Source organism: Mustela erminea, chromosome 12 (assembly GCF_009829155.1).
Source record: "Mustela erminea isolate mMusErm1 chromosome 12, mMusErm1.Pri, whole genome shotgun sequence".
Classification (NCBI taxonomy): domain Eukaryota; kingdom Metazoa; phylum Chordata; class Mammalia; order Carnivora; family Mustelidae; genus Mustela; species Mustela erminea.
In genome coordinates this window covers 40,545,289-40,617,377 of record NC_045625.1, presented here as the reverse complement: position 1 = coordinate 40,617,377, position 72,089 = coordinate 40,545,289, and positions in this window count along the sequence as shown.

The following is a 72,089-nucleotide window of genomic DNA, read 5'->3' as shown; positions in this document are numbered from 1 at the left end:
TATTGAACTCTTGTAGAAACAAAAATTTAGTTCCCTTATTTTGATTGAGAATCTAGAGCTGTTCATGCTTTAATGGTTCAGAGAAATAAGGACAAATGCACAACATGGACACAGGAGGCAGCTCCTGTTCAATCTCTGGAATGTATGGTAACAGGAGATCTTCCATTATTCTAAAAGGACAATAGCTAGGGTAGAGTGACAAAAGGGATACTTTCCTTGACTCATTTTTAAGACTCCTGGTCAACTGTAACTGCCACCATTGCAATCCATCATGTCACTTAAAGGAGACTCCATAACAACTATACCCTAATTTGTACAAAAGTATAAGCACTCTGGACCCTGTAGTAGAATGCACCTGTCTGCTCTTACCATACATTGATCTTAGACACAGTCTATTTATAGGAAACGTTGAAATATATGGTTCATCCATTTTGGATTAGCTACTCATGTGAGCTATACTTTTTCTAGTCTCTAGAATAACATTTACTTGGTCTGTTGAAAGGCCGTTTTTCCTAAATTGCAGTTTAATATTTAAAATGTGGTCTTAATCCAAGTGCACTTTAAGGTGCCTCCACACAAAACTCATTAGTGTATTAGTTGTAACTATTGGAAGCTATTGGTGATATTCCTTAGTTTCATCTTTATGAGGTTCCACAGAAGAAAATTATTTTGGAGACTAATATCACAATTATATTGGTTTTTCACTTAGAGTCATGAATTACATTCTTTTGAATGTAATTCTTGATGTAATTCTTGAATTACATCCTTGAGTTTGTTGTTAAAAAGAAGTTAAGCACAAAATTTGAAACCTTAATCAGTAAGCCTGCTACTTCAAATGTTCTCTAAAATGGAATATGGCAAAAAGATGAGGAAAGATAAAAAGAAGGGGGGAAAGAAGAAAGAAAAGAAAGAGTATCTATTTGGCTTTACCTTTTGACTACTAATACTCACTTCTGACGTTAATTCCTCACAATCAATTCAGGAAATACTTCTAGTACAGTGTCTTGTTCTTCTGCATGGAAGTTATTAATTTGCCTTCTTGTACTTAATTTATACATAAAATAATTATAAATGCCCACTAGAAATAAGCGTTCAAAATCCAGAGCCATTTGTACATTAAAATTTGTGAATAATGATTGGATTTGAAAAATACAAGAGTCACCAATTAGATTTCTTTCTTTCACAGCAACTTCAAAGTGATTTATGTAGCATTTCCATTTACTAGCAATGGATTATTTGATAAAGAAATAAAACAATCCCAGGCACCTGGGTGGCTCAGTCCATTAAGTATCTGCATTTAGCTCAGGTCACGATCCCAGGACCTAGGGATGGAGTCCTGCATTAGGCTCTCCAGCTTCTCCCTTTCCCCCTCCCCCCAACTAGTGCTCTCTCCCTCTCTCTCTCAAGTAAATAAATAGTTATCTTTTTAAAAAAGAAATAAAACACCCCCATTTATAACATCAAAAATAAAACACTTAGCTAAGTATAACCCATGAGTTTAACATTTTAAATAAATTTAATCTTTATGATGAAAACAAGATACTGATGAAAGAAACTGAAGAACAAATAAATGCAAAAATACCGCGTGTCCATTGATCAGAAAAATTAGTATTAAAATATCCATTAAATACCAAAACAGTTATAGATTTAGTGCAATCTCTATTGAGATTCCAATGGCACTTTTTTTTTAAATTCAGTGGCATTTTTTAAAAGAAATAGAAAAAAAAAATTTTTAAATGTGTCTGAAGCCATGAAGGACCTGAAATAGTGAACACAGTCCTGAGAAAGAACAAAACTGGTGGCATTGCACGTCCTGATATTTTACTATATTGTAGAGCTAGATTCAAAACAGGATGGTACTGGCATGAAAACAGACACATAGACCAAAGAAAGAAAATTGAAAGCCCATAAATAAACTCATGTATGTGCACCAACTAGTATTTGACAAGGCATCCTTGAATACTCAACAGGAAAGGACAGTCTCTTCAATAAACGATGCTAAGAAAATTAGGTATTCATATGCAAAAGAATGAAACTAGACCCCTGTCTCAAATCATTCATAAAAATTATCTCCAAATGGATTAAAAATTTAAATGTGAAACCTGAAATCATGAAACTCCTATAAGCAAACACAAGGAAAAAGCTGTTATCCAGCTTTACTGAGATATAATTGATAAATAAAATTGTGTAAGTTTAAGGTATACATCATGTTGAGTTCATACATTTATAAATTGCAAAATGACTACCACAGTTGTATTAGCCACCACCTGCATCCTGACAGATAGGTATCATTTCTTTGTTGTGTTGCGAATATTTAAAATCTAACCCTTCAGCAAATTTTAAGAATATGAAGCAGTATTATTAGCTATAATCACTATGTTCTACATCAGATCCTTATTCTTAAACCTTAAAATTCGTTCACTTTGACCAACGTTTACCTATTTCCCATACTAATCAACTCCTGGTAACCACCACTTAACTCTCTTAGCCCTGAGTTTGTTTTTAGATTCCACATGTGAGTGTTAATATACAGTCCTGGTATTCCTCTTTCTGCCTTATTTCACTTAGCATAATGCCCTCAAGGTACATCCAAGTTATTACAGATAAACAGATTTCTTTTTTTATAATAGATATATAATAATCCATTGTGTGTACGTGTGTATTTCACATAGTCTCTATTTGTTTATGGACACTTCTGTTATTTTTGTATCTCAGGGTTTGTAAGGCAGTGAACATATAAGAGCAGTTACCTCTGTGAGATCTTGATTTTAATTTATTTAGATATAGAACCCAGAAATGGGGTTGCGTAATTTCCTGAAGAACCATGATACTGTTTTCCATAATGGCATTTGGACTTGAAATTTCCATCCCCATCACAAGTGCACTTCCTTACCACCCTTTGCTACCACTTGCCTTTTTGATGATAGCCATTCTAACAGGCCTGAGGGGATAGCTCAAGGTGACTTTGATTTGCATTTTTCTTTTTCTTTCTTTTTTTTTTTTTTTTTTAGATTTTATTTGTTTATTTGACAGACAGAGATTACAAGTAGACAGAGAGGCAGGCAGAGAGAGAGAGAGAGGGAAGCAGGCTCCCCGCTGAGCAGAGAGCCTGACGCGGGACTCGATCCCAGGACCCTGGGATCATGACCTGAGCCGAAGGCAGCGGCTTAACCCACTGAGCCACCCAGGCGCCCGATTTGCATTTTTCTAATGATTTGTGTTGTTGAGCACCTTTTCACATACCTGTTGGCCATTCCTATGTCTTTTTTGAAAAAACGTCTGTTCAGCCTTTAGGTCCGCTTTTTAAATTGAGTTGTTCTTTTGCTATTGTGTTGTGTGTGTTCCTGATAGATTTTGGAATTAACTCCTTATCACATATATAAATTGCAATTATTTTCTCCCACTCTGTATTTTCACTTTCATGGGTATTTTTGTGTGTGTGGACCCAATCTATTTGATTTAATCCCACTATTAGATTGTTGATTTTGTCATTTGTGTTTTGCTGTTATGTCAAGGAAATCACTGCTGACACCAAGGTCAAGGAGTTTTTCCGATATATTATAACTGGAATTTTACAATTACAGGTCTTAAATATAACTCTTTAATCCCATTTGAAGTTGATTTTCTTGGTTAGTGTAAGATAGGGGTCTAGTTTAATATTTTTGCATGCGGTTATCCAGTTTTCCCAACCCCATTATTGAATAGATGATTCTTTACCCACTGAGTATTCTTAGATAATATTAGTTGACAATATATGCATGAGTTTATTTCTGAGCTCTTCACTCTGTTGTATTGATACATATACCTGATTTTATGTCAATATCATACTGTTTTGATTATTATAGCTTTGCACTCTATTTTGAAATTAGGAACTATAATGTCTCCTGCTTCGTTGCTGTTCTTTTTTTTTTTTTTTTTTTTCCATGATAACTTCAACTTTTCAGGGTCATATTGCCTTGTTGAATTTTAGGATTATTTTTTCTATTTTTGTAAAAGAAATGCCACTGAAATTTTGATAGGGTTTTCCCTGAGTCTGTAGATGTTTTTAGGTAGTATGGACATTTTAAAAAATACCGTTTTGATTCAAGAACATGGGATACCTTTCTATTTATTTTTGTCTTGAATTTCTTTTATTAGTGTCTTAGAGTTTTTAGTGTAGAGGTCTTTTTCCTCCTTGGTTAGATTTTTTTGTAAGCATTTTATTGTTTAAATGCTGTTGTGAATGGGATAATTTTCTGAATTTCTTTGTTAGGTATTTTTTTATTACATAGAAGCACAACTGTTTTCTGTTACTGATTTTATATCCTGTAACTTCATTGGATTTGTTATTCCAAGCATTTTTTTGTAGTCTTTAGAATTTTTATATATAAGATCATATCATATGCAAACATTTTACATTTTTTTTCCTGCTGATTGCTCTGACCAGGATATTCAGTACAATGTTGAATCAGAGTAGAGTGAGTGGGCACTTTGTCTTGTTCTGATTGTTCAATTTTTCACCATTGTGTATGTGAATATGGGTTTGTCACATATGGCCTTGATGTTGTTGAAATACATTCCTTTTATACCCAATGTGTTGAACGTTTTTAACATGAAATGTATTTTGTCACATGCTTTTTTGTATCTGAGATACTTTTTATATTTCATTAATGTGTATCACATTTATTTGCAGTTTTTTAACCAACCTTGCATCCCAGTGGTAAACCCCACTTGATTCTGATGAATGATTCTTCTAACTTGCTGTTGAAATCAGTTTGCTATTTTGTTGAGAATGTTTACATCCATATTCATGAGGGCTATTGGTCTGTAATTTTCTTTTTTTATAGCATCCTTAACCATCGTTGCTATCAAGATAATGCCAGCTTTGTAAAGGGAGTCTGGGAGTGTTCCCTCCTTCCATTTTTTGGATAAGTTTGAGAACAACTGGCATTAATTAATTTTAGCGATTGTTAATTTTGGCAGAATTTAGTGGTGAAACCATCTGGTCCTGCCTTTTCTGTTTTGGGAGGTTTTTTGATTACTAATTCAGTATCATTACTTAATATTGTTCTTTTCAAGTTCTTCCTTTTTCAGTCTTAGTAGGTTTTATGTTTCTAGGAGTTTACCCATTTTTCTTAAGCATCTAGTTAGTATATAATTGTTCACAGCATTCTCATGATTCTTTGTTTTTCTGTGGTATCAATTACAATGTCTCCTCTTAGTTCTTAGTCTACTTAAATGACTATTTTATCTTGCCAGAAAAAAAAAAAAACCCAAAACAAATAGCTCTTAAATTCATTAATCTTTATTATTCTTTCTGGTCTCCATTGCTGCTCTAATCTTTCTTACTACCTTTCTTCTGCTAACTTTTGGCTTATTTTTTTCTTCTGAGTTCCTTAAACTATAGGGTTAGATTTTTAAGAAATTTCTTATTTTTTTCATGTAGGCATTTATCACGTAAAGTTCTCTCTTAGAATGGCTTTTTCAGCATCCCATAGGTTTTGATATATTGTGCTGCTTCCTTAATTTGTTTCAAAATGCTTGATTTCCCTTTTGATTTCTTCTTTGACCCACTGGTTATTCAGTGGTGTTGTGTATTTGTGAATATTCCCACTTTCCTTCTGTTACTCTTTTCTAGGTTTTCTAGGTTTATACTGTTATCATTGGAAAAGATGTTTGGTATGATTCCAGTCTTCTTAAATTAGTGAAGACTTGTTTTGTGACCTGTCAGCGACTGATCCTGGAGAGTATTTCATGAGCATTTGAGAAGAATGTGTATTCTGTGGCTGTTGAGTGGAATGTCTAAATATGTTTGTTAAGTCCATCTAGTCTAATGCATAGTATAAGTCCAATATTTACTTATTGATTTCATTTGGATGATCTATCCATTTTTGAAAGTATGCTCTTAAAGTTTCCTACTATTATTGTGCTGTAACCTATTTCTCCCCTCTGATTTGTTAATATTGGTTTAATACATTTAGGGGCTCTCATCATGAGTGTGTGTGTGTGTGTGTATATATATATGTATATATACGTGTATATATATATATATATGTATATGTGTATATATATATACATATATATGTATATATGTATATATATGAGTGTGTGTGTATATATATATGTATATATACGTATATATATGTATATATACGTATATATACATATATATGTATATATACGTATATATACATATATATATTTATGACTGTGAAAGCTCCCTGAATAATTGAAATTTTTATCATATAATGACTATTTTTGCCTTTTGTTACCATTTCTGACTTAAAGTCCATTTCCTTTGATACGAATACAGTTACCTCTGCTCGTGTTGGTTTCCACTTGGATGAAACATCTTTTGCCATTCCTAAACTTTGAATTATGTGTGTCCTTAAAGCCAAGATGAGTCCTGTTTTATCCATTCAGTCAGTCTTTGCTTTTTGATTGGGATATTCAATCCATTAATGTTGAGAGTAATTATTGATAGGTGTGACAATTCATTCTCTCTATATTTTATAGAACAACTTAATCTAAGGACGGGATTATTAGACCCTACAATCCATAGCCAGTGAGTCAGAAGCACGAATGATAACCTGGGCAGCGTCTCTGGGTAGGTAGTGTCAGAATTGAGTTAAATTGTAGGATACCCAGCTGATGTGTGAGAAACCCTCACACCCACATCAGAGTTGGGTTCAAAACCTTATTTAATAGGTAACGATTTACTAATTCCAACTTGCTGTTTTCTGGTTGGTCATTCCTTTTTAAAATTCCATTCCTGGACCTTTTTTATGTAAATAAGTGATTTTTCTTAGTGGTATGCGTTGTTGGCATTGCTTTAGCTTTTGTGTATCTACTAGAGATATTTGCCTTGTGGTTCCCATGAGGTTTACATAAAACATCTCATCAGGATAAGATCTTATTTAAAAAAATTTAACTTAGATTGCACTCAAAATTCTTTCCTTTTACTACTGCCTTTTATTTTCTTGTCATTAGTATTTTAATTGCATATCTATTATCTAACACTGAATCTGTAGCTATTTTTAATACCTTTGTCCTGCAACCTTTACTCTAGTTACCACATTAACATATTAACAGTATGAGTGTATTCTGAATCTGGCAATTTGCTTGCCAATACCATGGTGTTGTATATTTTCAGGTTTACTCATTGTTAATCAGTGTCCTTTTTCAGTATGAGGAATTTTAAACATTTCTTGTAATCCAGGTTTAGTGGTGAGGTACAACTTTGCTAAGTAAAGTTGTACCTATAAATTGGTTGTACATATAAGTTGGTTGCTACTTTCTTTCTCTTATCAGTTTTTTTTTTAATATTTTTTTATTTGACAGAGAGAAATCACAACTAGGCAGAGAGGCAGGCAGAGAGAGAAGGAAGCAGGCTCCCCGCCAAGCGGAGAGCCCGATGTGGGGCTCAATCCCAGGACCCTGGGATCATGACCCGAGCTGAAGGCAGAGGCTTTAACCCACTGAGCCACCCAGGCGCCCCTCTCTTATCAGTTTTAATGTATCCTCCGTTCTCTCCTGGCCTAAAAGAGGTCTGCTGAAAAATTTGTTGATAGTCTGGTAGGAAAACCTATGTTTTCCTTGCTGTTTTTAAAATTCAATTCAGTTTTGGCCTTAGATAATTTTATTGTTACATGTCTTGGGGAAGAACTTTGGAATGAAATTCTGAGCTGACTCATGTGGATCATGAACTTGTATAACCAAATTTCTCTCTCTAGGAAGTTCTAAGCCATTATTTCTTTACATAAGGTTTCTACTCATTTCTTCCTCTGAGACTACCAAATACATACATTATTTCTTTTAATGGTCTCTCATAACCCCTGTAGGATTTCTTCATTCTTTTTCATTCCATTGTATTATTTCAGTTGACCTATTTTCTAGATCATGGATTCTTCTTTTTGCTTGTTCAAGTCTGTTACTTAAGATTGCTCTTAAATTCTTCAGTCATTGTATTCTTAAGCTCCAAAATTTCTGTCCGTTCTTTTAAATTATGTCTCTTTATTGAGCTTTTCCTTTTGTTCTTATATTATTTATCTCTATTCTCTTGTAGCTCTCTAAGCATTGTTATAGAATAAGTATTTTCAATTCTTTATTAGGCAATTCTGGATCTCCATTTCTTTGGGACCAGTTACCAGAGATCTACTTTATTCTTCTGGTGGAGCTGCTTTTCTGGCTCTTCATGATCCCTGTATCCTATATGTGCATTTGAAGAAGCAGTCACCTCTTCCAGCTTTTATGGATGAGTTTTGGTAAGGGAAGGCTTTTACTGGTAGAAGCTAGCACAATTGACTTATGCTAGGACTCCAGGTTTAGCAGTGGGACCAGGTCTGAGGTAGGGGTGATGATTTTTTCATCCATGGCACTGTGGACCAGAGCATCACCAACTGTGTGCTTTTTGGCAAGCATTACTGGGGGATGACAGTTCTTGCAAAGACTGCTGATTGTACTAAGCAGCACCTTCTGGACCTGTAGATAGGGATCAGGCCAGGCTGTGCTGATACCCAGAGCTAGTGGTACACACACACAGCTGCGGATGAATGTCTAGTGGCAGACACATCTGGCAGTGCAGTCATATGGGCACAAGTGGCAGGATCATCTATGGTTCCCTTGCATCAGTGAAGGACCTGGGTATCATTGTGCTCACCTATGGCTTTGTACTACACCAAAGGTCCATGCAAGTCTTCAGCTAGAATGACTAGCTGCTAGTGGACACAGTGGTTCTTGCTAGTTACAGACAGAAGGGTCTATTCCACACCTCCAAGCAGCTATGGGGGACCTGGATAGTGATGTGCTATTCTTTGGCCACACTCTCTTCTCCTGGGCATGCTGTAGGGAGAACCAGTAATGGGTATTGGGCTGGCTATATGCCTGAACCAAGCCAGACTGGGGGGCTATCAGTTATTAGCCTGGAACTATACATTCCCTTCTGTGCATAACTCCAGTATGTTGCTCTTCCAGAGGACTTTTAATTCATGCATAACTATCTAATCATTGATTTTTGTGAGGGGATAAGAAAAGTGGGATCTCCTATATGACAGTTGTTTTTTTTCCTCCAAAATCTGGGAAAAAGCCTCTTGACATGAATCTTGGCAATGGTTTTTCGATAGAACATTTAAAGTAGAAATAACAAGATTAAAAATAAAGAAATAGGACATCAAAGAAACAAAATGAAAACAAAACCTATAGAATGAGAGAAAATATTTAAGGAACTCCTCTAACTCAATAGTATAAACAAATAATCCAATTTAGAAATGCACACAGGACCTGAATAGCCACTTTCCGAAGAACATATTCAAATGGCTAACAGGTACAGTGGTAAACATCACTAATTATTAGGGCAAGGAAAACAAAAACCACAATGAGATATAAAATCATGACTGTTAGAAGGGCTATCATCCAAAAGTCAATAGATAACAGTATTGATGAGGACATGAAGAAAAGAGAACCTTTGAGCACTGTTAGTGGGAATGAAGAAGTGTAGTGCTTGCTCAAAAAAATAAAACTACCATTTGATCTGGCAATCCCACTTCTGGGTATGTATACAAATATATTGTAATATACATACCAATATACATACCCACTGTATGCATATACTTATTCAAATGTGTGTGTATATGTATGTATATATAGATACACACATAAAAATACTGTTTAGCTATAAAAAAAAAAAGGAAATTCCTGCCATTTATGATAACATGGATGGACTTTTGGGACATTAGACTAAGTGAATGACATAGGTCAGGGAAAGCCAAATCCTGTCTTATAAATCAAACTCATTGAAATAGAGATCAGGTTTTGGTTGCTGGAGGCAAGAGGTGGAAATGAGAAATAAGTTCTAGAGATGTAAAATATAGCACAATGACTATAGTTAACAATACTGTATTGTGAATATGAAAATGCTAAGAGAAAATCTTAAAAGCTCATTACATGGAAGGAAAAATTGGCATGTGAAATGAATTTTAACTGTCTTTTAAACATTTTGCAGAATATACATGTATCAAATCATTATGCTGTATACCTTAAACCTTGTACAATATGTCTATTACATCTCACTAAAATTGGGGAAAAATATAAAAAAATGAACACTTAAACATGATTCTAAGATATTTCATTATCATATTCTTAAAGGAACAAATCCCTATATAATACCTAACAGTAGTTACATCCTGTGAACAAACATTTTTGGTTACTATTTAGCAAGGTAGATAAATTAAGATGATATCAAGGTCACACAATAAATAAATAATTAAGTGATTCAAACACAAGTTTATCTGATTAAAAATTTATACACTTTTAGGCCTTAAGTCTGCCTCTCTTCTATTGAACATTTTTATGATGCTCTACCTCTTAGTGAAAATACCTAAATGTATCTTTTGTCATTGACCCACTATTTGAAAAAAAAAAACACCTTTAAATCATCGATTCATTCATTCTTTCAAGAAAGAATTTTTGGGTGTCTCTTATGTTTTACACACTTTGCTTCTTATAACTAGTTGCTTGGAATACAAAATGAACAAGCTTGTTTCATCATGGAGATATTAGTCACAGCAGTTGGCCTAATTCTGACTTGAGTGATTCCATTTTCACATGCTTAAATCTTTCTTCTCAGGAAGATAAGTGATTAAACATGACAATTTCATTTTCACTTTTTGTAGCTAAGCTGCTGTTGTGCACCCTCTTAGAAATAGATCTACTTCAGAGAAGATGAACTGATATGAGCACTTTGTAGATGTTCAAATATTAAACAGTAATTCATAAGCTACTTTAGGATTTAATATGGGTACTTGGAGCCCCCTTTGGTTCTCAGGAATTGGTTGGTTAGAAGAAGAAGAAAAAAAAAACTTCCATAAGCTGTTGTAGTTATTCAGGGAAGTTTACCATCTTGTTATAGGTAACATGTAGCTCATTAAATGATGTAATAAGAATAGTATTATCAAAATATGTAGAATAAGCCCCAGCATCAGTCATCTAATGAATTCCTGGGTTATCCTCTGTTCTTCTGCAGAAAGGAAATTAGACCTCTAGATGCATATGCATAAAGCATTGGATTTGGAGAGCCCCAGCCCTAGTAAATGGATACCATGGAGCAGCGTTATTGAATTGAGCTGGAAAAGCCACATCCCTACAAAATCTCAAAACTGACTCACAATGATGTGTTTCCAGAGAAGGGCTCCATACTGAGGAGAAACTTCTGGAAATGTAATTAAGAGTAGGACAGAGACCAAAAAAAAACGGTAAATTCTAGATAAAAATGTAGAGAAACATAAGAAATCTCAGAAAGCTAACTGCCACATTATAAAACAAAGCATAAAAACTACACTAAAGGGAAATCTGTAACGTTATAAAAGCTACCTTACAACATATACCTTCTTGTGAAAGTTCAGAAAGTTCAATGCATATAAAATGAGCAACACAAAGGTATTGAGGCCTTTATTAGTACCAAATAAATATGTAAAATACCGGAAAATGCCTAAAACTAGGTAATTTTTCTCCTTTAAAAAAAAGACATTTGAAACCCTTTTAAATTTCAAGAGTTTTTTGAAGTATAGTTTTAATATATCTTCTGTGTAGTCTGCTTTCTTGGTGAGATAGTTTCCAGGTATTATTCACACACTGGAATTTATTTACATGCTTTCAAAAACTGCTAATTGGGGCACCTGGGTGGCTCAGTGGGTTAAAGCCTCTGGCTTCGGCTCAGGTCATGATCCCAGGATCCTGGGATCGAGCCCCACATCAGGCTCTTTGCTCAGCAGGAAACCTGCTTCCTCCTCTCTCTCTCTGCATACCTCTCTGCCTACTTGTGATCTGTCAAATAAATAAATAAAATATTTTTTTAAAAACCTGCTAATTGCCTTCAAATTCATTTAACTTTTTAAGACATAAAATTTCCTCACTGTTTGTGGTCAGTTGCTATTAAGGTATTATGTTGCTCCTAGGATCCTTAGGATTGTTTTTATTTCCAATTTTTCAGTTTTATGGGCTCACTTCTGAATTTTTATTTATGGTATGTCATGCCTTGAATAAATTTAACATTTAGGTTAGACATTAAATTCTTTTTGTTTTCTGGGCATGATTTCCTGGCTTGCACACTTATTTTTTTTAAGATTTTATTTATTTATCTGACAGAGATCACAAGTAGATGGAGAGGCAGGCAGAGAGAGAGAGAGAGGGAAGCAGGCTCCCTGCCGAGCAGAGAGCCCGATGCGGGACTTGATCCCAGGACCCTGAGATCTTGACCTGAGCCGATGGCAGCGGCTTAACCCACTGAGCCACCCAGGCGCCCCTTAGTCTATTTTTCATTTCCTTATATTAGTAAGCTATCTGGCCTTAATATTCCTAAGGGAAAGAAGTGAGATAGATAATATTGTAGGAACTGGTAATAATTATACACTTACTTAATTGTAGAACTAGGAAGAAGTCTTGAAGAATGTGTAGTATGTAATGGCTGTATGAGCTGCTAGTCTGGACACAGAGTAAATTCTGTGGAAAAATTTTGCTAAAATTATAAACTATTTTCAGTAATGCTAGTGGTATTGATAGTCCACCACCTATAAAAGATACATATATTTTCTGATATTATAGATACACATATAATCTAAATATATATATGTGTATTATTCTTCAACTTACCTCTAACTTAGTAGCAGTGAATATCCATTTTCTTTTCCCTTTACAAGAATCCAAGGCTAATACAGAATTAGCTGATTCCATATGTAGGATGAGCTCTGAAGAACCTGTCATAACAGATTGCAAGGTAGCTATTAGTGATAATTAAAACCAGCTCTGAAAGGAACTAGAGAAAAGGGAAACAGTGAAATAAAGACCTGGATCTTTGATAAAAGTTCAGCCAGACTCATCACAAAAAACAAAACAAAACAAAAAAAACAAAAAAATAAATAAATAAAATCAGAAATGAAGTAAGTAATAAGAGACACCACAGAAATGCAAAAGAATATAACAAACTACTATAAAAAATGATATGCCTATAAATGGAACACCCTAGATAAATGAATAAATTCCTAGAAACATACAATTATCCCAAACTGAATCAGGAAGAAAGGTTCTGAACTGACCAGATACTAGTAATGAAATGGAATTGGTAATCAAAAGACCCCCAATAAAGAAATGTCCAAAAGCAGGTGCAGTGACAGATGACTTCTTTTTTTCTTATTGAAATTTAATTTCCTGCTGGATAAATGTTTATTGTAAACATTTTTTTTTTCAGTGTAACAGTATTCATTGTTTTTGCACCACACCTAGTGCTCCATGAAATACGTGCCCTCCTTAATACCCACCATCTGGCTCCCCCAACCTCCCACCCCCACCCTTGCCCCTTCAAAACCCTCAGGTTGTTTTTCCGAGGCCATAGTCTCTCATGGTTCACCTCCTTTTCCAATTTCCCTCAACTCCCTTCTCCTCTCCTTCTAACTATCAGTTAGAGTTTATGCTTATTCTACTCAAATTCTTCCAAAAAAGAGAAAAGCATGAAAATACATTTATTATGCTAGCATGAACCTTATAGCAAAACCAGACAAAGTGATTCTAAATAAAAAATAGGACAGATGAATATCCCTGATGAACATAAATGCCAAGTATCCTTCACAAAATATTAGCAGACCACATGCAATAATCCATAAAATGGATTATTCACAACCAGTAAGTAGGATTTATTTCAGGTAAGCAAAGATGGTTTAATATTCACAGATCAATCAACATAACACCACATTAATAAAATGAAGAACAAAAACCATATCATCACCTCAGCAGATTCAGAAAAAGCATATAGTGAAATTCAAAATCCACTCATGATAAAAACTCTCAACAGAATGGGTTAGTGGGAACATACCCCTCAATACAATAAACACCATATATGACAAACTACAGGTAACATCATACTTGGTGAAAAGTGGATAGTTTTTTCCTCTAAGATCAGGAACCAGACAAGGATGTCAACTCCACCCCTTTTATTCAACATAGTACGAGAAGTCCTACCACAACAATCAGCCAACAAAAAGAAATAAATGGCATCCAGATTGGTAAGGAAAAGGCAAAACTGTCACTATTTGGAGATGGCATGTTACTATACATAGAAAACCTTAAAAAACGCTGGCCAAAAAAATATTAGAACTAAGTGAATTCAGTGAAAATGCAGGATACAAAAAAATATAAATAAGTTGCATTTCTATACAGTAATAACAAGAAAATAATCCTATTTACAATTGCATCAAAAATAATAAAATACCTATGAATAACCTTAACCAAGGAGGAGAAAGATCTATACTCTGAAAACTATCAAGCACTGATGAAAGAAACTGAAGACAACACAAGTAGTAAATATAGCGTGCTCATGGATTGGAATAATTGATAGGGTTAAAATGTCTGTATTACTCAAAAAAAAAAAATCCACAGATTCAGTGTAATCCTTATCAAAATACCAATAGTATTTTTCACAGAACAAGAACAAATGATACTGAAATGTATATGAACACACAAAATGCCAGATTTCCAACCCAGTCTTAAGAACAATTCCAGATTTCAAGCTATACTACAAAGATATAATAATCAAAACTCTATGGTATTAGCACAAAACACGAATTAAGGAAACAGAACCCAAGACACAGGGTCACTGAATCCATGACAAAGGAGACAAAAATATATAATAAGTAAAAGACAATCTCTTCAATAGTTGGCATGGGGAAAATTAGCTACATGTAAAAGAATGAAACTGGACCACTTCCTTGCACCAAACACAAAAATAAAATGGATAAAGGCCTAAATGTGGGACATGAAACCATAAGAAATCTCTTTGACACTGGCTTTAGCAACATATTTGTGGATATATCTCCTCAGGCAAAGGAAACAAAAGGAAAAATAAGCTATTGGGATTATACCAAAATAAAAACTCTTGCACAGCAAAGAGTTGCGCCCCGCCCCCCCGCCCTCGCGCTGCCTCTGTTCCCCGAGCGCGGCCACCCAGTGTTGCACAAACCCGCGCGCCCCGGCAGCCCCTTTGTACACACCACCGCAGAAGGGGGCTCCGAGGGAGCGCAGCCTCAAACCCTGCCTTTCCTTTTACTTTTTTTTTTTTTTTTTTTTTTTGCCTTTGGAAGAGAGAAGAACAGAGTGTTCGATTCTGCCCTATTTATGTTTCTACTTGGGAACAAACGTTGGTTGTGTGTGTGTGTGTTTTCTTGTGTTGGTTTTTTAAAGAAATGGGAAGAAGAAAAAAAAAAAAAACAACCTCCCTTCCCTTTCCTCGCTCTTGCTCACCCCCCCTTCCGTCCTTCCGACATCCCTCCTCCCGCCCTTTTTGTTCTGTTGTTTTGTTTTGCTACGAGTCCACATTCCTGTTTGTAATCCTTGGTTCGCCCGGTTTTCTGTTTTCAGTAAAGTCTCGTTACGCCAAAAAAAAAAAAAAAAAAAAAAAAAAAAATGATTAATATCTAGAATATATAACAAACTCATACAACTTAACACAAGAAAACTCAATTTTTCAAAAGGCAGAGGATCTGAATAGACATTTTTACAAAGAAGGCATACAAATGGCCAAAGACACATGGAAAAATGCTCAATATCACTAATAATCAGGGAAATGCAAACCAAAACCCCAGTGAGATATCACTTTACACCTTCCAAAATAGCTAGAATCAAAAAGACCAGAAATAATTACATTGTTAAGGATGTGGGAAAAAGGAACCATTATGTGCTGTTGAAGGTAAGATGTAGCCCCTGTAGAAAATAGTATGGAGGTTCCTCAGAAAATTAAAAATAGAAATACCATAGTGCCAACTAATCAGAGTGGCCAATTTATAACCATGCCCAAAGTTAAACACAGCCTCCAGCTGGTGTTCCCAGAGAACCTAACTGGATATCACAGGAATCTACATACTCGGGCTATAGTAGCACTTAGCAGGAGCCTGGTGAGTGACCCTACCCATTGGAGAGCTAGGACAGTAGCCCATCAATTCAAGGAACTTAGTGCATAGCTCTCTGCCTAATCTGATCCACAAATAAGAGCCTTTCCAGCCATGGGACTTGTATGGTGACCCTATCTGTGAAACTAATGCATAGATCTACTCACTGCTGAATGCAGCATTCAGCATCCTTGACTGAGAACCTAATTAGGGCACACAAGCAGCTGTTCAGCTCATCTTATAGTGCCTTTTACAGTGACACTTGAGTAGAGAGCACAGAAAAACCAGTTGCCTCTTCAGGCCAGGGAATTTAGCACACAATCCTGCTTGATTTAGGTCCCCAAACAATGAACTATCCTGGCTACATGACCCATTCTGCTGTCCTGCCAATGCCAATGGAAGTTAATTCATAGCCTCACTACTCTTAATAGGAAAAGTGAAAAAAGTAATCAAGAAACCACATAACCCATCATAGCCTTGCTTTAGCAACAAAACAGGCCAGAATATAGTGTGATGATATATTCAAAATACTGAAAGAAAAAAATGTCAGCCAAGAATACTACACCCAGAAATGCTGTCCTTCAGAAATGAAGAAGAGATAAGACTTTATCTGACAAAAAGTAAGAAAGCTCATTACCACTAGATCTCTACAAGAAGTGCTAAAGAAGTTCTTCAAGCAGAAATAAAAAGACAATAATTAATGGTAAACAAATAAGTCAGAGAGAAATATCATATGAATTCCTTGTATGTGGAATTTAAGGAACAAAACCAATGAACATAGAGGGAGGAAAGAGAGGCAAACCAAGGAACAGACTCTTATCTCTAGAAAGTAAACTGATGGTTACTGGAATAACTGATGTTTACTGTATGGTGCTGGGGGAATAGGGTAAATAGGTGATGGGTATTAAGGAAAGGACTTGTGATGAGCACTAGATTTTGTATATGTCACGAATCACTAAATTCTACCAGAAACCAACATTATACCACATGTTAACTGGAATGTACATAAAAATTTGGAGGAAGAAGAACACTAATTAACATCATAAAACTTGAAGGTAGAGTAAAATTCACAATGGTAAATATATAGCCTAAATCAAATTCTCTAATATGACAATATTGGTGATTATTTCATTTATAACTGTAACAATAATATAAAATAGAAGGAAGGGGGCAACAAACTAGGGGTTGGAGAAGGGAAAGGGTGAGGGGATGGAGTAACTCTGTGATGGGCATCAAGGAGGGAAAATGTGATGAGCACTAGGTGTTATACACAACTAATGAATCATTGAACACTACATCAAAAACCAATATGTTGGCTAACTGAACATAATAAAGGATAATATTAATAATATTTGACATAATATTTGACATACAAAAAAGTGTAAAGCTTAGGAATGCTGTCAAAGTTATTAGTTGAACATGATAAAGAAGCCAAACCATACTGATACCAGTAATCCCCATTACAAAAGAAGACAGGATGAGAAGGCACAATGGATTTACAAAACAGAAAAACAGTAAAATGTCAATAGTACATTCTTTGTTATCAACAATTTAAAAGTTAATGGATTAAATTTTCCAATCAAAAGTCGTTAAGTGGCTGATTGGATTAAAAACATTCTACCTATACAAAACTCACCTCAGCTTTAGAGGCACAAACTGAAGGTGAAGGGATGGGGAGAGCTATTTCAAGCAAATGAGAACCATAAAGAGTAGGGGTAGCTGTACTTGTATCAAACAAAAGATATTTGAAACTAAAAATAAGAGAGAGAGAATGTCACTCTATAATGATAAAAGGTTCAACCCATAACCAAGAAATAGGAGTTGCAAATATCTATGCACTCAACATTGGAGCAACTAAATATATAAAGCAACAGGAAGCAACAAGTAGCAATACGCTAACAGTTGGGGAATTTAATACTCCACTCTCAACAATGGACACACCATTCAGAGAATGAATAAAAAGCAATAGATTTAAACCACACTATGAATCTAATGGACCTAGCAAATATATACAGAACACTCTATCCAAAAATAGCAGAATACATATTCTTTAAGCACACACAGAACACTTTCTGGATAGATCATAGGTTAAGCTACAAAACAGGTCTTCACAAATGCATAAAGGTTAAAATCCCAAATGCCATCTCTGACCACAATGGCTTGAAACTGGAAATCAGTAACAGGAGGAAGACTAGGAAACAACATTCTCCTGACCATTCTCCTGGATCACAGAAGAGATTAAATTGAATTAGCAAAGTATGTTGGCACAAATGAACATGAAAACACAACACACCAAAATGTATGGGATGCAGCGAATGCAGTTATAAGAAAGATGTTTATAGCTATAAATGACTACCTCAAGATAATAGATCTTAAACAAACCCAAATTTCTGCCTCATAGAAGTAGAGAAGAACTAATTAAGGAAATGGAAGGAAATAATAAAGGTCAGAGTAGAAAAAGAGGTAAGAGAGAACACAAAACAGTAGCAAATATTACCAAAACTAAGAGTTGGTCTTGCCCAAATGGACAAACTTTCAGCTCTTCTAACCAAGAAGATAAAGGAGGCAAGTCAAGAAAATCATAGGTGAAAATGACACTGATGCCACAGAAAATATGAATGCTCACAGGAGGCTACTATGAAAACTATCTGGTAACTAACTAAGCAACCTGAACAAAATGAATAAATTCTCAGAAACATACAACCTAATACTGAATCAGGAAGAAAATGAAAATCTGAATAGGAGAATTACCAATAAGATTGAGTCCATTATCATAAACCTCCCAACACAGGAAAGCCCAGGAACAGATAGTTTTACTGGTTAACTCTATGAAAAATTTTAAAAAGTGTTAGTGCCAATCTTTCTCAAACTTTCAGAAAATTCAAGAAAAAGTAATATTCTTAAACTCCTTTTACATGACCATCATTATCCTGAGAGCAAAGGTAGATAAGGACACTACCAAAAAAAAAAAAAAAAAAAAAAAAAGAGGGAATAGGAAAAGAAAACCTCCTGAATATAGTTGCGAAAATTCTCCATAAAACACTAGCAGCACCTTAGAGGGACCATATACCATGTTCAAGTGGAATACATCCTCGGGTGCAAGGATTGTAAAATCTGTATGGAACCAGAAAAGACACAAAGGAGTCTTACCAGTCTCTTACCAGGAGAATGTTGAAAATGAAAATCAAAGCAAGGGTCATCACAATGACTGACTTCAAGCTCTAATACAAAGCTGTGATCATCAAGATAGCATGGTATTGACACATAAACAGACACATAGATCAATGAAACAGAATAGAGAACCCAGACATAGACTCTGAGCTCTATGGTCAACTAATCTTTGTCAAATCAGGAAAGAGTATCCATTGGAAAAAAGTCTCTTCAATAAATAGTGCTGGGAAAATTGGACAGCCACATCCAGAAGAATGAAACTGGATGATTCTCTTATACCATACACAAAGATAAAAGACCTCAATTTGAGACAGGAATCCATCAGAATCCTAGAGGAGAATATAGGCAGTAAACTCTTTGACATCAGCCATAGAGCATTTTTTCAAGACATGTCTTCAAAGGCAAGGGCAACCAAAGCAAAAATGAACTACTGGGACCTCATCAAGGTAAAAAGCTTCTGCATAACAAAGGAAATAGTCAACAAAACTAAGAGACAACCCACCCAATAGGAGAATATTTGCAAATGACTTTACAGATAAAAGGCTGGTATCCAAAATCTGTAAAGAACTTCTCAAACTCAAAAACAAATAATTTGGTCAAGAAATGGGCAGAAGACATTGAACAGACACTTCTCCAAAGACATACAAATGGCTAACAAACACATGAAAAAATGTTCAACGTCACTAACCATCAGGGAAATATAAATCAAACCAAAATGAGCTACCACCTTAGAGCAGTTAGGATGGCAAAAATTAACAAGTCAGGAAACAAGTGTTGGCGAGGATGTGGAGAAAAGGGGAACCCTCTTACACTGTTGGTAGGAATTCAAGTTGGTATAGCCATTCTGGAAAACAATATGGAGATCCCTCACGATATTAAAAATAGAGCTACCCTATGACCTGGCAATTGCACTACTAGGTATTTACCCCAAATACACAGATGTAATGAAAAGAAGGGGCACCTATACCCCAATGTTCATAGCAGCAATGTCCATAACAGCCAAATTGTGGAAGGAGCTGAGATGTCCTTCAACAGATGAATGGATAAAGATGTGGTTCATATATGGATTATTATTCAGCTATCAGAAAGGATGAATACTCCCCATTTGCACTGACATGGATGGAACTGGAGGGAATTATGCTAAGTGAAATAAGTCAACCAGAGAAAGACAATCATCTTGTGGTTTCACTCATATGTGGAATATAGGGAATAGCATGGAGGACCACAGGGGAAGGGAGGGAAACTGGGAAGAAATCAGAGAGGGAGACAAACCATGAGAGACTCTGGACTCCCAAGAACTAAACTGAGGGCTACAGAAGGCAGAGGGTGTGGAGGGATGGGGTAACGGCTATGGGTATTAAGGAGAGCATGTGTTGTGAAGACCACTGGGTCCTATATTGCAACTAATGAATCTTTGAACACTCCATCAAAAACAAATAATGTATTACATGTTGGCTACCTGAACACAATTTAAAAAATGATACTGTATTACATATCTAAAAGTTGCTAAGAGAATAAATTTTAAATCCTCATCACAAGAAAAAAGGTTAATTAGTCTTACTGTGATAATTTTCAATACATCCAAATATCAAGCCATGTACACCTGAAACTAATGTCAATTTTACCTCCATAAAAGAACATAAATGACACAAATGAAGATGTAAATAAAATACTTATTTGCTAACACTGAAATGTTCATAATATCTAAACATTAGCATTAATTTATCATGAATATTTGATAAACAGTAAGCATTAAACTTAAGCCCATATCACAATCCATAGAGTATTTATACAAGAACTAGAGAAAACAATGGAGCTACATCCTCTCTAACTATACTATGATATTTCCCAATGGAAAATGACTTACATTCTGCAGAAAATAACCATCCCTCAATTCTATAACTCTCTGAAAGTTTGATAAGATACTCCTATTGTGTGTCTGAAATGTTTTATGTACATATGGATTGATAGACCTTCAGTTAACTGTGGGGAAATTAATAGTTTATAAAGATTCCTCTCTCTCTGAAAAAAAGGATATAAGTGAGAAATTTGCAGCAGGATGTAGATATACAATAAACCACTGATATCTAGATTAGAAGATGATCTTTCTCCCACTTCTCCAGTGTCGTCACTGTAGGAAAACAGTGACATGCCACAGATACTTAAATGTTTCTAAATAGGTGTTTTCCTTAAGATCTGAGCAATTGCTTGCTTGAATAATTTCATTGTATACACATTGTACTGAGAATTTACATTCTGTGCAGTGTTCTCAAGCATTCTAAGGGGTTCTATTACATCACTTGTAGGCTGTTAAATTACAATGTATGACTTTGAAACAAAAAGACATTTTCTTCTTCAGGTGCACACATACACAGCACAATTAGATCCAGTAAAACAGTTCTGAAGACATTGCACATATTGTTTGCATTTTCATACGAAAAATCACTTTTTTCTTTGTTCTTAGAGCTGCTTTCTAAACAAAGATGTGGAATTGATATTACACTTCAATACAATTAATCTTTCATACCCTTACATTAAGCTTTTGAAAACTTATTGGAATTTAAAATCAATTGGAAGAAACCTAGCAAAGTACCCTGTAACCCAAAGTAACTCATCCAGTTCTTCCCTCTGTTGCCATGACACGGTGTACCAATACATCTGATAAATCCTTATGATTATCATCTGTCCATCCAAAACATTAAAACCCACTGATATATAATTAGAGTGAAGAAGGGTGGTGTTTAGTGAAAACCAATTAGAAAGAGATATTTTGAAATGGCTATTTGTCTCCATTAATTGTTAACTATTCCATTCATTTTGTTGTTATATTTAAACAACAGAAAAAGAGCCAAGAAAAAGGCAAAAATTCACCTTCAAACACTGAGAAAAAATTATTCCTAAAATAATGGTTTCTACCCTATGGGGAAATAGAATTCTCAAGATTTATGTATACATGTTATTTACCTACAGTTATTTATTCAGGGATGTCTTCCACATTAATAAGATCTTTGCCCCTAGCATCATTGCTGGTTACTATCTCCCTGTTTGATCTTGAGAATTTGTACAAGAAATAAGTAAAGACTAAGGCAGAGTTATAAGTTGCCTCACTATACATTGAAAGTGTGCCCAGCTACACACAGAGGACCATAATTAACAGACTGGGTCATATTTTGTTCCTCCCAAATTGTCTGTTACCCAAATTACCAGAGTTTCAATATTAATATATTCAAATAATCCAGTTTTCACCATCACTGAAATGTTCAAAGAAGGCATGCTCTATACACAGGAAATAAAGCAATCAATTGAAACCATCCCTTATGAAGCAGAAATATTGGGATTAATAGAAAACACTTTCAACACCTGTTGTAAATATCTAATGAAAAGAACTAATGGAAAGTGTGTAACTAAAACCAAGAGAATGGTGTCTCATCAAAAAGATATATATCAATTACAGAGTTGAGAACATCAACAATTGAAATGGAAAATTCACTAGAGGACTTCAACAGTAGATAGGACCAGGCAGAAGGAGATTAAGTATTTCAAAATGAATTAGTTCAGATGATCTGATTTGAGAAACAAACAAACAAACAAAAAAAATCAAGACAAATGAACACATTCAAAGAGACCTGTTGGGCACTACTTTGTACATCAACACTATTATAATGAAAGTCCCACCATGAGAGTGAGGAAAAAAAAAAAGCAGACAAAAACTATTAAAAGAAATAAGGCTAACAAATCTCCAAACTTGATGGAAAACAATCTACACATTTAAGAAGTTCAGTGACCTTCAAGTAAAGATATCCTTAGAGATCCACGCTAAAACACATAATCAAACTGTCAAAAGCCAAAGTCAAAAAGACTGTCATAAAAGCTGCAAGAGAGAAGCAACTCATCAAATACAAAGATCCTCAGATATATTAACAGCTTACTTTCAAAGCTGTAGAGGAAGATGGTGTCAATTTAAAAAAAAAAAAAAAGTTCTATCATCCTATAATTCTATATCTTGTTTTTTAAAAGATTTTATTTATTTGACAGTAAGACAGTGAAAGAGGGAATACAAGCAGAGGGGAGTGGGAGAGGAAGAAGCAGGCTCCCCACTGAGCAGGGAGACTGATGCAGGACTCAACCCCAGGACGCTGGAATCATGATCTGAGCCAAAGGCAGATGCTTAACGACTGCGCCACCCAGGTGCCCCTAATTCTGTATCTTATTAAATTATCCTTCAAAATGGAGAAATTAAGACATATCAAATAAACAACTGAGACAGTTGTTTACTAACAAACCTGCTCTAGAGGAAATGCTTAAAGTAGTCCTTCAGGCTGAAATAAAGATACTACATCCAACCTGAAGAAGGAAGGAACAACAGTACATAGATAAATATGAAATACATTCACTGTAATTTTGTTTGTAACTATACTTTTTTTTCCTTATTTAAAGGAAAACTGCATCAATTGGTAATAGTAATTCTGTGTTATTGGGCAAACAATGCACAAAGACATAGTTTTACTAGTGATATCATAAGGGGAGAATGAAAATATATAGACACAAATGTTTGCATATTAACTGAAATTAAGTTGGTAATAATCTGATCTGTAAAAATATTAATTCTAATTTTCAGAGTAACCACTAAGAAAATACCAGAAAATATATAAGTAATGATAAGGGAATTAAAATGGTGCAATGTAAAATATATATTTATATTATAAAATATAAATATATATTATAAATAAAATATAAAATATTTTATCTTTAATATAAAAAGATAAAAACAAATTTTAAAAATCAGATTGCTATGAGTAAGTCCTTCTTACAAATGATTACATTAGATGTAAAGGGGCCAACATTTTACATTTAAAAGGAAGAAATTGACAGTATGGATTTAAAAAAAATATATATCCTGACACTTTACTGAATCCCTGTACAAGTTCTAGCAGTTTTGGAGTGGAGTCTTTTGGGTTTTCCACATATAGTATCATATCATTTGCGAAGAGTGATAGTTTAAACCACTCTGGAAAACAGCATGGAGGTTCCTCAAAATGTTGAAAATAGAACTGCCCTATGACCCAGCAATTGCACTACTGGAAATTTACCCTAAAGATACAAACGTAGTGATCCGAAGGCGCATGTGCACCTGAATTTTTATAGGAACAGTGTCTACAATAGCCAAACTATCGAAAGAACCTAGATGTCCATCAACAGATGAATGGGTAAAGAAGATGTGGTATATATATACACAATGGAATACTATGCAGCCATCAAAAGAAATGAAATCTTGCCATTTGCGACGATGTGGAGGGAACCAGAGGGTATCACGCTTAGTGAAATAAGTCAATCAGAGAAAGACAACTATCATATGATCCCCCTGATACGAGGAAGTGGGGATGCAACATGGGGGGTTAAGGAGGTAGGAGAAGAATAAATGAAATAAGATGGGATTGGGAGGGAGACAAACCATAAGTGACTCTTAATCTCACAAAACAAACTGAGGGTTGCAGGGGGAAGGGGAGTTTGGGGGGAGGGGGGTAGGGTTATGGACATTGGGGAGGGTATGTGCTATGGTGAGTGCTGTGAAGTGTGTAAACCTGGCGATTCACAACCTGTACCCCTGGGGATAAAATATATTATATGTTTATAAAAAATGAAAAAAATATCCAACTATGGGCTAGTTACAAGAGACTTGAAATCCAAAGATACAAATAGGTTCAATGTAGAAGGATAGTTAAATATTTTCCAGACAAACAGTAACCACAAGAGAGAGTAACTATACAAATGCCAGGCACACTAAACATTAATTAAGAACATTCATTACTAGAGAGAAAGACAGACTTAAGAAAATATAACATTTATGAACATATAGGCAGTTAAAAAACAACATTTCAAAACATATGAAGCTAAAGCTGACATAATTTAAGGTATAAATAGTTCAACATGAATGGATAGAACTTTCAATACCCCACTTTAAATAATGAATACAGCAAGTAGAGAAAGGATCAGCAAGAAAATAATTTGACAACATTACAATTGAGAGAGAATTTAGAGAGATATACAGAAACCTCCACCTATCAATGTTAGAATACACATTCTTCTCAACTGTACATGGAACATTCTATAAGACAAACCTTATGTTGGTCCATAAAACAAGAATCAATGTCTTTTGTAACAGTGAACTAATGCAAAGTATGCTCTCTGACTACAATGGAATGAAGTTGGAATCATATACAGAAAGAAATTTAGAAGTTAACATGTGGAAATTAAACAACATACTCCTAAATAACTAATGGATTAAATAATTAAAGTATATAATAGTTTGAAGTTAAAAATCAGCATATAAAAATTGTAGTATGCACAGAAAATAGTGCTCAAAGGGAAATTTATAACTCTAAATCCCTACATCAAGAATGATAGAAAAGATCAAACTTATAAACTAACTTTCTATTTTAAGAAACTAGGGAAAGAAAATTAAACACAAGAAAAAGAAATATGAATGACCTAAAACAGCAAAAACAATGAAGAAAAATAATTAAAATCAATTTTTTAAAAGATCAAGAACATGGACAAACTAAAGAAGAGAAGTTAAAAGAAAAAAGAATCAAATTACCACATTTAGGAATAGACGTGTGGACATTAGCACTGATCTTGCAAAAATGGATAAGAGAATACTATGAAGACTTCTAAACTGCACATTACTAGACCAGCCAGATGGAACAGATGCATAGGGAAAGGTATAGGGAAGGTCACAGAGATTCCATGTCCCCTCTGAGCATGCTACTCTTCCCAAATCTGTGTGCTCACCAATCTGGAAACCCTTTTAACTCTATCCTTTCTGGTTTTAATGGAAGCTTCATTACATAAGCATGGTTGATTGAATCACTGGCTATTGGCAGTTGATTTGACCACCAACCAGTCTCCCTTTCCCTGCCATAGGGAAGGGTGGTGGGACACCAACTTTCTACTCACATGGTTGGCTCCATGGGCAGAGTCCCAATTCTTAGGTGTCTTCCAAAAGTTGTTTTATTAACTTAATACAGATAGTTTTATTGCTCTAATCACTTAGGAAAATTGAAGTCTTTGGGGAGCTCTGTGGCAGAAACAGGGATAAAACCCAAGTATATATTTCTAATTATAAACTGCAGTATTACAGGTGCCATGAAAATGTTCAGGAATTAGTGGTGATGATATTCAATATTTTGAACATACTGAAAATAAATGAATCACACAACTTAATGTGGATAAAATAGTGAATTTCTTGTTATATATAATTATAACTCAATAAAAACCATTATAAGAGAATCAAATGGGTTTTAGTACTAAAAGATACAGTAACAAATACAGCTAAATGGATAAGCTCAATAGTACAATGGAAAGCTCAAAGGAGTCTATAAACATGCTACTAGAACAACAGAGTTACATAATCTGAACAGAAGAAATAAAAAAAGAGAAAAACTGATTGGAGCTTCAGGCAATTACAGGAGTATAAGAAAAAAAAAATCTATCATACCATCTGAGTCCCAGAAGAGTAGGCTGAAAGAATCTGATGTGAGGTGGTATCTTAGTGTAGTTATGATTTGTATATTCCCTGATGATGGATTTTCCTGAATTAGCCATCTGTATGTCTTTGGAAAAATGCATCTTTGTGTCTCATAGACAAACTTATTTTAAAATTTGTGTGCAAAGTACAGATGATAGAATTTTTCAAAAAAATTTTAGAAAAAAATATAATGGGAGAAATTTATCTATCTAGTATTAAGGCTTATCATAGAACTACAGTAATCAAAACAATGTGGTATTGCTGGAGAAACAGACAAAAAGACTAAAGGAAAAAATAGAGAAGCCCCAAATTTACCAACCTAAATATGTCCAACTGTTTTTTCTTTGTTTGTTTTTTAACAAGAGGGAAAAAGCAGTTCAATAAAGAAAAGATCACCTTTTCAAAAAAAAAAATCCTGAAAAACTGGATATCCAAATGAATCTCAACATTAACTTCATACTTCGTACACACTTCAATTCACAATTTAAATAATATTAAGGGGTGCCTGGGTGGCACATTCAGTTAAGCATCTGACCCTTGATTTCAGCTTAGGTCATGATCTCAGGGTCATGAGATCAAGTCCTGTGTTGAGCTCCACTGTGGCATGGAGCCTGCTTAAGATTCTCTCCCCCTCTTTGGGTGCCTGGGTGGCTCAGTTGGTTAAGAACTGCCTTCAGCTCAGGTCATGATTTTGGAGTCCTGGGTTTGAGTCTCATATTGAGTCTCCACTCAACAGGGAGTCTGCTTCTCCCTCTGACCCTCTCCCCATTCATGCACTCTCTCTCTCCCTCAAGTAAATAAATAAAATCTTAAAAAAAAAGACTCTCTCCCTCTTTGTCCCCTTTCATGCTCTAAATAATTATTATTAAATTAAATATTTATTAATAATTATTAAAAATTAAAGAATTAATATTATATTTTAAAGGGTAAAAAGAATTGAAACTAGAAGCATAATTCCCTAAAAGAAAAAGTTGATGAATTGAACCACATCAAACTTTAAACTTTGGGGGTACCTAGGTTGTTTAGTCCGTTAAGTATCCAATTTTTGATATCAGGTCGGATCTTGATCTCAGGATCATGAGTTCAAGCTCTGCGTAGGGCTCCATATTGGCTATGGAACCTACTTAAAAAAAAAGTAAATACATAAATAAATTAAAAAATTTGCCTTGGTAAAGGCTATGTGAGGAGGATTAAGGGAAAAAAATAGCTAGAATACTAAGAAAGTTAAATTTCCAAATTTGAGAAATGACTTCTCTCTAGATATTTAAATTTGTAAACTTATCTGGGGGAGGGGTGGAACCCAAAACTTCAATGAGAAAATGGACAAAATACATGTACAGACATTTCACTGGAGTAGATATATTTATACACTAATATAACATATATAAATTAGTGCCCTATATGGGTGCCATATATATGTGTGTGTATATATATACACATATATATGTATATGTATATGTATATACACATATACACACACACACCCATAAAATATGTGCATTAGCGATTAAGGAAAATTCAGTTAAGACCAAAATGAAATAGCGATAGCTCCTATCAAAAGCAGCCATGGAGGGGCACCTGGGTGGCTCAATGGGTTAAGCCTCTGCCTTCGGCTCAGGTCATGATCTCAGGGTCCTGGGTTGGAGCCCTGCATCAGGCTCTCTGCTGAGCAGGGAGCCTGCTTCCCCCACCCCTCCCTGCCTCTCTACCTACTTGTGATCTCTGTCTCTCTGTCACATAAATAAATAAAATCTCTGTCAAATAAATAAATAAATAAATAAATCTTAAAAAAAAAAAAAAAGCAGCCAAGTAAAAATAAACTGTACTAATACTAAATGCTGGTAAAAATGTGGGAAAAAATGCATCATTCATGTATTGCCTCAAGAAATGTTAAAGGAGGGGGGTGGGGTTATGGACATTGGGGAGGGTATGTGCTATGGTGAGTGCTGTGAAGCGTGTAAATCTGGCAATTCACAGACCTGTACCCCTGGGGATAAAAATATATATTTATAAAAAATAAAAAATTTAAAAAAATAAAAAGAAAAAAAGAAATGTTAAAGGATCCAGACATCCTAAAATACATTTGGCAATTTCTTAAAAATTTTAAGCATGAACTTCCCATATGATCCAGCAATTGCAATGTTTGGCATTAATTTCTATTAAATGAGATCCTATGGAACTAGAGGGTATTATGCTGAGCAAAGTAAGTCAATCAGAGAAAGACAATTATCATATGATCTCCCTGATATGAGGAAGTTGAGAGGCAAAGTGGGGGGTATAGGGGTAGTGAAGGAAAAAATGAAACAAGATGGGATCAGGAGGGAGAAAAACCATAAAACACTCTTGATCTCCCAAAACAAACTGAGGGTTGCTTGGGGGAGGGGGTAGGGAGAGGGTGATTGGGTTATGGACACTGGGGAAGGTATGTGCTATGGTGAATGCTGTGAAGTGTGTAAACCTGGTGATTCACAGACCTGTACCCTAGGTCAAATAATATATTATGTGTTAATAAAATACAAAAAATTTAAAAAATGAGATCCTATGTTCATACAAAATCTGCACACAAATGTTTATAGCAGCTTTGGTCATTTGCAGGAGTCACAAACTGGTACCTTTAATGAGTGAATTGTTAAATGGTGGTACATCCATTTCATGGAATATGACATCATTAAAGACACTATTGATACACATAACATCTTAGATCCAGTCCAACAATTATTTTGAGCACAAAAAGTCAATCTGAAATGATTACATGCTATATGATTCTAACTTATCAGCATTCTTAAGTAACAATAAGAAGGATAAAAACAGATTCATTGTTGTCAGGGGTTGAGGTAGTAATAGACACAGGTGGCTGTGACTCCGAGAGCAATATGTGGGATCCTTGTGATGAAACTGTTCTGCATCTTGACTCACATAGTGGTCACATGAATGTAAATATTTGATAAAATAGTAAATAACTAAACACACATACATGCACAAAGTTAGTGCATGTAAAATTGGTGGACCTGAATATGGTAAAAAGAATTTTTCAATGCCAATATCCTTGTTGTGATTCATAGTTTAATTAAGAAAGATGTTTCCATCTTGGCAAAATTGGATGAAGAATATATGGATCTGTGTTATAATTATGTGTGAATCTATATATCCTAAAATAAAAAGCTAGAGAAAGAGAGATAAAAGTTATAGCAACATAATGGTTTATTTAGGGGTAAGAAAATGTAAAAAGGAAATATATTTTATAACAAGATAAAAAAAGATTTTTTTATACCACTGCAGACTAGATTGCTAAAAGCATTGTTTTATATTTATACCACTGCAGACTAGATTGCTGAAAGCATTGTTCTGTGGAGCTATTTTATCTGAAAAAAAGAAGCATATTCCTTTTATAATTTGATCCTATTCGTAGGAAATGTTAGAGGTGTTATATTTGAATCATATTATTTCAAACTAAAAAGAATACCTCTATTAGTACCTAACATTCTGATTTTTTAGTGCTTAAATTGGAAGGCCTGAAAATGAAAGTTTTATTTGAATTCTTAAAATGTACCAGTTTGCACCAGCATGAAATAGCTTTCTGAGATATTCTATTCAAGCCATCAGTACCTTTAATGCAATCTCTATCAGGATTCCAATGGTATTCTTTACAGAAGTAGAAAAATAATCCTAAAATTCATATGGAACCATTAAAGACCCCAAATAGCCAAAGCAATCCTGTGATGAAACTACAAAACTGGAGACACCAAAAGTCCTGATTTTAAACTATACTAAACATCTTTTATAATCAAGGATGTGGAGAAAGGGGAACCCTCCTACAATGTGGGTAAAAATGCAAGCTGGTGCAGCCACTCCGGAAAACAGTATGGAGGTTCCTCAAAAAGTTGAAAATAGAGCTACCCTATGACCCAGCAATTGCATTTCTGGGTATTTACTCCAAAGATACAAATGTAGTGATCTGAAGGGGCACATGCACCCCAATGTTTATAGCAACAATGTCCACAATAGCCAAACTATGGTAAGAGCTTAGATCTCCATCAACAGATGAATGGATAAAGAAGATGTGGTGTGTGTGTGTGTGCGTGTGTGTGTGTGTGTATTATATAATATATAATATATACATACTTATATATATATTATGTGGCCATCAAAAAAAAAATCTTGCCATTTGCAATGATGTGGATGGAACTAGAGGCTATTAGGGTAAGCAAAATAAGTCAATCTGAGAAAGATAATTATCATGTGATTTCACTGATATGAGGAATTTGAGAAACAAGACAGAAGATCATAGGGAAAGGGAGGGAAAAGTGGAATAAGACGAAACCAGAAAGGGAAACAAATGATAAGAGATTCTTAATCCCAGGAAACAACTGAGGGTTACTGGAGTGGAGGGTGTGGAAGGGAAGGGTGGCTGGGTGATGGACATGGGGGAGGGTATGTGCTATGGTGAGCACTGTGAATTGTGTAAGACTGATGAATCATAGACATGTACTCCTAATAATACACTATATGTTAATAAAAAATTTTTAAAAATCTTTTGTAATCAAAGCATTATCATACCAGCAGAAAAACAGACACATAGACCAATGGAACACAATTAAAAACTCGGAAATAAACCCTTCCATATTTGGCCAACTACTATTTGGCAAGGGAGCTAAAAATATTCAATGGCAAAAAGATGGTCTCTTCAACAAATCATGCTGGAAAAATGAGACATTTACATGTTAAAAGAAAATAAAATTAGACCCCTATCTCTCACCATCATGAACATTAACTCAAGAAGGATTAAAGACTTAATAATAAATCTCCTTGACGTGGTTTTTTGCAACAAGTTGTTGGATATAACATCTAAAGCACAAGCAACAACATTTAAAAAAACCAAGTGGGACTATATCAAACTAGAAGGCTCTGCATAGCAAAGAAAATCATTAAGAAAATGAAAAAACAACCTTTGGACTGGAGAAAATATTTACAAACCACATATCTGATAAGGGGATAATATTCAAAATATATAAAGAACTCATACAACTCAGTAGTGAAAAAATATAATATAATTTGAAATGGGCAAAGGTTTTGAATAGACATTTTTTTTCCAAAGAAGATATTCAAATGGTAAACAAGTGTGTGAAAAGATGTTCAACATTACACTCAACATTACATTAATTACAAGAAAAATTCAAATCAAAACCACAATGGTGGAAGGTCTCATGTTATAACTGTTAGAATGGCTAGTATCAAAAAGACAAAGAAAACAAATATTGGCAAAAATATGGAAAAAAGGAAACTTGTGTACTTTTGGTGAGAACTTCAGTTGGTTATAACCACCAGGGCAAACAGTATGGAAATTTCTCAAAAACTTAGACAAAGAACTATGATTCTAAAATTCTACTTCTGGGTATTTATCTGAAGAAGATGAAATTATTATGTTGAAGAGATATCTGCCTCTTTCTTGTTGATGGCAGCATTATTTATAATAGCCAAGATATGGAAACAATATAAGTGTCCATTGATGGATGAATGGATACTATAATTATAATGTAATTGTGGGGTTTGTGTTTACACACACATATGCACACACACAAGAATACTATTCATCTATAAAAAATGGTAATTCTGCCATTTGTGACAATATGGATTGATCTTGAGGGCATTATGCTAAATGAAGTAAGACCAAGAAGGCCAAATATGAAATCCCACTTAGATGTGGAAGCTAGCAAAATCAAACCTACAAAAAAAGGGACCAGATTTATGTTTGCCAGAGGCAAGGCAAAGAGGGTAGAGAAATTGGGTGAAGGTGGTCAAAAGGTACAAACTTCCATTGCTAAGAAGAACCATGGCTGGGGTGCCTGGGTGGCTCAGTGGGTTAAGCCACTGCCTTCGGCTCAGGTCATGATCTCAGGGTCCTGGGATCGAGTCCCACATTGGGCTCTCTGCTCAGCAGGGAGCCTGCTTCCTCCTCTCTCTCTGCCTGCCTCTCTGCCTACTTGTGATCTCTGTCTGTCAAATAAATAAATAAAATCTTAAAAAAAAAAAAAAAGAAGAACCATGGCTATAGTGAGAACTCCTATATATATTTGAAAGTTGCTAAGAGAATAGATTCCAGAAATTCTCAACAAAAGGAAGAAATTATTTTTTAACTTTATGATGTAATGGATGTTGCTAACTGTGGTAATCATTCTGCAATATATGTAAGTCAAGTCATTATGCTATATACCTTAAACTTACACAGTGGTATATGTCAATTAAATCTCAATAAACTGGCAATGAAAAGAAACATTTTATTTAAACTGTGAAGTACTTACCCTTCACTAAGTGGTCACGTGGTTCTTTCATCTCCTTTTTTTCTTTATACTGATGGGGGTCTGCAGAAGATGATATGGCATATTGATAATCATAAAAACTTGGTTGCCAACGCAAAAATCTGTTCTAGCTCAAATATAGCTTGATGTCATGACTACAAAGTATCTTCAATCCATGTTTCTACTGAAGTTAGAAACTTTGAAGCAGAGTTGTTGTTAAAATATTCTATCGTTGGGGGGAGACAAGATGGCAGAGGAGTAGCAGGCTGAGATGACATTAGGTAGCAGTAGTTCAGCTAGAGAGTTATCAAACTATTATAAAACTACTCCAAACACTTATAAATCCAACAGGGGATCAAAAAGAAGAGCAGCAGTTCTAGAAACAGAAAATTGATGATTTTCTAAAAGGTAGAATCTGTGGAGAAGTGAGTCTTAAGTGACGGGAAGATAGATCGTGGGAGGGGAGGGGCCAGTTCCAGCAAGTGGCAACACAACAGAGCACCAAATCAGAACTTTTAAAAGTCTGCACCACAGAGGGACATTGCTCCAGAGGCTAAGCAGGGGTGGAACCCTCACAAGAACAGTGTGGTCTCAGGTCCCACAGAGTCACAGAAGGATCAGGGGTGTCTGAGTGTATGTATTAGAGTGGGGAAGCTGGCTAAAGAGACAGAGCTGAGGAATGAGCTCTCAGCTTGGGCTTACCTTGAACTGTGATGTGTGGCAGTCAGGCCACTGCTTTTTGAGCAGGGAACGCCACAAGTGGCAGACTGGGGAGACCCCCCTGGAAGAGTGGCAGGGATCTGTTGGGTTTGGAGACACCAAACAGGGCCATGTGCCAGAGACAGAAACATTTGGTCACAACATGGGTGAGTTTGGAGTGCGGCCAGAGACCAGGGAGAAGGAAGTGATTGGGCGCTTTTCTCCAAGTGCACACTGAGTGGGGCCCCGAGCTCTTGGCTCCTCCAGACCAGAGATTGGGAGGATGCCATTTTCATTCCTGTCCTTGAAAACTCTACAGAAAGTGTTCAGGGAACACAAGCTCCTGAAAACAAACCCAAGCAGATTACTTAGCTGGGCCCCTGGCAAGGGCAGTGCAATTCCGCCTCAGGGAAAGACACTTGAGAGTCACTACAATAGGCCCCTCCCCCAGAAGATTAGCAAGAAATCCAGCCAAGACCAAGCTCACTGATCATGGAGAACAGTGGAATTCAAGAGGAGGGTAAAGAAAAGCATGGAATTCATGGCTTTCTCCCATGATTCTTTAGTCTTGCAAAGTTAATTATTTTTTTAAAATAATTTTTTCTTATTCCAATTTTTTAACTTTTACTCTTTCCTCTTTTAACGTTTTTTAACTAGTTTATCTTAACAGTACCTTTCTTAAAAATAAATCTTTTTGAAACTTTATTATTATTGTCATATTTTATCCTTCATTGTATCTAACTTTATCTTTTTGTATACACATAGGGTTTTTTCTTCTAAAAAATTTGGCATACAACTTCTTCTAATAGATCAAAATATACCCTAAATCTAGCACAGGGTTTGTTCTAGTCTCCAGCCTGAGCAAATTCTCTCCACTTTCTTTTTCTTTCTTCTCTCAACCAACTTATAAACTTTTTTTTTAGAATTTTTTAAAAATTTTCATCTTTACAGTCATATCCCATCCCTTCATCATGTTTACCCTTATTTTTGTGTGTATGTGTGTGTGTGTGTGTGTGTGTGTGTGTGTGTGTATGTGTGTGTGTGTGTATTTCTTTCTTTAAAATTTTGGGAGGTAGTTTCTTCTAAGAGACTAAAATACTCCCAAAATCAAGTGGGTGGCACTGTTCTATTCACCAGCCTAATATATATATATATTTTTTCTTTCCTTTTTCTTTTTTTTAACTTCTTTTATATTCTTTTTCTTCTCCACATGATTTGGGGTCTCCTCTGATTTGGTTAATACACATTTTTCTGGGGTCTTTGCCACCTTTTTAGTGTTTAATTCTCTCATTCATATATCCTTATCTGGATAAAATGACAAGGGGGAAACACTCTCCACAAAAAAGAACAAGAGTCAGTACCAAATGCCAGGGACCTAATCAATATGGATGTTGCTAATATGTCAGATCGAGAGTTCAGAATGACAATTCTCAAGGTGCTAGCTGGGCTCAAAAAAGGGATGGAAGATATTAGAAAAACCCTGTCTGGAGAAATAAAAGCCATTTCTGGAGAAATAAAAGAACTAAAATCTAAACAAGCTGAGATCAAAAAAGCTATTAATAAAGTGCAAAAAAAAATGGAGGTTCTTATTGCTAGGATATGTGAGGCAGAAGAGAGAATTAGTGATATAGAAGGCTAAATGATGGAGAATAAAGAAGTTTAGCAAAAGAGAGACAAACACCTACTGGGCCACAAGGGGAGAATTCAAGAGATAAGTAATACCACAAGATGAAACAATATGAGAATAATTGGGATTCCAGGAAAAGAAGAGAGAGGGGGGAGAGAATTTCCCTAATATGGCAAAGGGAAAAGGCATCAAAATCCAGGAGGTGCAGAGAACTCCTCTCAAAATCAATAAGAATAGCTCCATACCCCATCATCTAATAGTAAAAGTTACAATTCTGAAAATCCCAAAAGCAGCCTGGGACAAGAAATCTGTAACATACAATGGTAAAAATATTAGATCGGCAGCAGACTTATCCACAGAGACCTGGCAGGCCAGAAAGAACTGGCCATAACATATTCAGAGCACTAAATGACAAAAGCATGCAACAAAGAATGCTATATCCAGCTAGGCTATCATTGAAAATAGGAGAGATAAAAATCTTCTAGGACAAACAGAAATGAAAAGAGTTTGTAAATACCAAACCAGCTCTACAGGAAATACTGAAAGGGGTCCTATAAGCAAAGAGAGAGCCCAAAAGTAGTAGACCAGAAAGGAACAGAGACAATATACAGTACCAGTCACCTTACAGGCAGTTTAATGGCACTAAATTCATATCTCTCAATAGTTACCCTGAATGTAAATGGGCTAAATGCCTAATCAAAAGACACAGGGTATCAGAATGGAAACAAAACAAAACAAAACACACAAAACCATCAATATGCTGTCTGCAAGAAACTCATTTGAGACCCATAGACACCTTCAGATTTAAAGTGAGGGGGTGGAAAACAATTTACCATGCTAATGGGCATCAAAAGAAAGCTGGGGTGGCAATCCTTATATCAGCTCAATTAAATTTTAAGCCAAAGACTATAATAAGAGATGAGGAAGGACACTCTATCATACTCAAAGGGTCTGTCCAACAAGAAGATCTAACAATTTTAAATGTCGATGCCTCTAACATGGAAGCAGCCAACTACATAAACCAATTAATAACAAAACCAAAGAAACACATCAACAATAATACAATAATAGTAGGGGACTTTAACACTCCCCGCACTGAAATGGACAGATCATCCAAGCAAAAGATCACCAAGGAAATAAAGGCCTTAAATGACACCCTGGACCAGATGGACATCACAGATATACTCACAACATTCCATCCAAAAGCAACAGAAAACACATTCTTCTCTAGTGCACAGGGAACATTTTCCAGAATAGGTCACAACCTGGGTCACAAATCAAATCTCAACCAGTACCAAAAGATTGGGATCGTTCTCTGTATATTTTTAGACCACAATGCTCTGAAGCTACAACCCAATCACAAGAGGAAATTTGGAAAGAACCCAAATACATGGAGGCTAAAGAGCATCCTACAAAAGAATGAATGGGTCAAAGAGGAAATTAAAGAAGAATTGAAAAAATTCATGGAAAGAAATAATGAAAACACAACTGTTCAAAATCTGTGGGATACAGCAAAGGTAGTCCTGAGAGGAAAATATATAGCAATAAGCTTTTCTCAAGAAACAAGAAAGGTCTCAAGTACACAACCTAACCCTATACCTGCTGGAGAAAGAACACCAAAGAAAGCCTAAACCCAACAGCAGAAGAGAAATCATAAAGATCAGAACAGAAATAAATGAAATAGAAGCCAAAAAATCAACCAATCAATCAATGAAAGTAGGAGCTGCTTCTTTGAAAAAATTAGTAAGATTGATAAACCCCTAGCAAGACTTACCAAAAACAAAAGAGAAAAAACCCAAATAAATAAAATCATAAATGAAAGAGGAGAAATCACAACCAACACCAAAGAAATACAAATAATTATAAGAACATATTATGAGAAACTATACACCAGCAAATTTGACAATCTGGAAAAAATGGATGCATTCCTAGAGACATATAAACTACCAAAACTGAACAGAATGAAATAAAAACCTGAACAGACACATAATCAGTAGGAAGATTGAAGCCATCATCAAAAATGTCCCAACAAACAAGAGCCCAGGGCCTGATGGCTTCCCTGGGGAATTCTACCAGGTATTTAAAGAAGAATTAATTCCTATTCTCCTGAAACTGTTCCAAAAAATAGAAATGGAAGGAAAATTTCCAAACTCATTTTTAGAGGCCAGCATTACCTTGATCCCAAAACCAGACAAAGACCCCATCAAAAAAGAGAAATACTATCCAATAGGATCTAACAGTACATTAAAAGGATTATTCACCACAACCAAGTGGGATTTATTCCTGGGCTGCCAGGTTGGTTCAACATCCACAAATCAATCAATGTGATACAATACATTAATAAAAGAAAGAATAAGAACCATATGATACTCCCAATAGATGCTGAAAAAGCATTTGACAAATTACAGCATCCTTTCCTGATCAAAACTCTTCAAACTATAGAGGTAAAGGGCACATACCTCAATATCATCAAAGTCATCTATGAAAAACCCGCAATGCATATCATTCTCAATGGAGAAAAACTGGGAGCTTTTCTTCTAAGGTCAGGAAAACAGCAGGGCTGTCTATTATCACTACTACTATTCAACATAGTACTAGAAGTCCTAGCCTCAGCAATCAGACAACAAAAATAAATTAAAAGCATCCAAATTGGCAAAGAAGAAGTCAAATTCTCACTCTTTGCAGATGATATGACACTTTATGTGGAAAACTCAAAAGACTCCACTCCAAATCTTTTAGAACTTGTACAGTAATTCAGAAAAGTGTCAGGATATAAAATCAATGCAGAGAAATAATTTGGATTTCTATACACCAACAAGACAGAAGAAAGAGAAATTAAGGAGTCAATCCCATTTACAGTTGTACCCCAAACCATAAGATACCTGGGAATAAATCTATCCAAAGAGGCAAAGAATCTGAACTCAGAAAAATATAAAGTACTCATGAAAGAAATTGAGGAAGACACAAAGGAATGGAAAATGTTCCATGCTCATGGATTGGAAGAACAAATATTGTGAAAATATCCATGCTACCTAAAGCTATCTACACGTTTAATGCAATCCCTATCAAAATCCCATCCTTTTTTTTTTTTTCAAAGAAATGGAACAAATCATCCTAAAATTTATATGGAACCAGAAAAGACCTCAAATAACCAGAGTAATGTTGAAAAAGAAAGCCAAAGTTGGTGGCATCACAATTCCAGACTTCAAGCTCTACTACAAAGCTGTCATCATCAAGACAGTATGGTATTGGCCCCAAAACAGACAAATTGATTTGTGGAACAGAATAGGGAGCCCAGAAATAGACCCTCAACTCTATGGTCAACTAATCTTTGACAGAGCAGGAAATAATGTCCCATAGAAAAAAGACAGTCTTTTCAACAAATGGTGTTGGGAAAATTGTACAGCCACATGCAAAATAATGAAACTGGACCATTTCCTTACACTACACACAAAAATAGACTCCAAATGGATGAAAGACCTCAATGTGAGAAAGGAATCCATCAAAATCATTGAGGAGAACACAGGCAGCAACCTCTTCAACCTCAGCTGCAGTAACTTCTTCCTAGAAACATTGCCAAAGGCAAGGGAAGCCAGGGCAAAAATGAACTATTGGGACTTCATCAAGATCAAAAGCTTTGCACAGCAAAGGAAACAGTTAACAAAACCAAAAGACAAATGACAGAGTGGGAGAAGATATTTGCAAACAACATATCAGATAAGCAGCTAGTATACAAAATCTACAAAGAACTTATCAAACTAAATACCCAAAGAACAAATAATCCAATCAAGAAATGGGCAGAAGACATGAACAGACATTTCTGCAAAGAAGACATCCAGATGGCCAACAGACACATGAAAAAGTGCTCCACATCACTTAAGATCAGGGAAATACAAATCAAAACCACAATGAGATACCACCTCACACCAGTCAAAATGGCTAAAATTAACAAGTCAGGAAAAGACAGATGCTGGCAAGGATGCAGAGAAAGAGAAACCCTCCTATACTTTTGGTGGGTTCCTCAAAAACTTGAAAATAGAGTTACCCTATGACCTAGCAATCACACTACTGGGTATTTACCCTAAAGATACAAATGTAGTGATCCGAATGGGAATGTGCACATGAATGCTTATAGCAGCGATGTCCACAATAGCCAAACTATGAAAAGAACTTAGATCTCCATCAACAGATGAACAGATAAAGAAGAGGGGTATATATATATATATAAAGGAATACTATGCAGCCATCAAAAGAAATGAAACTTTGCCATTTGCAATGACATAGATGGAACTAGAGGATATTATGCTGAGCAAAATAAGTCAATCAGAGAAAGACAATTATCATATGATCTCCCTGATATGAGGAAGTTGAGAGGCAAAGTGGAGGGTTTGGGGGTAGTGAAGGAAAAAAATGAAACAAGATGGGATTGGTGGGGGAGACAAACCATAAGATACTCTCAATCTCACAAAAAAAACTGAGGGTTTCTGGGTGGGGGGTTGGTGGGGCAGGGCGAGCATGCTTGGGTTATGGACATTTGGGAAAGTATGTACTATGGTGAGTACTGTGAAGTGTGTAAACTTGCCAATTCACAGACCTATACCTCTGGGGCTAATAGTACATTATATGTTAATAAAATATAAGAAATTTAAAAAATATTCTATCATTATAGTTTTTACTCCAAAGCATAGGAGATTGAAAACATTTTTTTCTCTTTTCCACCCTTCTCAAACACTAAGGACTCCAGAGGCTTCTTTAATAAATAAAATCATAATGTTACACTTTATAAATTGTTTAGCATCTGACATTCACAGAATACCTTCTTTGAGGATAATTTATTAGCTTGAACACATGATAAGCACTCTGTATTCTACAACCTTAAGTCAAAAATATCTGAATTCAACTAGCTTTGTGTGAGAGAGGAACTTATCCTCTTCTATACCTTTTAAGGTCATTTGTAAATTCTCAACCTAATATATAATACATTATTTCTTATGTATTTTCTATATGCCAGACATTGTGTTAGGTACATAAATGTTATAAATGAAAAGTCTGGTTCCAATCTCAAGATGTTTAGAACTACCAAGAACTACGAATTATGTGCTCCAAATGTCTTTACTCATACAAAGATAATTAGAAACAGGCATATTCCAGTTTGTAGTAATCTCAACTATATGTTTGGTTTGAGACTTTAGTTCAATACTAGGTCTAACTATATCAGCCACTTCACTTTCCTCCTTAACACAAAAGATAAGTAAAGGGTTGCCACTTGAGGCAGAGTGACTGTGCAAGGACAGAATTCATTTGATACATTTGGAACTATTTAAAAAACCAATTTGGTAAGAAAACAGTAGATTGGAAGGTAAATTTTTCCTTACTTGTTTTTGAGGATATAATGATTTTAGGCAACTCTATTAATCTAATTATCTTCCAGACAGGATCCAGACAGGATTTTGAGAACAGTAAATAACTTGGGAGACATCATTCTTTTGCAATGTAATTCTATATAATTTACTCATTCATTCATTTTTTTTCAATATAGGAGTTTAGGAGTCAGTTTTACCAAACTCTCCTAATTGTTACATGCATTCATTCAGATCACCCAAACCTGAATGCTTACAAATTCAGAAAATAACCTTCTGAGATATTCTAGTATTTCTACCTAACTTCCTCTATGATACTTAATGCTATTCCAACAACTTCACTCTTTGTAACATCTTTGTCTCTCTGACTAAACAAATGTTCTAGCATATCATCTCAAAAACTCAGATTCCCATGTCACAATTCATATGATTCATTCATTTAATACATACTGATCACTTTAAATGTAATGCGCTGGGGAGGGATCTATGGATGCATTTATGCCCCCTTGCTTCAGTGTCATTTTTTTACAAATGCTGTCTTCCTGGTTTGCACATACTCTACCTCCTGGACTATAGCAACTTTGACAAGGTGAAGATAAAATTTAATAAATAAAAGCATGAGTGAACATTTCTTTTCCAGGGTTAAAACCTGGGAACCATGGGATTGATCCATAAACATCACCACCTCCCTACCGTAGGAGATTCTCCTTAATGCACAGGAAGGATTACCTTTGATCTTAGAAACTTCCAACTCTCCCAAGGCCTCCTCACCTGATCTGTCTGTGGCCTTCTTAGGCAGTTTGTAGAATGTTTTCATATTGACAACAGTTTTAGAATGTCTGAGCATTCTGAGTCTTCCTAGGGATTGTGGAAGTTAAAATGCACTTAAAAAAAAAAATTTTGAAGGGACGGGGGGTGGGAGGTTGGGGTACCAGGTGGTGGGTATTATAGAGGGCACGGACTGCATGGAGCACGGGGTGTGGTGCAAAAATAATGAATACTGTTATGCTGGAAAAAAAATAAATAAAATAAAATAAAATAAAATAAATCACCTCTCTTACCAGGTGTCCATGGTTTCAGCAGGAAATAGAAGTAGCCCTTTGAGGAAGCAGGAACTGATGGATTAGGCTCATCTGAAATTACTTGTTGCTGTAATAGATGCTGCTCCAATAATCAGGATGTTAGCCCCAGTGTTCTGGAGATGTTCCAATTCTGTAATTACTTCTGCCTACCTATTTTCCTCCTTGAAGTTTCAAAGGCATTATTTTCTCTGCCTTTTCTGGAAAGAAAAAAAAAGAGAAACTAATAAGGCCACATTCAGTTAAAACAATACTGCAATAATCTAATATAGATTTACTGAAATTTTAAGTAAAGAATAAACTGACTATACAATTCCTTGTCAAAAGATTTAATTATATGCTCCAAATGTCCTTACTCATACAAAGATAATTAGAAACAGACATATTCCGGGGCGCCTGGGTGGCTCAGTGGTTTAAGCTGCTGCCTTCGGCTCAGGTCATGATCTCAGGGTCCTGGGATCGGGTCCCGTATCGGGCTCTCTGCTCGGCAGAGAGCCTGCTTCCCTCTCTCTCTCTCTGCCTGCCTCTCCATCTACTTGTGATTTCTCTCTGTCAAATAAATAAATAAAATCTTTAAAAAAAAAAAAAAAGAAAGAAAGAAAGAAACAGACATATTCCAACCAATATAAGTACACATGGGAATTTGAAATTTGAATTTAAATGTTCTGTTTATACTTTTGAGAAATATAATCAGCAAACACAATTTTAAATTTTCCTTTAGAAAATGAGCCTGTATTACACACAGTTTTAATGTTTATTAACTCATGACTCTGAAGCCTAAATTGACATGTCCTTTAGAGTTGTTTACCAGTGCCTTTAAAAAAATCTAATTGATGTTGGTGACAACGTTGTTATTGTCTAAAGGTGAATTAACAGATTTTAAACATTGCTGGAACATGGTCAATTAATTTTATTCTTCAATATGAAAAGAACCCCAGATTTGAAAGAGAACTGTGATATTGCCCTAGGCTCTTCTTCTGAGGAATTGAGAACTTTAACAGTTGAGTTATAAAAACAGTAAAAGAAAGAATAGTTGTTCAGGAGCATACAATTTTTTACATTTTGAGTTATTATCAATTTACTAAGTAGAAATCCAGTGTAGTTTAGCAATTAAAGTTATGTTTATTATATATTATTTTTATTAACCTCCTATTGTGACATCAATAAAACATAGCAAAATTAATATCATAAAACTTTGCAAACAGCAATTTTTTCTCATGTTAACATAAATGTGACCATCTAGAAATGGATGTGCTCTTCTGCTACCATCTTATTCTTACATTGCTTGCTATTCTGAAAAATTTATTTCTTGCTACTAAACTTCTCAGCAATGTGACAAGTGCACTTTGTAAATCATAAATTATAGAATAATTCGGGAAGCACTGCAATAGTACTGCCTGAAGATCATTTAAAGGAATTTAGGAAAAAAGGTCATAGCCACAGAAGGCGGCTTTGGACCACTATCTGTCACTATTGGGTTAATGGTAATGTCTTTGGTTATAACCTAAGTTGAAAATTTTATTCCCAGTGCGAAAGACTTAATAACATTATGTTTTTATTATCCTTTTGCATATAGAACTTGAAATAGGGAGTAAAAATATTTCACGGATAACTGTTATTTTCACCTAACAAGGTCTATTCTTCCATTTGCTTGGCATATCCGAATTATTTCTGAGCCAGAATTTGTGTCTTCAGTTCATCTACTTGTAAACATCCTGACTAACCCCACACATCCATTTCTTTCAAATATCCAATAGATTATAGAGCTTAATCTTTAGGGTATTAATATGTTCCTTAATATCTAAAGCTGTCATTTTCAGATATGGGAATTAAAACCCTTACTAAAACAATTTGGCCATATTCAGTGCTAAATAGAGTCTGTCAAAGGACACTGAGCAAATAGTTCAGAATTTTAAAATAAAACAAATTTCATCAAAATGGTTATGTAGGAGACCAAGAAATATCTACATTATAGCAGAAGATCAAAACACATTAGATTTCCATTATATGTTAATAGTATAGACACATTTAGACTGCATAAGTAAAATGTATCAGAAGTAATAGCTCATTTACTTATATATTCAAGAATGCAGCCTATTTTAACTAAGTGAAGTTTGGAGATACAAATGAGTGTAATATAATACAGTGATCACAGTCCACGTGTTATAAATCTTAACTGTGCCTACTATACACTACTATGTGTAGTCACTACTACACACTACTCTGATGCTCAGGAGGGAGGTGGACTAGATCACACTTCCAAGATATGAGATATTACAACTATCTAGAAGATAAAGCTTCATTTATTTAAAATACATGAACACTTGAGACACAGAGGCCAATTTTATGATTTGTTGTGTCAACTTATCAACTACAGGTAACTAGAAATACTTTATGCTTTAGAGTCATTTAAAATAAGTGTTTCCCTCCATGTTTACCTTTTATTTCTTACTTTGCATACACCTGGAGTAGAACATGCACATTATATATAGTAAGTCTTTACTCACTAATTTAGTTCTCCGTAAATTCATGTGGAAATGCATAGGACCTAGAATGGTGAAAATTTTTTATAAAAGATGAAAAGTAAAAGGACTAACACTACCTTATTTCAAGACTTATAATGGTACAATATTTAAGGCAGAAAAGAACTGACATACTGACCAATGAAGAGGTCAACAGAACAAAATATAAAGATTTCAGAATCATTCTCACACATTAAAAAAAAAAACTATTTTTGACAAAAAAGTTTGAAGGCACTTCTGTAGCTGAAATGATTGATATCTGTATATGATATAAGAAAATCTACCTTATACCATTATTTTATACAGTGTATAAAAACTAACTCAAAATATGTAATGGATCTGGGGCACCTGGGTGGCTCAGTGGGTTAAGCCTCTGCCTTCCGCTCGGGGCATGATCCCAGGGTCCTGGGATCGAGCCCCACATGGGGCTCTCTGCTCTGCAGGGAGCCTGCTTCCTCCTCTCTCTTTGCCTGCCTCTCTGCCTATTTGTGATCTCTGTCAGATAAATAAAGAAAAAATTAAAAAAATATGTAATGGATCTAAATTAAAACCTACAGCTATAAAATTTCCAGATAAAAAGCAATGAGGTCTACCTGGGTGGCTTAGTCAGTTAAGCCTCTGACTTGTGATTTCAGCTCAGGTCAAAATCTAATGAGTGGTCAGATCAAGCGCTGTATCTGTCTCTCCCCCAATTCCACTCAGCCAGTAGTCTGCTTGAGATTCTCTCTCTCTACCCCTCCCCCTACTCACACTCTCAAATACATAAATCATTTAAAAAAAAAAAAGGCAATGAGAAAATTTTTAACTGTTACAGAAAACTTTTTAAAAGATATAAAAAAAAATACGATACCAAAAGAAAGTCCATAAGAGAATAATACATTGGACTTTAATAAAGTTAAGTCCTTTGAAAAACACTGAAAAGAATCAATAGCATTGTTGTTGACAGAGACAATTGTTACAAATCCTATTACTGACAAAGGATTATATCTAGAAATTTCAAAATAAGTCAGTTTAAAATAAATGGGTAAAATATTTGAAGAAATCCTTTAAATGTTTAGCAGTCTCTTTAAAGGTTAAACTTTTCACAAGGTATAGGCAATCCACAACTAAGATACACCCAAGATAATTGGAAACTTATGTCCATATTAAGACTTGTGTATAGAACCATAAGAGCTTTACTTGTAATAGCTAGATTCTAGATGTAAACCAAATCCTAATAAGTGAATTCATCAATGCATAAACAAATGGTGGTTTACCTACAGAATTAAACATTACCCAATAATAAAAATGAAGGAACTATTTGATAAATTTTTAAATAATTATGCTGACTGAAGTCAAGTATATTTTATGATTCCATTTATATAAAATACTATTAGTAGAAAATGCAAAGGATCTATAAAAAGTTTGTAAAAAGTTGATCAGTGGTTTTCTTGGGAATGAGGTCAGGAAGTTGGTCATGGAAGTAGGGAAGAGTGGAATTAAAAGGGAACATGTGGAAACTCTGAGAATAATAAATGTGTTTATCTTAACTGTAGTTGGTTTCTTAGGCATAGACATCTGTCAGAACTTCAGTAGTCTTTTTAAAAAATTTTACATGAGGGGTGCCTAGGTGGCTCAGTTGTTTAAGCATCTGCCTTTGGCTCAGGTCATGATCCCATGGTCCTGGGATCAAGCCCCATATAAGACTTTCTGCTCAGTGGGGAGGCTTTTTCTCCTTTTCCTCCTGGCTTGTGTTCTCTTTCTCTCAAATAAATAAATACAATCTTAAAAAAAAATTACATGAGAAAGATTATTCAAATCCTTGCATGGGAGTTCTTTGCAATATTATGAGTGAAAAATACACACTGGTGAAAAACCAGAGAAAATAATATTATATAAACACACAGATACACACACACACATATATACACACAGATACACACACACATTTAGGGAAATTAGTAATGTAAACGAATGGGAAAGATTTGGAGTAAGGTTTAAAGGACAATATAAATATAGGGCAAAATGGAGATAGAATGGGAGAGGAAGACAGGAAGAAGTAGAAATAAACATATTTAATTAGCACTACATTATGAATTTAAAAGAAGGAAAGCAATTTCATTAACCTCTTATTTGTTTCATTGGAATTTGGTCAGTGTATATTGTAACTAAAGCCCACACAAGGTCAAATAATATTGCTTATGGTCTCTGGAGTACGAGCAGTTTTAATTGCACACTGGAAAACAAATATGTTTACGCTTTGCCATGTGAGTAGTGTTTAAATAGAGGGGAAGGAAACATCTGGGGTATTATAAAATGAGCATAACTACAAAATTAATCAGCTACCATTTTTAATTATTATAAGGCTGACTGACTTTCTAAGAGCAGGGGATCTGTACTTATTTGGACATTGGCATTAAAATGTTTAAGGTATATTATAGCATCACTCTGATACTAACAGATTGCCTTATTAAAAAATTTATTATACTGTGAAGGAATACGGAGAAAGAATGGCCAGAGGCCAGTTTGTTTACCTCCCTTTCCTCGTACCAGTTACTATTTCATTCTATGTTTAGTAACTAAATGTTAAAGAAAACAGGTTTTTCTGCTTATTTATATATGATGTGATATATTATATTAATTATAATTTTGTTCCCCCACCTAGAATATCCTCTTTGAAGCTTTTATTTCTGTGCTTTTCCCCTCAGACCTCTTTACTTATTCAAATTTTATATATTATTCAGAATTCAGCATAAGCATTATCTCTTTTTAAAAACATTCCTAAATCCCTAGGCTGGCTTTAGTTCTCCTTATGTTTATTAAATGTTATCTCCTCTTTACCACTTCAACTATAAGTAGTCTACTACAGTGATTATCGATGACCTTTTCTTTTTCCTCCATTGGACCAACCTGGACCAGTAACCATGAATCCTTCACTTGTATTCAAGGACATGCAATGAAACTCTTAAGCATCCCACACATAATTAAGTCATGGGTTATAGTGTCTTTTTTTTCCAAAGGCTCACTGAGAAAATACAGTGCAAAGATAAAATTTAAATAAATATATAGTATACCAATAATTAGGAAAGGTAAGTTGACCAGTTACTTTGAATAATTATGGAAGTTAAAGAGTTCTTTTGTTCAAATCAACAGCAAAACTAAATTCAGCCATATATATCAGCAAACCAATGGAGAAGTGCTACTGAAGAAACACACGTTGATCTTAGCAAGTTACTTCCAGCCATTAGCTTGAGTGTGCTGTATAGTGTGGTAAGTGGTAACCCTGGGCCAATCCTCTGCCTTCCACACAAAAACAGCTCTATTTACAGTTTGGTCATAGTTAATAAGACAAGTTCTCTACACACACACACACACACACACACACACACACTCACTCACACATTTGTGTATGGTGTCCCTAGAAAGTATGATAAAGCTACAAAGAAAAGATGATATTTTTGTTTTCTTTAGTCTATTCTCAGTGATATATACAACTCACAGAGTGAAATATGTCCTATCCCCTTATCATGCCCAGGACTTTTCCATTCCCAGCTCTATTTCCTGCCAGAGAAACTGTGGTAGCTGTAAGGAAACCCATTCATTTCTAATTCTGATTATTCGTTATTACTAATTATTACTAATCATTATTATTTATAGAATGAGCAATGAATTATCACTAAGTACATGAAAAATGGAGAGGGAAAGCAGAGATAACAAGCTAAATAAATAAATGAACTTTCAAGAAAACAAATTAGAATAAATTATATCTAGTTTATATGATCAGAAATTCCAGAAGAATTTACAATTGTAAAATAAAAATAGGCTTCTCTGAATAAAAGAATAGCTGTTTTTCCTTTCCATCTGTGTTATCATTGCAAGATCTTGCCACTTTTTCTGTGCCTATAACAGTGCCTGGAAATGCATGTACTAATATTTCCTGCCCATCTGTGGTTCTAAATTCGAGGTGTTAAAAGAGTTAAGAAATATCATGCTAAGTTCATCAACTGATAAAAAGTGGCAAAATCTAATCATATAATATTCAACAAAGTACCCCATTTATCAAATATTAAGCACCTACTGTACGTCAAATACTTTTCTGGGTTCTGAGAATGCATCAGTATAGGAGAAAAGAAATTATTTCCTTCAGGGACCTTACATTGTACTGAGAGAAAACTGAAATAATCAAACAGTGATAAGTTTAAAGAATAAAAATAAGGTAGGTAATGGGAATAGAGTAAGGTATGTTCAGATTGTGTTCTGGGGAAGATATTTCTGATAAAATCATATTTAACATGGACTTGGAAACAAAGAAATTGTGTACCATGAGACAAGAGGTTTCTATGTATGTTCTAATGTAATTATTGTAACAAAGATCATATTCCTGTCATGTCCAAAGAATAAGGAGCTGAATGAGCAATGGGGAGTGAAATAAGAGCTGAATTAGAGAGGCCACCAGGAAAGGATTGTATAGTACCTCCTAGCTACTGTCTTTCAGGATCCACTGTGGTAGGGCAAAAGTAGAAGCAGGAAGAAGAGTCAGAAGGTCATGCAATTATCCTTTTGAAACCTGGTGCTCAGATTTTGAAAATATTGTGAAAGAAAAGTTGACAGAATTGGATGTGCTGTGTGAAAGCAAGCACTTAAAAATTAATGTTATTTGTCTGTCATTCTTTGGTATAGTGCTTAGCTAGACACTTTAAGTATTGAAACTGCCTTGGGTGAAGTAGGGGATGGAAGCAGGGGCAAGGAAATGACAACAAAGAGAGCTAACATTAATTAAACATGCATTTGGTGCCAGAAATTTTCCAAGTGCATTTTATGCATCAGACCATTAGATATTCATCTTAATTTCCTGAGATAGATACCATCGATAACCATGGTTTCAGATAAAGCATTTTGGTCTTATATGATATATCCCAAGCCCTAAGATAATACACTTAGTAGTTTGAGGATGAAGATGATATCACACCAGCTGTCCTCATGTCCTAAACTCTTAAAGTTATATCAAGGGACCACCCATCTTGTCATAAAATGCTATCAGTTAGGCACTTTACAAAGACACTCCTGTTTAATAATAGTAAGTGAATAGGAGTAAACCACTACTTAGTGAGGATATTAAATTTATCAAAAATCAGGGCAACATCAAAGATTAATGATTACATTTTTGTTTAAAGAAGTAGAGAGGATACTAATTGAACTGTTAAAGGAAAAGAGGGAGACTTCCTATTCAGAAGTTTCCGGAAATGCTGGCATTATTTGTTTTCTTGATTATAGGAATTCTTCTAATATTTTCATGAATATTGCTATAATCCAAAAGTTTTAGCATCTAGAGTTCTTCAGACTTTGCTTAGCGACACCCTTACACTTAGAAATTCTAATTTTAAGTATTTTATTTTCTATCACACTTTTCATTAAATATACTTTAAGAATAATAATTGTTTGTATCAACTTGGGAATTTGATACCTCTTGGAAGAGAATTTCAACCACATCATTCTCCTTGGTAAGAAAAAGTGTTCAAGTTGACAAACAGTGGAGAAGAAAAAAGAGTTTCTGTAATTCCCACCATCACTAGCAAGTATACAACATGATAAAATGTACCACATTCACTTCCTCTATGAGATAAAATTTGGGTATTTTTCACTCTTAGTCAGCAAGTGGGTCACTCAATTACAAATATCTATCTTTATTGTTTGTGTGAATTCAAATATTCCTTGAAAAGTATCTCAAGCCCTGAAAGATAAGTCAATTATTGATAGAGCTGTTGGTATCTTTAACAAACAACCATTTTGATTTTATGAGCCACAACAGACAAAAACACATTTATAAAAATTTTGGTTGGTATTTATGTTTGTGAGCTAGTGAGAATTCCACAGGCTGACGAATGAGATCTAGGATTGTTCAGCTACTAAAACACATGGCTGACTTGTATCTACAACTAACTGATGATGTTAAAAACTACTACAAAATATTTCAGGATTCACAATTTACTTGCTGTGTGATATTACACATGGGACTAAAATAATAGTGCTTACCTAATAGGGCTTGTTATAAAGATGATTAATCATGAAGGGGGAAGGAAAGAGGATGAAAAGTAGGAGGAGGAGGGGAAGAGGAAGAGCACAAGAGAAAGAGGAAGAGCACAACTTAGAAGACTCTGTGACATACAGTAACTGGTATGAGTCTTAGTTAAATTTTGAAAATCATAATAAATCAATATGCCACAGTAATAATATACTATAGGCAAAGTATAAATATTTATGGTAGTTGTCTTCTGGATAATCCCTTTTTTTTTTTAATCTGTAAACCTCTAAAAATGATAGGAAATACGTGTTGTCAGTCCCTCACAACTGAGGAAAGCATAATTTATTGAATAACTTTTTTAAAGATTTTTAAATTTATTTGAGAGAGAGAATGTGAGAGAGGACAAAAGCAGGGTGAGGAGTAGGAGAAGCAGGCTCCTCACTGAGCAGAGAGCACGATGTTGGGCTCAATGTGAGGCTTGATCCCAGGACTCCAGATCATGACCCCGCACTGAAGGCAGCCACTCAACTGACTGAGCCACCCAGCACCCCTTGAATAACTTTTGTAAGTTACAAAAGAAACTAGAAGGAAAGAGCAAGTGGATACTATGAGAGAAGTGGTAACTGGATGATGGCTTTGCTTGGAATGTGCCTCTATATACAGGCATCCATTGTTGAAATTTTTAAATAGCTCCAGAATTTATTTAAAAAAAAAAACCTGCATTTGGAATGAATAAACACACAAAACTGTTGATCTAAATTAAAAATTTCTTAATGTAATAGCCCTTACTAAATATGTATACTAATTTAGAAAAAACACGTGTCCATTTCTACTTAAAAATAGAACACAGTTTTAGGATGCAGGAATGAAAATAAAGAATTGCTTGTGAATGTGCTACTTATACCTTGAATCTGACAGGAAGGCTAAAACACAAAAGGTGAGTGTTATTAGCCTAGTTTTGAGTTTTATGGCTTGCAATTTGATTATGAAACTAGTAATGCCCCCAGCATTGGATTATATAAAGTCACTTTCAAATGATGCATAATCTGGAGTCCCTTTGAAGTATGAGTTAGAAATGTAATCAACAGTTCTGTCACACACATATGTCCTATTACCTGGTAGCAAGGTGAATGCATGGAAACAGGTCCTGACTCTCCTTTTTACATGCTTTTGATTCCTTCTATTTTGAAGCAAAGGAATGAAATTGCTATAAAATTAAGAAAGAAACTGGTGATACATATAAGTTGGATTTAATTCATACATATGTATATTTAAGTTTGAGAAGATTAAGACATGAAAATACATAAAACAATAGAGTATTTCGGGAACTGAAATTAGACAAACTTCTATTTGAGAAATAGTGCATCTATTGGTGTTTTTAGTGTACTGTATTTCAAATTGGCTTCAAATTTTCCTCAAATATAATTCTCTCTAGATAGACAGATACATACATACATACACAGACACCTGAGTTTTATTTTATGGTGATGACATCCCATCTTTCCCTATATTAATAATTATAAACTGAACACAACTAAAATATACCTAATTCCTTATGGCACAGCAGCTTATAGCTGTATTTTTAGCTTAGCCCCAGAGCATTACTTTTTAATCTGAAATCCTATGAGACTTAGAACAGTATTTTTCAAACTGTGAATTGGCCCATTTATGGGTTATGATGGAGTAGTGGGTCATAAGATCAAGTTAGAGGGCTAGGTAACAGTATTTATAAGAGAACAGAACTGCAAAAATCACAGTGCATAGCATATATAAGTATAGGTGCTATCCCATGAACTTTTCGTTTCCTTTATGTGCATAGGTTTGTGTAGGTGTGCACATACACAAAGTTGTTAAACTGTATTTATACTATGCATAATAATTTAAGATTTTGATAACTAATGTGTGAGAATTATGTATCTACCTCAAGGGTTCCATGTGCACTAAAAACATCTTTAAAATTCTCTGGTTATGCACATTTCCTGAGGGAAAGACAGATGGAGAGAGGAAGATGGTAACAGAGTAGAAGGACTCTAGGCTTGCCTCATCCCATGAATACAACTAGGTAACTATCAAATCATCCTAAATACCAGAAATCTATTCAGAGACTGGCAGAACAAACTCCACAACTAAAAGTAGAGAAGGGTGGGGAGCACCTGGGTGGCTGAGTGGGTTAAGCCTCTGCCTTTGGCTCAGGTCATGATCTCATGATCTCATCTCCTGGGATGGAGCCCCACATCAGGCTCTCTGCTCACATGGAGCCTGCTTCCCCTCTCTCTCTGCCTGCCTCTCTGCCTACTTGTGATCTCTCTGTCAAATAAATAAATAAAATCTTAAAAGTTAATGAATAAAATCTTAAAAAAGTAATAAACTTAAAAAAATAAAAGTAGAGAAGGGGCCACGTCAAAGAAGGTAAGAAGTACAGTGGCACATATTTAAGAGAGAAACAGACCATAGCTAATGTGGTGATGGTGTGGGGGGTGCTGGTTTCTGTGGTCACAGAGAATAATGAGAAACAAGTTAACACACAGGGAGCTTACAGGGGAAAAAGAATTCTCATAGCAATTGATCTGGAAGCAAGGACCGTATTTCCTGAGTTCTTCTAAGCAATGAGTTTTTTTTGTTTTTGATTTTTTTTAAGATTTTATTTATTTATTTGACAGACAGAGATCACAAGTAGGCAGAGAGGCAGGCAGAGAGAGAGTGGGGGAAGCAGGCTCCCAGCCAAGCAGAAAGCCTGATGTGGGGTTCGATCCCAGGACCCTGGGATCATGACCTGAGCTGAAGACAGAGGCTTTAACCCGCTGAGCCACCCAGGTGCCCCTAAGCAATGAGTTTTAAACCCTGGGGTTTTAAAGGCCAGTGGGGTTGGTTTAGATAGAGCCCAGAGGGCACTGGGGCTGTTCTTGGAGAGAAGGCAAGGAAAACCAGTATCAGACAATCAGTACATAACTTTCTTACATCAAACTCCTCCCCTCCCCCACAATCTGGTGGAACTACCCTTCCCAGTCATGTTTGCCTCTGTCTCAGCACCATAAGCACCCCCTCCACAGAAGATCACCCAAACCCATGCCAACACTGGGTCTCCCAACCTGAGAGTTTTGTAAAGCCTCAGTTCTGGTGGCAGTAGCTATAGCTCTCATTTGACAAGCAGACCAGAGAATACTTGGTTAAAATTTCTCACAATTACGCAAGGGACCAAACGTTGCCCACAAAGCAAAGAGAGTCTCTGCTGACAACTGGCCTCACGGATAAAACGGCCATGATACAATAGCAGAGCACATGCAGCACATATTGGAGATACTCCCTTAAGTGGTAGGCCCTCAAGAACGGGGGACACTACACATGGCAGGGCACCACAGGCCCTCTTCTTCATGAGGCTCTTACCTTTAGAATAGGAGATATAGCTGATTTTTCTAACACCGAGATATAGGCACAGAGATAGACAAATGAGAAGATACTTATTCCAAATGAAAGAACAGGACAAAGTCACAGCTGGAGATCTAATTAAATAAACCCAAGTAACGTGCCTGAAGGAGTATTTAAAGCAATGATCATGAGGATTCTCACTGGACTTGAGGAAAGAGTAGAAGACATCAGTGAGACCCTTAAAACGGAATTACAAAAGAATCAGAGATAGAGAGTGCAATAAATTATGCTTGATGCAATTAACAGCAGGCTAGAAGAAGCAGAGAAATAAGTTAATGACCTAAAACCCAGAGTAATGAAAAGTAATCAAGATGAACAAGAGAGAAAAATTATTATGGAAAATGAAAAAAACAGGAAACTCAGTGACCATCAAACAAAATAAAATTCACATTACAGGAGTCCCAGAAAATGAAGAGAGAGCAAAGAGGCCAAAAAATTTATTTGAAGAGATAATAGCTAAAAACATCCCTAATCTGGGGAAGGAAACATTGATCTGAATCCAGGAAGCAGAGAACACCCCAACAAAAATTAAAAAAAAACAGATCTACACCAAGAGATATTATAACTAAAATGACAAAATCCAGTGATAAAGAAAATATTTTAAAAGCAGCAAGACAAAAGCAGACCATTATATATAAGGGAAATTCCATATGTCTCTGAAGGGATTTTTCAGTGGAAACTTTCCAAGCCAGAAAGGAGTGGAATGATATATTCAAGGTGTTGAATGGGAAATATCTGCAGCCAAGAATTCTTTATTTAGCAAGGCCATCTTCAGAATGGAAAGAGGTATAAAGAGTTTCCCAGACACAGAATAACTAAAGGTGTTCATGACCACTAAACCAGCCCTGCAAGAAGCATTAAGGGGCACTCTTTTAGTGGAAAGGAAGACCAAAAGTGACACTATGAAGGTAGGAAACATAAAAGGAGTAAAAATGAGTATTTTTGTAAAATATCAGTCATTAAACACACAGAAAAATGGTTGTAAAATATGAAACTATATGGCTAAAATGTGGGGAGGGGAGGAGAAAAGAATGGTTTCAAATTTAAATCACCATCAATTTAATATACATATTCTTCACAAGAACACAGGGAACATCCTCCAGAATAGATCACATATTAGGCCACTAAATAAGCCTCAATCAGTTCAAAAGACTGAAGTCCTATTATTCATTTTTGTTAATCACAATGCTATGAAACTAGAAGTCAACCACAAGAAAAAATCTGGAAACAAATGAATATAAGCACAATGGGCCAAAATGGGATGCAGCAAAAGTGGTTCTAAGAGGGAAGTCTGAGTCTGTAGTACTACAGACCTAACTCAGAAAGCAAGAAAAATCTCCAACAACCTAATGTTATACCGAAAGGAACAAGAAAGAGAACAACCTACATAACCTAAACCCAGCAGGAGGAAGGAAACAACCAAATTTAGAAAAGAATAAATAACATAGAACCTAAACAAAACAAAACAAAACACCCCCCCCCAAAAACAAAATAATAGAACAGATCAATGAAACCAGGAGCTGGTTATTTGAAAAAATAAATAAAATTGAGAAATTTTAGCCAGATTTATCAAGAGAAAAAGAAAAAGGACTCAAATAAATAAAATAAAATAAATGAGAGAGGAGAAATATCAAACAGCACAGAAATACAAAAATTTTAAGAGAATGTTATGAAAAACTGTATGTCAACAAATTGGACAACCTAGAAAAAATGGATAAATCCCTAGAGACGTATATATTACCAAAACTGAAACAGGAATAGAAAATGTGAACAGATCAATTACCAGCAAAGAAATTCAATCAGTCATAAAAATAATTCCCAACAAACAAAAGACTAGGACCAGATGGCTTCAAACAGATGTATTTTACCAAACCTTTAAAGAAGAGCTAATAATGGGGGGAGGGGCCAGCTCCTGGCAAGTGGCAGAGCAATGGAGCACAAAACCAGGACTTTTAAAAGTCTGCTCCACTGAGGGACATCACTCCAGAGGCTAAACCGGGGTGAAGCCCACATGGGGACAGCGTGGCCCCAAGTCCTGCGGGGTCACAGAAGGATCGGGGTGCCTTAGTGTTGCAGAGCTCACAGGTATTAGAGCGGAGAAGCTGGCTACAGAGACAAAGCGGAGGAGTGATCTCTAACTTGGGGTCACCTTGAACCGTAATCCGTGGCACAGGCAACTGCTTTGAGTGGGGTCCCCACAAGATCTGGGAAGATCCCCCCTGAAAAAGCTCAGAGATCTGCAGGGTTTGGAGACTCCAGGCAGAGCTGTCTGCTAGAGACAGAGACGCTTGGTCACAGGCTGGGTGAGCTCAGAACGCAGCCAGAGGCCAGGGAGACGGGAGTGATTGAGCCCTTTTCTCTGAGGGCGCACTGAAGAGTTGGGTCCTGAGCTCTCCGATCCTTCAGACCAGAGATTGGGAAGCCACCATTTTCATTCTTATCCGCTGGAACTCTACCAAAAGTGCTCAGGAACAAAATCTCCCAAAAGCAAACCCGAGTGGATTATTTTGCCTGGTCCCTGGTAGGTGGGGCAATTCTGCCTTGAGCAAAGACACTTGAGAATCATTACAAGAGGCCCCTCCCCTCAGAAGATCAACAAGAAATACAACCAAGACCAAGTTCACTTATCAAGGAGAACAGTGGAATTGCAGAGAAGGAGGAAGCAAAGCATGGAATTCAAAGCTTTCTCTCCAGGATTCTTTAGTCTTGCAAAGTTAATAAACTGTTTTAATTTTATTTTTTTCTTCTACTAAATGTTTTTTATTTTTTACTTTTTCCTCTTTTAACTTTTTTTATCTAGTTTATCTTAACTAGTTTATCTTCATAAAACTAGTTTAACTAGTTTCATTAGTTTTAACTTTTAACTAGTTTATCTGCATTAAAAAAAACCTATTTGAACCTTATTATAGTTATATTTTATCCTTCATTGTATCTAACTTTATTTTTTTTATACATATAGGGGTTTTTTCTTCTAAAAATTTTGGGATACAACTCCTAATAGATCAAAATACACCCTACACCTAGCACCGGGCTTTTTCTAGTCTCCAGCCCAAGCAAATTCTCTCCACATTCTTTTTCTGTATTCTCCCAACCAACTTACCTTATCAACTCCTCTTTTAGAAATTTAAAAACAAAATTTTATCTTTTTAGTCATATTACATCCACTTATTGTGTTTACCATTATATATATTTTTCATTCTTTAAAATTTTGGGAGGTAATTTCTTCTGAGAGATTAAAATACTCCCAAAATTAAGTGGGTGACTCTGTTCTAGTCACCAGTCTAATATATATTTTTTTTACTTCGTTTTTTTTTTTAAATTTTTTTTTTCTGAACTTCTTTTTACCCCATTCCTTCCCCCCCTCAATTTGGGGTCTCTTCTGATTTTTAAAGCACATTTTCCTGGGGACTTTGCCATCCTTTTAGTATTTTATTTGCTCCTCCATATACTCTTTTTTTAAAATTTTTTATTTTTTATAAACTTATATTTTTATCCCCAGGGGTACAGGTCTGTGAATCACCAGGTTTACACACTTCACAGCACTCACCAAAGCACATACCCTCCCCAATGTCCATAATCCCACCCCCTTCTCCCAAACCCCCTCCCCCCAGCAACCCTCAGTTTGTTTTGTGAGATTAAGAGTCACTTATGGTTTGTCTCCCTCCCAATCCCATCTTGTTTCATTTATTCATCTCCTACCCACTTAAGCCCCCATGTTGCATCACCACTTCCTCATATCAGGGAGATCATATGATAGTTGTCTTTTTCTGCTTGACTTATTTCGCTAAGCATGATACGCTCTAGTTCCATCCATGTTGTCGCAAATGGCAAGATTTCATTTCTTTTGATGGCTGCATAGTATTCCATTGTGTATATATACCACATCTTCTTTATCCATTCATCTGCTGCTGGACATCTAGGTTCTTTCCATAGTTTGGCTATTGTGGACATTGCTGCTATAAACATTCGGGTGCACGTGCCCCTTTGGATCACTACGTTTGTATCTTTAGGGTAAATACCCAATAGTGCAATTGCTGGGTCATAGGGCAGTTCAATTTTCAACATTTTGAGGAACCTCCATGCTGTTTTCCAGAGTGGCTGCACCAGCTTGCATTCCCACCAACAGTGTAGAGGTTTCCCCTTTCTCCGCATCCTCACCAGCATCTGTCATTTCCTGACTTGTTGATTTTAGCCATTCTGACTGGTGTGAGGTGATATCTCATTGTGGTTTTGATTTGTATTTCCCTGATGCCGAGTGATATGGAGCACTTTTTCATGTGTCTGTTGGCCATCTGGATGTCTTCTTTGCAGAAATGTCTGTTCATGTCCTCTGCCCATTTCTTGATTGGATTATTTGTTCTTTGGGTGTTGAGTTTGCTAAGTTCTTTATAGATTCTGGACACTAGTCCTTTGTCTGATATGTCGTTTGCAAATATCTTCTCCCATTCTGTCAGTTGTCTTTTGGTTTTGTTAACTGTTTCCTTTGCTGTGCAAAAGCTTTTGATCTTGATGAAATCCCAATAGTTCGTTTTTGCCCTTGCTTCCCTTGCCTTTGGCGTTGTTCCTAGGAAGATGTTGCTGCGGCTGAGGTCGAAGAGGTTGCTGCCTGTGTTCTTCTCAAGGATTTTGATGGATTCCTTTCACACATTGAGGTCCTTCATCCATTTTGAGTCTATTTTTGTATGTGGTGTAAGGAAATGGTCCAATTTCATTTTTCTGCATGTGGCTGTCCAATTTTCCCAGCACCATTTATTGAAGAGGCTGTCTTTTTTCCATTGGACATTCTTTCCTGCTTTGTCGAAGATTAGTTGACTGTAGAGTTGAGGGTCTATTTCTGGGCTCTCTATTCTGTCCCATTGATCTATGTGTCTGTTTTTGTGCCAGTACCATGCTGTCTTGATGGTGACAGCTTTGTAATAGAGCTTGAAGTCCGGAATTGTGATGCCACCAATGTTGGCTTTCTTTTTCAATATCCCTTTGGCTATTCGAGGTCTTTTCTGGTTCCATATGAATTTTAGAATTATTTGTTCCATTTCTTTGAAAAAGATGGATGGTACTTTGATAGGAATTGCATTAAATGTGTAGATTGCTTTAGGTACCATAGACATTTTCACAATATTTATTCTTCCAATCCAGGAGCATGGAACATTTTTCCATTTCTTTGTGTCTTCCTCAATTTCTTTCATGAGCGCTTTATAGTTTTCTGAGTATAGATTCTGTGCCTCTTTGGTTAGGTTTATTCCTAGGTATCTTATGGTTTTGGGTGCAATTGTAAATGGGATTGACTCCTTAATTTCTCTTTCTTCTGTCTTGCTGTTGGTGTAGAGAAATGCAACTGATTTCTGTGCATTGATTTTATATCCTGACACTTTACTGAATTCCTGTATAAGTTCTAGCAGTTTTGGAGTGGAGTCTTTTGGGTTTTCCACATATAGTATCATATCATCTGCGAAGAGTGATAATTTGACTTCTTCTTTGCCGATTTGGATGCCTTTAATTTCCTTTTGTTGTCTGATTGCTGAGGCTAGGACCTCTAGTACTATGTTGAATAGCAGTGGTGATAATGGACATCCCTGCCGTGTTCCTGACCTTAGCAGAAAAGCTTTCAGTTTTTCTCCATTGAGAATGATATTTGCGGTGGGTTTTTCATAGATGGCTTTGATGATATTGAGGTATGTGCCCTCTATCCCTACACTTTGAAGAGTTTTGATCAGGAAGGGATGCTGTACTTTGTCAAATGCTTTTTCAGCATCTATTGAGAGTATCATATGGTTCTTGTTCTTTCTTTTATTGATGTGTTGTATCACATTGACTGATTTGCGGATGTTGAACCAACCTTGCAGCCCTGGAATAAATCCCACTTGGTCGTGGTGAATAATCCTTTTAATGTACTGTTGAATCCTATTGGCTAGTATTTTGTTGAGTATTTTCGCATCTGTGTTCATCAAGGATATTGGTGTATAACTCTCTTTTTTGATGGGATCCTTGTCTGGTTTTGGGATCAAGGTGATGCTGGCCTCATAAAATGAGTTTGGAAGTTTTCCTTCCCTTTCTATTTTTTGGAACAGTTTCAGGAGAATAGGAATTAGTTCTTCTTTAAATGTTTGGTAGAATTCCCCCGGGAAGCCGTCTGGCCCTGGGCTTTTGTTTGTTTGGAGATTTTTAATGACTGTTTCAATCTCCTTACTGGTTATGGGTTTGTTCAGGCTTTCTATTTCTTCCTGGTTCAGTTGGGGTAGTTTATATGTTTCTAGGAATGCATCCATTTCTTCCAGATTGTCAAATTTATTGGCGTAGAGTTGCTCATAGTATGTTCTTATAATAGTTTGTATTTCTTTGGTGTTAGTTGTGATCTCTCCTCTTTCATTCATGATTTTATTTATTTGGTTCCTTTCTCTTTTCTTTTTGATAAGTTGGGTCAGGGGTTTATCAATTTTATTAGTTCTTTCAAAGAACCAGCTCCTAGTTTCATTGATTTGTTCTATTTTTTTTTGGTTTCTATTTCATTGATTTCTGCTCTGATCTTTATGATTTCTCTTCTCCTGTTGTGTTTAGGCTTTCTTTGTTGTTCTTTCTCTAGCTTCTTTCGGTTTAGGGTTAGGTTGTGTATTTGTGACCTTTCTTGTTTCTTGAGAAAGGCTTGTACCGCTATATATTTTCCTCTCAGGACTGCCTTTGTTGTGTCCCACAGATTTTGAATCGTTGTATTTTCATTATCATTTGTTTCCATGATTTTTTCAATTCTTCTTTAATTTCCCGGTTGACCCATTCATTCTATAGAAGGATGCTGTTTAGTCTCCATGTATTTGGGTTCTTTTCAAACTTCCTTTTGTGGTTGAGTTCTAGCTTTAGAGCATTGTGGTCTGAAAATATGCAGGGAATGATCCCAATCTTTTGATACCGGTTGAGTCCTGATTTAGGATCAAGGATGTGATCTATTCTGGAGAATGTTCCATGTGCACTAGAGAAGAATGTATATTCTGTTGCTTTGGGATGAAATGTTCTGAATATATCTGTGATGTCCATCTGGTCCAGTGTGTCGTTTAAGGCCTTTATTTCCTTGTTGACTTTTTGCTTGGATGATCTGTCCATTTCAGTGAGGGGAGTGTTAAAGTCCCCTACTATTATTGTATTATTGATTATGTGTTTCTTTGATTTTGTTATTAATTGGTTTAGATAGCTGGCTGCTCCCACGTTGGGGGCATAGATATTTAAAATTGTTAGATCTTCTTGTTGGACAGACCCTTTGAGTATGATATAGTGTCCTTCCTCATCTCTTGTTATAGTCTTTGGCTTAAAATCTAATTGATCTGATATAAGGATTGCCACTCCTGCTTTCTTCTGATGTCCATTAGCATGGTAAATTCTTTTCCACCCCCTCACTTTAAATCTGGAGGTGTTTTCGGGCTTAAAATGAGTTTCTTGGAGGCAACATATAGATGGGTTTTGTTTTTTTATCCATTCTGATATCCTGTGTCTTTTGACAGGGATATTTAGCCCATTAACATTCAGGGTAACTATTGAGAGATATGAATTTAGTGCCATTGTATTGCCTGTAAGGTGACTGTTACTGTATATGGTCTCTGTTCCTTTCTGATCTACCACTTGTAGGCTCTCTCTTTGCTTAGAGGACCCCTTTCAATATTTCCTGTAGAGCTGGTTTGGTGTTTGCAAATTCTTTCAGTTTTTGTTTGTCCTGGAAGCTTTTAATCTCTCCTTCTATTTTCAATGATAGCCTAGCTGGATATAGTGTTCTTGGCTGCATGTTTTTCTTGTTTAGTGCTCTGAAAATATCATGCCAGCTCTTTCTGGCCTGCCAGGTCTCTGTGGATAAGTCAGCTGCCAATCTAATATTTTTACCATTGTATGTCACAGACTTCTTTTCCCAGGCTGCTTTCAGGATTTTCTCTTTGTCACTGAGACTTGTAAATTTTGCTATTAGGTGACGGGGTGTGGGCCTATTCTTATTGATTTTGAGGGTCGTTCTCTGAACCTCCTGAATTTTGATGCTCGTTCCCTTTGCCATATTGGGGAAATTCTCCCAATAATTCTCTCCAGTATACCTTCCCCCCCCCCCCTTCTCTTTCTTCTTCTTCTGGAATCCCAATTATTCTAATGTTGTTTCGTCTTATGGTGTCACTTATCTCTCGAATTCTCCCCTCATGGTCCAGTAGCTGTTTGTCCCTCTTTTGCTCAGCTTCTTTATTCTCTGTCATTTGGTCTTCTATATCACTAATTCTTTCTTCTGCCTCATTTATCCTAGCAGTGAGAGCCTCCATTTTTGATTGCACCTCATTAATAGCTTTTTTGATTTCAACTTGGTTAGATTTTAGTTCTTTTATTCCTCCAGAAAGGGCTTTTATATCTCTCGAGAGGGTTTCTCTAATATCTTCCATGCCTTTTTCGAGCCCGGCTAGAACCTTGAGAATTGTCATTCTGAACTCTAGATCTGACATATTACCAATGTCTGTATTGATTAGGTCCCTAGCCTTCGGTACTGCCTCTTGTTCTTTTTTTTGTGGTAAATTTTCCGTCTTGTCATTTTGTCCAGATAAGAGTATATGAAGGAGCAAGTAAAATACTAAAAGGGTGGCAACAACCCCAGGAAAATATGCTTTAACCAAATTAGAAGAGATCCCAAATCGTGAGGGGGGAGAAAGGGGATAAAAAGAGGTTCAAAAAGGAAGAGAGAAAAAAAAAAAAGAAAAAAGAAAGAAAAGAATTTTAAAAAAAGAAAACAAATAAGAAAAATATAAAAAAGAAAAAATATATATATTAGATAAACTAGTTAAAAAACGTTAAAAAAGAAAAAGGTAAAAGTTAAAAAAAAATTTAACCAGAAGGCAAGAAAAAAAAACAAAAAATGAAAAAGAAAAAAATTAAATTAACTGCAAGACTAAAAAAAAAATCACAGGGAAAAAGCCATGAGTTCCGTGCTTTGCTTTCTCCTCCTCTGGAATTCTGCTGCTCTCCTTGGCATTGAAACCACACTCCTTGGTAGGTGAACTTGGTCTCGGCTGGATTTCTTGTTGATCTTCTGGGGGAGGGGCCTGTTGTAGTGATTCTCAAGTGTTTTTGCCCCAGGCGGAATTGCACCGCCCTTATCAGGGGCCGGGGTGAGTAATCCGCTCGGGTTTGCTTTCAGGAGCTTTTGTTCCCTGAGCGCTTTCCGTAGAGTTCCGGAGGACGGGGAATACAAATGGCAGCCTCCTGGTCTCCGGCCCAGAGGAGTCGATAGCCCAGGGCCCCACTCCTCAGTGCGCCCTCAGAAAACAGTGCCCAGTTACTCCCGTCTGCCTGACCTCCGGCCGCGCTCCGAGCTCACCGAGCCTACAACCGGTTCAAGGTAACACCGAGCTGTGAGCTTACTGTCGGCTCTGTCTCTGTAGCCGACTTTCCCATTCCAATACCCGCAAGCTCTGCGACACTCAGACACCCCCGATCCTTCTGTGACCCTGCGGGACCTGAGGCCACGCTGACCCCGCGTGGGCTTCGCCCCGGTTTAGCCTCTGGAGTGATGTCCCTCAGCGGAACAGACTTTTAAAAGTCCTGATTTTGTGCGCCGTTGCTCCGCCGCTTGCCGGGAGCCGGCCCCTCCCCCTGGGGTCTATCTTCCCGTCGCTTTGGATTCACTTCTCCGCCGGTCCTACCTTTCAGAAAGTGGTTGTTTTTCTGTTTCCAGAATTGCTGTTCTTCTTCTCTTCGATCTGTCGATGGATTTTCAGGTGTTTGCAATCTTTAGATAAGCTATCTAGCTGATCTCCAGCTAGCTGAAGTAGTCTCAGCGTGCTACTTCTCCGCCATCTTGACTCCTCCTCCGCTCCTCCATATACTCTTATCTGGACAAAAATGACAAGGCGGAAAAACTCACCGCAAAATAAAAGAACAAGAGGCAATACCAAAGGCTAGGGACGTAATCATTACAGACGTTGGTAATATGTCAGATGAAGAGCTCAGAATGACGATTCTCAAGGTTCTAGCCGGGCTCAAAAAAGGCATGAAAGATATTAGAGAAACCCTGTCTGGAGAAATAAAAGCCCTTTCTGGAGAAATAAAAGAACTAAAATCTAACCAGTTTGAAATTTAAAAAGTGATTAATGAGGTGCAATAAAAAACAGAGGCTCTTACAGCTGGGATAAATGAGTAGAAGGAAGAATTAGTGACATAGAACACCAAATGACATGACAGATAATAAAGAAGCTGAGCAAAAGAGAGACAAACAAATACTGGACCACGAGGGAAGATTTTGAGAGAAAAGTGATACCATAAGATAAAACAACATTAGAATATTGGGATTCCAGAAGAAGAAGAAAGAGAGGGGAACAGAAGGTATGTTGGAGCAAATTATTGTAAAAAATTTCCCTAACATGGCAAAGGGAAAAAGCATCAAAATCCAGGAGGTTCAGAGAGCCCCCCTCAAAATCAATAAGAATAAGTCCACAGCCCATCATCTAATAGTAAAATTTACAAGTCTTAGCGACAAAGAGAAAATCCTGAAAGCAGCCCGGGACAAGAAGTCTGTAACATACAATGGTAAAAATATTAGATTGGCAGCTGACTTATCCACAGAGACCTGGCAGGCCAGAAAGAGCTGGCATGATATTTTCAGAGCACTAAACGAGAAAAACATGCAGCCAAGAATACTATATCCAGCTAGGCTATCATTGAAAATAGAAGGAGAGATTAAAAGCTTCCAGGACAAACAAAAACTGAAAGAATTTGCAAACACCAAACCAGCTCTACAGGAAATATCGAAAGGGGCCCTCTAAGCAAAGAGAGAACCCAAAAGTAGTAGATCAGAAAGGAACAGAGACAATATACAGTAACAGACACCATACAGGCAATAAAATGGCACTAAATTCATATCTCTCAATAGTTACCCTGATTGTAAATGGGCTAAATGCCCAACCAAAAGACACACCATATCAGAATTGATAAAAACAAACAAACAAAAAACCATCAATATGTAGCCTACAGGAAACTCATTTTATTTTATTTATTTTATTTTTTTTTTGCAGGGTTCAAAATATTCATTTATTTATACCATGTTAACATATAATATCCACATGTCTAAAAATCGTGGTAAATTACACAGAACATGAAATTTACCTTCTTCATCTTTTTTAAGTTCGGTAATGTTAAGTATTTCACATTGTCGGGTAGTCAGTCTCTCTCCATCTTACAAAACTACAACTCGGTACTCATTTAACAGTAATTGCATTAAGCCAGAATTCCCCATGTCCTCCTCCTCCCAGCCCCCAGCAAGTGCCATACTTCTTCCTGTCTCTATGCACTTGACTACTCCAGGGGCTTCCCATGAGACCATGTCTCTTTGTGGCTGGCTTGTTTCTCTTGGCATGATGTGTTCAAGTTCATCCATGATGGAGCAGGTGTCTAAATGCCCTTCCTTTGAAAGGCTGAATTTTATTCCCTTGTACGTGTCCACTCTGTCTTGCTTATCCATTGGTCCAGCAATGGCCACTCAGGTTGTTTCCACCATTGGCCCTTGTAGTTAATGCTGTTGTGAAGACAGGCATGCAAATCTCTCTTCAATACTCTGTGTACAGTTCCATAGGGTGTGTACCCAGAAGCAGAATTGCTGGATCTTTCTTTTTATTTTAATTTATTTTTTATTTTTAGCATAACAGTATTCACTATTTTTGCACCAAATCCAGTGCTCCATGCAATCTGTGCCCTCTATAATACCCACCACCTGGCACCCAGACCTCCCCCCCCGCCCCTTCAAAACCCTCAGATTGTTTTTCAGAGTCCATAGTCTCTCATGGTTCACCTCCCTTCCAATTTCCCCCAACTTCCTTCTCCTCTCTGTCTCCCCATGTCCTCCATGCTATTTGTTATGCTCCACAAATAAGTGAAACCATATGATAATCGACTCTCTCTGCTTGACTTATTTCACTCAGCATAATCTCTTCCAGTCCCATCCATGTTGCTACAAAAGTTGAGTATTCATCCTTTCTGATGGAGGCATAATACTCCGTAGTGTATATGGACCACATCTTCCTTATCCATTCATCCGTTGAAGGGCATCTTGGTTCTTTCCACAGTTTGGTGACTGTGGCCATTGCTGCTATAAACATTGGGATACAGATGGCCCTTCTTTTCATGACATCTGTATCTTTGGGGTAAATACCCAGGAGTGCAATGGCAGGGTCATAGGGAAGTTCTATTTTAATTTCTTGAGGAATCTCCACACTGTTCTCCAAAGAGGCTGCAACAACTTGCATTCCCACCAACAGTGTAAGAGGGTTCCCCTTTCTCCACATCCCCTACAACACATGTTGTTTCCTGTCATGCTAATTTTGGCCATTCTAACTGGTCTAAGGTGATAGCTCAATGTAGTTTTAACTTGAATCTTCCTGATGGTTAGTGATGGTGAACATTTTTTCGTGTGTCTGATAGCCATTTGTATGTCTTCATTGGAAAAGTGTCTGTCCATATCTTCTGCCCATTTTTTGATATGATTGTCTGTTCTGTGTGTATTGAGTTTGAGGAGTTCATTATAGATCCTGGATATCAACCTTTTGTCTGTACTGTCATTTGCAAATATCTTCTCCCATTCCGTGGGTTGCCTCTTTGTTTTGTTGACTGTTTCCTTTGCTGTGCAAAAGCTTTTTATTTTGATGAAGTCCCAAAAGTTTATTTTTGCTTTTGTTTCCTTTGCCTTTGGAGACATATCTTGAAAGAAGTTGCTGTGGCTGATATCGAAGAGATTACTGCCTATGTTCTCCTCTAGGATTCTGATGGATTCCTGTCTCATATTGAGGTCTTTTATCCATTTTGAGTTTATCTTTGTGTACGGTATAAAAAAAGACAGTCTCTTCAATAAATGGTGCTGGGAAAACTGGGCAGCTATATGTAGAAGAATGAAACTCGACCATTCTCTTACACCATACACAAAGAAACTCATTTTAAATTGAAAGACACCTCCAGATTTAAAGTGAGGGAGTGGAAAACAATTTACCATGCTAATGGACATCAAAAGAAAGCTGGGGTGGCAATCCTTATATCAGATTAATTATATTTTAAGCCAAAGACTATAATATGAGATGAGGAAAGACACTATATCATACTCAAAGAGTCTGTACAACAAGAAGATCTAACAATTTTAAATATCTATGCCTCTAACATGGGAGCAGCCAACTATATAAACCAGTTTATAACAAAAATCAAAGAAATGCATTGACATTAATACAATAATAGTAGGGGACTTTAACACTCCCCTCACTGAAATGGACAGATCATCCAAGCAAAAAGTCAACAAGGAAATAAAGGCCTTTAATGACACACTGGACCAGATGGACATCACAGATCTATTAAGAACATCCCATCCCAAAGCAACAGAATACACATTCTTCTCTAGTGCATAGGGAACATTCTCCAGAATAGATCACATCCTGGGTTATATATCAGGTCTCATCCAGTACCAAAAGATTGGGATCATTCCCTGCATATTTTCAGACCACAATGCTCTGAAGCTAGATCTCAATCACAAGAGGAAAGTTGGAAAGAACCCAAATACATGGAGACTATACAGCGTCCTTCTAAGAATGAATAGGTCAACCAGGAAATTAAAGAAGAATTGAAAAAAATTCATTGAAACAAATAATGAAAACATAACTGTCAAAATCTGTGGGACACAGCAAAGGCAGTCCTGAGAGGAAAATTTATAGCAGTACAAGCCTTTCTCAAGAAACAAGAAGGGTCTCAAATACACAACCTAACCCTAAACCTAAAGAAGCTAGAGAAAGAACAACAAAGAAAGCCTAAACACAACAGGAGAAGAGAAATCATAAAGATCAGAGCAGAAATCAATGAAAAAGAAACAAACAAACAAACAAAAACCCCCATAGAACAAATCAACAAAACTAGGAGCTGGTTCTTTGAAAGAATTAGTAAGATTGATAGACCCTGGCCAGACTTATCAAAAAGAAAAGAGAAAGAACCCAAATAAATAAAATCATGAATGAAAGAGAAGAGATCACAACCAGCACCAAAGAAATACAAACAATTATAAAAACATATTATGAACAACTCTATGCCAACAAATTTGACAATCTGGAAGAAATGTACGCATTCCTAGAGACATAAACCACCACAACTGAACCAGGAAGCAATAGAAAACTTGAACAGACCCATAACCAGTAAGGAGATTGAAATAGTCATCAAAAATCTCCAAACAAACAAAAACCCAGGGCCAGATGGCTTCCCAGGGAAATTCTACCAAACATTTAAAGAGGAACTAATTCCTATTCTCCTGAAACTGTTCCAAAAAATAGAAATGGAAGGAAAACTTCCAAACTCATTTTATGAATCCAGCATCACCTTGATCTCAAAACCAGACAAGGATCCCATCATAAAAGAGATCTACAGACCAATATCCTTGATAAACACAGATGTGAAAATTCTCACCAAAATAGTAGCCAATAGGATCCAATAGTACATTAAAAGGATTATTCACCACAACCAAGTGGGATTTTTTCCAGGGCTGCCAGGTTAGTTCAACATCTGCAAATCAATCAATGTGATACAATACATTAATAAAAGAAAGAACAAGAACGATATGATACTCTCAATAGATGCTGAAAAAGCATTTGACAAAGTACAGCATCCCTTTCTGATCAAAACTCTTTAAAATGTAGGGATAGAGGGCACATACATCAATATTATCAAACCTATCTATGAAAAACCCACCACAAATATCATTCTCAATGGGGAAAAACTGAGAGTTTTTCCGCTAAGGTCAGGAACACGGCAGGGATGTCCATTATCACCACTGTTATTCAACATAGTACTAGAAGTCCTAGTCTCAGCAATCAGACAACAAGAAGAAATTAAAGGCATCCAAATTGGCAAAGAAGTCAAACTATCACTCTTTGCAGATGATATGATACTATATGTGGAAAACCTAAAAGACTCCATCCCAAATCTTCTAAAACTTGTACAGGAATTCGGTAAAGTGTCAGGATATAAAATCAATGCACAGAAATAAGTTGCATTTCTTTACACCAACAAGACAGAAGAAAGCAAAATTAAGGAATCAATCCCATTTACAATTGCACCCAAAACTATAAGATACCTAGGAATAAGCCTAACCAAAGAGGCAAAGAATCTATACTCAGAAAACTAGAAAGTACTCATGAAAGAAATGGAGGAAGACACAATGAAATGGATAAATGTTCCATGCTCATGGATTGGAAGAACAAATATTATGAAAATGTCTATGCTACCTAAAGCAATCTACACATTTAATGCAATCCCTATCAAAATCCCATTCATTTTTTTTCAAAGAAATGGAACAAATAATCCTAAAATTTATATGGAACCAGAAAAGATCTCGAATAGCCAAAGGAATATTGAAAAAGAAAGCCAAAGTTTGTGGCACCACAATTCCAGACTTCAAGCTCTATTACAAAGCTGTCATCATCAAGACAGTATGTACTGGCACAAAAACAGATACATAGATCACTGGAACAGAATAGAGAGCCCAGATATAGAGCCTCAACTCTATGGTCAACTCCTCTACGACAATGCAGGAAAGAATGTCCAATGGAAAAAAGCCTCTTCAACAAATGGTGTTGGGAAAATTGGACAGCTACATACAGTAAAATGAAATTGGACCATTTCCTTATACCACACGTGAAAATAGACTCAAAATGGATGAAGGACCTCAATGTGAGAAAGTAATTCATCAAAATCTTTGAGGAGAACACAGGCGGCAACCTCTTCGACCTCAGCTGTAGTGACTTCTTCCTAGGAACATCACTAAAGTCAAGGGAAGCCAGGGCAAAAATGAACTATTGGGACTTCATCAAGATCAAAAGCTTTGCACAGCAAAGGAAACAGTTAACAAAACCAAAAGACAACTGACAGAATGGGAGAAGATATTTGCAAACGACATGTCAGATAAAGGGCTAGTATCGAAAATCTATAAAGAGCTTAGCAAACTCAACATCCAAAGAATAAAGAATCCAGTCAAGAAATGGGAAGAGGACATGAACAGACATTTCTGCAAAGAAGACATCCAGATGGCCAACAGATACGTGAAAAAGTATTCCACCTCACTTGGCATCAGGGAAATACAAATCAAAACCACAATGAGATACCGCCTCTCACCAGTCAGAATGGCTAAAATTAACAAGTCAGGAAATGACAGATGCTGGCTTGCAGAGAAAGGGGAACCCTCCTACACTGTTGATGGGAATGCAAGATGGTGAAACCACTCTAGAAAACAGCATGGAGGTTCCTCAAAAAGTTGAAAATAGAGTTACCTTATAACTCAGAATTGCACTACTGGGTATTTACCCTAAAGATACAAACGTAGTGATCCGAAGGGGCACATGCACCGAATGTTTATAGCAGCAATGTCCACAATAGCCAAACTATGGAAAGAACTTAGAAGTCCATCAACAGATGAATGGATAAAGAAGAAGTGTTATATATATACAATGGAATACTATGCAGCCATCAAAAGAAATGAAATCTTGCCATTTGCGATGACGTGGATGGAACTAGAGGGTATTATGCTTAGCGAAATAAGTCAATCAGAGAATTATCATATGATCTAAACTATCATATGATCTCCCTGATATGAGAAAGTGGAGATGCAACATGGGGGGTTTTGGGGGTAGGAAGGGAGGGAGACAAACCATAAGAGACTCTTAATCTCACAAAACAAACTTAGGGTTGCCAGGGGGAGGGGGATAGGGAGAGGGTGGTGGGATTATTGACATTGGGGAGGATGTGAGCTATGGTGAGTGCTGTGAAGTGTGTAAACCTGGCGATTCACAGACCTGTACCCCTGGGGCTAATAATACATTATATGTTTATTAAAAATTTTAAAAAAGGAGCTAATAACAATTCTTCTCAAACTATTCCAAAAAATAGAAAAGGAAGGGAAATTTCTATATTCATTCTTTGCAGCCAGCATTATCCTGATACCAAAAACAGATAAATACTCTGCTAATAAGAGAACTACAGACCAATATCCCTGATGAACATAGATGCAAAAATCCTTAACAAAATACTATTAAACTTAATCCAATGATATGTTAAAAAAAACCAACCACCATGATCAAGTGGGACTTATTCCTGGTTTACAAGATTGATTCAATATTGGCAAATCATTTAACATGGTACATCACATCAACAAGAGAAAGGATAAGAACCACATAATAATTTTAATAGATACAGAAAAAACATATGACAAAGTGCAACATTCATTCATGGTAAAAAACTACCAACAAAGTCTGTTTAGAGGGAATATACCACAACATAATAAAGACCATATATGAAAAATGCAGAGCTAACATAATCCTTGATGGAGAAAAACTGAGAGCTTTTTGTCCCTTCTCACGACTTTTATTCAATGTAGTATGTGGAAATCATAGTCACAGCAATCAGACAGCAAAATAGGAATTAAAGGCATCCATCAGTAAGGGAGAAGTAAAACTTTAACTATTTGCAGATGACATAATATATGTAGAAAACCTGAAAGACCACCAAAAAACTGCTAGAACTGATAAATGAATTCAGTAAAGTTGCAGGATACAAAATCAGTGTACAGAAATCTGTTGCATTTCTATATACCAATGATGAAGCAGCAGAAAGAGAAATTAAGATAACATCCCACTTAACAATTGTACCAAAATATATAAGGCACCTAGGAATAAACCTAACCAAAGAGGTGAAAGACCTATATCCTAAAAACTGTAAAACACTGATAAAAGAAAAAGAAGCAACACAGAGAGATGAAAAGACATTCCATGCTCATGGATTGGAAGGAAAATTTTGTTAAAATCTCTATAGTACCCAAAGCAGTCTACATATTTAATGCAATCCTTATCAAAATACCAACAACATTTTCACACAACTAGAATAATCGTAAAACTTGCATGGAACCATAAAAGACCCTAAATAGCCAAACAACCTTGAGAAAGAAAAGCAAAGCTGGAGGCACCACAATTCCAGACTTTGGGTTATGTTATAATGCTGTAGTAGTCAAAACAGAATGGTACTGGCACAAAAATAGACACATAGATCAATAGAACAGAAAATCCTGAAATCCATGATTATCAATTAATCTTTGACAAAACAGGGAAGAATACCCAGTAGAAAAAAGACAATCTCTTCAGCAAATGGTGTTGGGAAAACTGGTCAGGAACATGCAAAAGAATGAACTGGATCACTTTCTCATACCATACACAAAAATAAATTCAAAATGAATGAGAGGCCTAAATGTGAGACAGAAAACCATTAAAATCCTAAAAGAGAACACAGACAGTAACTTCTTTGAAACTGGCTGTTGCAACATCTTACTAGATAGGTCTCCTGACACAAGGAAGCAAAAATCAAAAATAAACTATTGGGACTTAGTCAAAATAAAAAACTTCTGCACAATGAAGGAAACAATCAACAAAACTAAAAGTCAACCTACAGAATGGGAGAAGATATT